Below are 60081 nucleotides of genomic sequence, written 5' to 3' on the forward strand. Positions count from 1 at the left end.
CCCTTCGTATCAAACAATGAGGGATCTCTCTGTCCAGGAACATACTACATTAACTAAACTTTCAGAATCTATCAAAGGGACCATAATCTACAAAATGCATTATATGGTGAAAATATGTAACGAAAGAGTCGCCCGCTAGACGCACACAATCTCTACCGTAAATGCGCATACCGTGCGCCTGCGGGTGCCCGCAACAGCGAGTATGCGCACGCACGGGAGAGCGCACGCATGCGCAGCAGGGACACATATGAGGTGCAAATATGGCAGTGTGCATCGTGATATTTTTCTGACTTTGACAGCTTACATGATTCTCCGCCCAGCGAAGAATTCTGGTGGCTTCCGCCATCGCCACTCTGCTCCTTGTGCCGCCTTGGCGGTTTACATGAACTAGTGCGGTGACGTTGTCTGACTGGATCAGAACTGGTTGGTCGCGAAGTAAGGTCTCCGCTTGACATAGGGCGTTGTATATGGCCCTTAGCTCCAGGATGTTGATGTGAAGACAAGTCTCCTGACTTGACCAAAGACCTTGGAAATTTCTTCCCTGTGTGGCTGCTCCCCAACCTCGGAGGCTCGCGTTCGTGGTCACCAGGATCCAGTCCTGAATGCCGAACCTGCGGCCCTCTAGAAGGTGAGCACTCTGCAGCCACCACAGGAGAGATACCCTGGCCCTGGGGGACAGGGTGATCAACTGATGAATCTGTAGATGTGACCCGGACCACTTGTCCAGTAGGTCCCATTGCAAGATCCTCGCATGGAACCTGCCGAAGGGAATGGCCTCGTATGATGCCACCATCATTCCCAGGACTCGAGTGCAGTGATGCACTGACACCTGTTTTGGTTTCAATAGGTTCCTGACCAGAGTCATGAGTTCCTGGGCCTTTTCTATCGGAAGATAAACCCTTTTCTGGTCCGTATCCAGAATAATGCCCAAGCAAAGTCAGACGAGTCGTAGGAACCAACTGCGACTTCGGGATATTGAGAATCCAGCCGTGTTGCTGTAACACCTTCAGTGAAAGTTATACGCTGTTCAGCAACTGCTCTCTTGATCTCGCTTTTATGAGGAGATCGTTCAAGTACGGGATAATTGTGACACCTTGCTTTCGCAGGAGCACCATAATTTCCGTCATTACCTTGGTGAAAATTCTCGGAGAAAATTCTGGAGAGACCAAACGGCAACGTCTGAAATTGGTAATGACAATACTGTACCGCAAATCTTAGGTACGCCTGATGAGATGGATAAATGAGTACATGAAGGTATGCATCCTTTATGTCCAGAGATATCATAAAATCCCCCCCTTCTAGGCTGGCGATGACCGCTCTTAGCGATTCCATCTTGAACTTGAACCTTTTCAAGTATAGGTTCAGGGATTTTAAATTTAATATGGGTCTGACCAAACCGTCCGGTTTTGGGACTACAAACAGGGTCGAATAATTTCCATTTCCTTGTTGAAGCAGGGGAACCTTGACCACCACCTGTTGAAGATACAATTTGTGAATTGCATTTAACACTATCTCCCTTTCCTGGGGAGAAGATGGTAGGGCCGATTTGAAAAACCGGCGAGGAGGCACCTCTTCGAATTTCAGCTTGTAACCCTGAGAAACAATTTCTATTGCCTAGGGATCCACCTGCGAATGAACCCGGATGTGGCTGAAAACTCGAAGACGTGCCCCCAACTGGGCGGACTCCTTTAGCGGAGCCCCAGCGTCATGCGGTGGATTTTGTAGAGGCCGGGGAGGACTTCTGTTCCTGGGAACTAGCTGTGTTGTGCAGCTTCTTCCCTCTGCCCTTACCTCTGGCAAGAAAGGACACACCTCGTACTTTCTTGTTTCTCTGTGATCGAAAGGACTGCATTTGATAATGTGGTGCTTTCTTAGGCTGTGAGGGAATATAAGGCAAAAAATTTGATTTACCAGCTGTAGCTGTGGAGACTAGGTCCGAGAGACCTTCCCCAAACAATTCCTCACCCCTGTAAGGTAAAACCTCCATATACCTTTTTGAGTCGGCATCACCTGTCCATTGCCGGGTCCATAGGACTCGTCTAGCAGAAATTGACATAGCGTTTATTCTAGAACCCAGTAGACTAATGTCACTTTGAGCATCTCTTATATATAGGACAGCATCTTTTATATGCCCTATGGTCAATAACATAGCATCCTTATCTAGGGTCTCAATCTCTGCTGATAAGGTATCTGTCCATGCTGCCACCGCGCTACAACCCCGGCCGACGCAATTGCCGGTCTGAGTAAGGTACCAGAATGTGTGTAAATGGACTTTAGGGTAACCTCCTGCTTGCGGTCAGCATGGTCCCTGATGGTAGCCGTATCCTGGGATGGCAGCGCTACCTTTTTGGATAAGCGTGTCAATGCTTTATCCACCCTAGGGGAGGATTCCCACCGTATCCTGTCCATTGGCGGGAAAGGATACGCCATAAGAATCCTTTTGGGAATCTGCAGCTTTTTGTCTGGAGATTCCCAAGCTTTTTCACATAATTCGTTCAACTCATGTGAGGGGGGAAAGGTTATCTCAGGTTTCTTTCCCTTATAGATGTGTACCCTCGTGTCAGGGACAGGGGACTCTGTGATGTGCAAAACATCTTTTATTGCAATAATCATATATCGAATACATTTAGCCAATTTTGGCTGTAACTTTGCATCATCGTAGTCGACACTGGAGTCAGAATCCGTGTCGGTATCTGTGTCAACTATTTGGGATAGTGGGCGCTTTTGAGACCCCGAAGGTCCCTGCGACATAGGGACAGGCATGGGTTGACTCCCTGACTGTTCCCTAGCTTCAGCTTTGTCTAATCTCTTGTGTAATAAGTTTACATTAGCACTTAAAACATTTCACATATCCATTCAGTCAGGTGTCGGCGTTGTCGATGGAGACACCACATTAATTTGCTCCTGCTCCTCTCTAGGAGAGCCTTCTACCTCAGACATGTCGACACACGTGTACCGACACACCATACACTCAGGGAATCCTCTTATCTGAGGACAGTTCCCCAACAAGGCCCTTTGGAGAGACAGAGAGAGAGAGTATGCCAGCACACACCCCAGCGCTATATGACCCAGGAAAAAAACACAATAATTTTATGTTTACCCAGTAGCGCTGTATTTCCATATATATATGCGCCTAATTATGTGCCCCCCTCTTCTTTAAGACCCTCTTTCTACCGTGGTATAAGCAGGGGAGAGTCCGTGGAGCTTCCCCTCAGCGGTGCTGTGGAGAAAATGGTGCTGGTGAGTGCTGAGGGAGAAGCCCCACCCCCTCAGCGACGGGCTTCTGTCCCGCTCAAATATAGTAAAAAAATGGCGGGGGCTCTTATATATATATATACAGTGCCTAGCTGCATATATATTTATTTTGCCAAAGAGAGGTCTATATTGCTGCCCAGGGCGTCCCCCCTGAGCCCTTCACCCTTACACTGACTGCCGTGTGTGAGGTGTATGGGAGCAATGGAGCACAGCTTTACTGCTGTGCGTTACCTCAGTGAAGATCATGAAGTCTTCCGCCGCCTCTGAAGTCTTCTTTTCTTCTCATACTCACCCGGCTTCTATCTTCCGGCTCTGCGAGGGGGACGGCGGCGCGGCTCTGGGACGGACGGCGAGGGTGAGACCTGCGTACCGATCCCTCTGGAGCTAATGCTGTACAGTAGCCTAAGAAGCAGAGCCTATCAACTCACAGAAGTAGGTGTGCATCTCTCCCCTCCGCCCCTCGATGCAGGGAGTCTGTTGCCAGCAGGCTCCCTGAAAATAAAAAAATCTAACAAATATACTTTCTGTCAGGAAACTCAGGAGAGCTCCCTGAAAAGCACCCAGTCTCCTCTGGGCACAGTAGTAAACTGAGGTCTGGAGGAGGGGCATAGAGGGAGGAGCCAGTGCACACCCAGATCTAAAGTCTTTCTTTAAGTGCCCATGTCTCCTGCGGAGCCCGTCTATCCCCCATGGTCCTTACGGAGTCCCCAGCATCCTCTAGGACGTAAGAGAAAAATTATGCTGGCAGAAAAATCCAATTGAGTGATTAAACAGCTCCAGAGCTGCTCTGTAAGGCAAGTAAAAGGGTGTGGGCCCTGCAGCACTACCTGTAGTTTGCATTGTGCATTGGAAGCCTAGTTTGCTGTCTGTTTCCACTTCTTTTTTCTTGAGCCCCTCCCGTCTATACCCTTGTGCACTATCCTGACTTCTCCTCCCGTCTGCTTACTTTGTGCCTTCCAATGCACAATGCAAACTACAGGTAGTGCTGCAGGGCCCACACCCTTTTACTTGCCTTACAGAGCAGCTCTTGAGCTGTTACAGTGCCCAGCTGCTGCAAGAAATCAGCGTGAATGCTTCAGGGGCTGGGGCATGGCCAACATGAGCCCCACACCGAAGGAGGGTGGGGGTGTTTAATGCGAACTAGGGGTCTCGCACAATGCGAACTACAGGTAGTGCTGCAGGGCCCACACCCTTTTACTTGCCTTACAGAGCAGCTCTGGAGCTGTTACAGTGCCCAGCTGCTGCAAGAAATCAGCTTGAATGCTTCAGGGGCTGGGGCATAGCCAACATGAGCCTCACACCGACGGAGGGTGGAGGTGTTTAATGCAAACTAGGGGTCATCCAAGTGCCGCAAAAGGCCGCCATGCCCTGCACGCCCCTTTTCTCTTTTCATATGCAGACGAGGGTTGAAGCCAACTTTGACCCACTGCTTGGATGACATCGCCATATGCAAATCCATCTGCTGCAGGCCTTCCCCCAGGAATGCTTGCACTAGTTGTTGCATTTGGTTTGTTGTTTGGGGGTGCTTCAGTATTAGGCAGCCTTCTGCCCTCCCATGTTCATCTGAAAATATGTGTTCTCCCTGCAGTTGTTGTCCCCAGATGAGAGTTCCCTTGTGCTGCCTCAGTTGAATCTCCTTTACTTGACAGAGATGTGCCTGAGCAGCGGCCCTCCCCAGCCCTATCCCAAATCATACTTATTTTGCATAGGAGATACCATGGTCATGAAGACTGTTCTCCCAGGGTGCGGTTCATTCATTGCATTCTGGGTATGCTGACCCCTGTGATTTCCCCAAATGTGGGAAACTCGACTGCATTATTTAATGCGAACTAGGGGTCATCCAAGCACCGCAAAAGGCCGCCATGCCCTGCATACCCCTTTTCTCTTTTCATAAGCAGACGAGGTTTGAAGCCAACTTTGACCCACTGCTTGGATGACATCACTTGCTGCCTTTCCAATGAAGCAAGTTTAATTTAATAATAGGTGAAAAACCATCCCTACAAAGGTGTTAATCAGATACTTGGCTTTGTGGACACTTTTCAGAGCACAAATTTGTTAGCATAAAAATAAAGCCAGAAAATGAAGAGCTGTTTAATCACTCAATTGGATTTTTCTGCCAGCATATTTCTTTTTCTCTGCAACCCACTGCTAAATTGTGCTTCGTGGCTGTTTTTTTTATAAAATCACTTAATCAAATCTAACTCTGATTACATCAGAGAAGGCCAGGTACCCTACACCATAAGAGGTGGTTTGAAATTTTTACTTGTCTACTTAAAGATCACCAAAATCTGATAACGAGGTCAATTACGTCCCTAGGTGGGATTGAACCACCAACCTTTTGGTTAACAACTGAACACGCTAACTGTTTGCGCCTCAGAGACACTTTGCAAAAGTACATACTGACAAAGGTTAATAAGCATTCATCTAGAACGTTTCCTAGAAAAACTTTAAAAAGTCAATAATCTGGAGAGTTTTTGTAAGATGTTCCTTCCATCAACCAATGAAGAAACACATTGGTACTTTCCCATGATGAGTGAGTGCTTCAGGATCTCTTGCACTTACATGTGCAGCAAAGGACTACAATGGAAGCATGCTGGGCCTATAACCCAGAGGTAGGCAGATTGCAACTGTCCTCTGCTATATGCATTTTTTTTGTTAATTAAAGTAATCCAAAACTGGGATTGATATTTTGGCTCTTTTATTTTTACTTAAAGTACAATAACTTTTACTGTTTTAATTTGTTTTAATAATATATTGACAGTATTGTTTTCTTTCAAAAATCCACTTAATTTTCTTTACCCTATTATTAAAATGGTAATTGACAAAAACAAACTACATTGTCACCAGAAGAGCAATACAAAATGTACAAGTGATATATTAAAATCATCTTTTCAGCTTGAATTTCAATGATGCATTGAGGTAACGATTTTGTGAGAAACATCTTCACCCTTAAATAAAGATTTTCTTAATTCCCTACCTGTGTGCTAATTAGATATCACCTTGTTTTCACATTAAACAGACTTTCACATGAGAAAGCAGCAAGGATGCAGTGGCGTTAATGTTTCCTGGTGTCAACCTGTATTATTTCAGTAGACATTGAAATGAGGATGCATCTTGCTGCCTTTCCAATGAAGCAAGTTTAATTTAGTAATAGGTTAAAAACCATCCCTACAAAGGTGTTAATCAGAGACTTGGCTTTGTGGACACTTTTCAGAGAACAAATTTGTTAGCATAAAAATAAAGCCAGAAAATGAAGAGCTGTTTAATCACTCAATTGGATTTTTCTGCCAGCATTTTTCTTTTTCTCTGCAACCCACTGCTAAAAAGTGCTTCCTAGCTGTTTTTTTTATAAAATCACTTAATCAAATCTAACTCTGATTACATCAGAGAAGGCCAGGTACCCTACACCATAACAGGGGGTTTGAAATTTTGACTTGTCTACTTAAAGATCACCGAAATCTGATAACAAGGTCAATTACGTCCCTGGGTGGGATTGAACCACCAACCTTTTGGTTAATAGCCTTATACACTAACTGATTGCGCCACAGCGACACTTTTCAAAAGTACATACTGACAAAGGCTTATAAGCATTCATCTAGAACGTTTCCTAGAAACATTTTAAAAAGTCAATAATGTGGAGAGTTTTTGTAAGATGTTTCTTCCATCAACCAATGAAGAAACACATTGGTACTTTCCTATGATGAGTGAGTGCTTCAGGATCTCTTGCACTTACATGTGCAGCAGAGTACTGTAATGGAAGCATGCTGGGTCCATAACCCAGAGGTAGGCAGATTGAAACTATCCTCTGCTATATGCATTGTTTTTATTAATTAAAGTAATCCAAAACTGGGATTGATATTTTTGCTCTTTTATTTTTACTTAAAGTACAATAACTTTTACCATTTTAATTTGTTTTAATAGTATATTGACAGTATTGTTTTCTTTCAAAAATCCAATTAATTTTCTTTACCCGATTATTAAAATGGTAATTGACAAAAACAATCTACATTGTCACCAGAAGAGCAGTACAAAATGTACAAGTGATATATTAAAATCATCTTTCCAGCTTGAATTTCAATGATGCCTTGGTGCAACAATTTTGTGAGAAACATCTTCACCCATAAAGAAAGATTTTCTTAATTCCTTACCTGTGTGCTGATTAGATATCACCTTGTTTTCACATTAAACAGACTTCCCCATGAGGAAGCAGCAAGGATGCAGTGACGTTTATGTTTCCTGGTGTCAACCTGTATTATTTCAGTAGACATTGAAATGAGGATGCATCTTGCTGCCTTTCCAATGAAGCAAGTTTAATTCAGTAATAGGTGAAAAACCATTCCTACAAAGGTGTTAATCAGAGACTTGGCTTTGTGGACACTTTTCAGAGAGCAAATTTGTTAGCATAAACATAAAATCAGAAAATGAAGAGCTGTTTAATCACTCAATTGGACTTTTCTGCCAGCATAATTTTTTTTCTCTGCAACCCACTGCTAAATTGTGCTTCCTAGCTGTTTTTTATAAAATCACTTAATCAAATCTAATTCTGATTACATCAGAGAAGGCCGGGTACCCTACACCATAAGAGGGGGTTTGAAATTTTGACTTGTCTACTTAAAGATCACCAAAATCTGATAACAAGGTCTATTACGTCCCTGGGTGGGATTGAATCACCAACCTTTAGGTTAATAGCCATACACACTAACTGATTGCGCCACAGCGACACTTTGCAAAAGTACATACTGACAAAGGCTAATAAGCATTCATCTAGAACGTTTCCTAGAAAAACTTTAAAAAGTCAATAATCTGGAGAATTTTTGTAAGAAACACATTGGTACATTCCCATGATGAGTGAGTGCTTCAGGATCTCTTGCACTTACATGGGCTATTAACCAAAAGGTTCCCACCCAGTGATGTAATTGACCTTGTGATCAGATTTTGGTGATCTTTAAGTAGACAAGTCAAAATTTCAAACCCCCTCTTATGGTGTAGGGTACCTGGCCTTCTCTGACGTAATCAGAGTTAGATTTAATTAAGGTGCACAAGGGCATAGAAGGGAGCGGTTTAAGAAAAGAGAAGTGGAAACAGACAGCAAACTAGGCTGGAGAGAGACCTGAGACAAAGAGATCTGAATTATACGAGAGCCGACCAGGGGAAACACAAATTATGCAGTCAAGTTTCCCACATTTGGGGAAATCGCAGGAGCAGCACACCCAGAGTGCAATGGGTGAGCCTTCCCCTGGGAGAAGCACCTTCCTGATCATAGTATCTCACCTGGCAGGTAAGTAGGAGTTGGGCTAGTGCTGGGGAGGGTCGCTGCTCGGGTACCCCCCTGTCAAGTGAAGGAGATCCAACTGAGGCAGCACAAGGGAACTCTCGAAAGAAGAACAAGGCTAGAGGAAGATCTGAGACAAAGAAATCTGACTTTTACCAGAGCTGACCAGAGGAAAGCACAAACACAGTACCCCACTACCACCAGGAAACATTAACGCCACTGCATCCTTGCTGCTTTCTCATGTGGAAGTCTATTTAATGTGAAAACAAGGTGATATCTAATTAGCACACAGAAAAGAAAATTAAGTGAATTTTTGAAAGAAAACAATACTGTCAATATACTATTAAAACAAATTAAAATGGTAAAAGTTATTGTACTTTAAGTAAAAATAAAAGAGCAAAAATATCAATCCCAGTTTTGGATTACTTTAATTAACAAAAAAAATGCATATAGCAGAGGATAGTTTCAATCTTTCTACCTCTGGGTTATGGGCCCAGCATGCTTCCATTGCAGTACTCTGCTGCACATGTAAGTGCAAGAGATCCTGAAGCACTCACTCATCATGGGAAAGTACCAATGTGTTTCTTCATTGGTTGATGGCAGAAACATCTTACAAAAACATTCCAGATTATTGACTTTTTAAAGTTTTTCTAGGAAACGTTCTAGATGATTGTTTATTAGCCTTTGTCAGTATGTAATTTTGCAAAGTGTCGCTGTGGCGCAATCAGTTAGTGTGTATGGCTATTAACCAAAAGGTTGGTGGTTCAATCCCACCCAGGGATGTAATTGACTTTGTTATCAGATTTTGGTGATCTTTAAGTAGACAAGTCAAAATTTCAAACCCCCTGTTATGGTGTTAGGTATTTAGACTTCTCTGATGTAATCAGAGTTAGATTTGATTCAGTGATTTTATAAAAACAGCTAGGAAGCACAATTTAGCAGTGGGTTGCAGAGAAAAAGAAATATGCTGGCAAAAAAATCCAATTGAGTGACTAAACAGCTCTTGGATGGTTTTTCACCTATTACTAAATTAAACTTGCTTCATTGGAAAGGCAGCAAGATGCATCCTCATTTCAATATCTACTGAAATAATACAGGTTGACACCAGGAAACATTAACGCCACTGCATCCTTGCTGCTTTCTCATGTGGAAGTCTGTTTAATGTGAAAACAAGGTGATATCTAATTAGCACACAGGTAAGGAATTAAGAAAATCTTTATTAAAGGGTGAAGATGTTTCTCACAAAATCGTTGCCCCAATGCATCATTGAAATTCAAGCTGGAAAGATGATTTTAATATATCACTTGTACATTTTGTATTGCTCTTCTGGTGACAATGTAGTTTGTTTTTGTCAATTACCATTTTAATAATCGGGTAAAGAAAATTAATTGGATTTTTTAAAGAAAACAATACTGTCAATATACTATTAAAACAAATTAAAATGGTAAAAGTTATTGTACTTTAAGTAAAAATAAAAGAGCAAAAATATCAATCCCAGTTTTGGATTACTTTAATTAACAAAAAAAAATGCATATAGCAGAGGATAGTTTCAATCTGCCTACCTCTGGGTTATGGACCCAGCATGCTTCCATTACAGTACTCTGCTGCACATGTAAGTGCAAGAGGTCCTGAAGCACTCACTTATCATGGGAAAGTTCCAATGTGTTTCTTTATTGGTTGATGGAAGAAACATCTTACAAAAACTCTCCACATTATTGACTTTTTAAAATGTTTCTAGGAAACGTTCTAGATGAATGCTTATTAGCATTTGTCAGTATGTACTTTTGCAAAGTGTCGCTGTGGCGCAATCAGTCTGTGTGTATGGTTATTAACTAAAAGGTTGGTGGTTCAATCCCACCCAGGGACGTAATTGACCTTGTTATCAGATTTTGGTGATCTTTAAGTAGACAAGTCAAAATTTCAAACCCCCTGTTATGGTGTAGGGTACCTGGCCTTCTCTGATGTAATCAGAGTTAGATTTGATTCAGTGATTTTATAAAAACAGCTAGGAAGCACAATTTAGCAGTGAGTTGCAGAGAAAAAGAAATATGCTGGCAAAAAAATCCAATTGAGTGATTAAACAGCTCTTCATTTTCTGGCTTTATTTTTATGCTAACAAATTTGTTCTCTGAAAAGTGTCCACAAAGCCAAGTCTCTGATTAACACCTTTGTAGGGATGGTTTTTCACCTATTACTAAATTAAACTTGCTTCATTGGAAAGGCAGCAAGATGCATCCTCATTTCAATGTCTACTGAAATAATACAGGTTGACACCAGGAAACATTAACGCCACTGCATCCTTGCTGCTTTCGCATGTGGAAGTCTGTTTAATGTGAAAACAAGGTGATATCTAATTAGCACACAGGTAAGGAATTAAGAAAATCTTTATTTAAGGGTGAAGATGTTTCTCACAAAATCGTTGCCCCAATGCATCATTGAAATTCAAGCTGGAAAGATGATTTTAATATATCACTTGTACATTTTGTATTGCTCTTCTGGTGACAATGTAGTTTGTTTTTGTCAATTACCATTATAAAAATAGGGTAAAGAAAATTAAGTGGATTTTTGAAAGAAAACAATACTGTCAATATACTATTAAAACAAATTAAAATGGTAAAAGTTATTGTACTTTAAAGTAAAAATAAAAGAGCAAAAATATCAATCCCAGTTTTGGATTACTTTAATTAACAATAAAAAATGCATATAGCAGAGGATAGTTTCAATCTGCCTACCTCTGGGTTATGGGCCCAGCATGTTTCCAATGCAGTACTCTGCTGCACATGTAAGTGCAAGAGATCCTGAAGCACTCACTCATCATGGGAAAGTACCAATGTGTTTCTTCGTTGGTTGATGGAAGAAACATCTTACAAAAACTCTCCAGATTATTGACTTTTTAAAGTTTTTCTAGGAAACGTTCTAGATGAATGCTTATTAGCCTTTGTCAGTATGTAAGTTTGCAAAGTGTCTCTGTGGCGCAATCGGTTAGTGTGTTTGGTTATTAATCAAAGGGTTGGTGGTTCAATCCCACCCAGGGATGTAATTGACCTTATTATCAGATTTTGGTGATCTTTAAGTAGACTAGTCAAAATTTCAAACCCCCTCTTATGGTGTAGGGTACCTGGCCTTCTCTGATGTAATCAGAGTTAGATTTGATTAAGTGATTTTATAAAAAAACAGCTAGGAAGCACAATTTAGCAGTGGGTTGCAGAGAAAAAGAAATATGCTGGCAGAAAAATCCAATTGAGTGATTAAACTGCTCTTCATTTTCTGGCTTTATTTTTATGCTAACTAATTTGTTCTCTGAAAAGTGTCCACAAAGCCATGTGTCTGATTAACATCTTTGTAGGGATGGTTTTTCACCTATTACTAAATTAAACTTGCTTCATTGGAAAGGCAGCAAGATGCATCCTCATTTCAATATCTACTGAAATAATACAGGTTGACACCAGGAAACATTAACGCCACTGCATCCTTGCTGCTTTCTCATGTGGAAGTCTGTTTAATGTGAAAACAAGGTGATATCTAATTAGCACACAGGTAAGGAATTAAGAAAATCTTTATTTAAGGGTGAAGATTTTTCTCACAAAATCGTTGCCCCAATGCATCATTGAAATTCAAGCTGGAAAGATGATTTTAATATATCACTTGTACATTTTGTATTGCTCTTCTGGTGACAATGTAGTTTGCTTTTGTCAATTACCATTTTAATAATCGGGTAAAGAAAATTAATTGGATTTTTGAAAGAAAACAATACTGTCAATATACTATTAAAACAAATTAAAATGGTAAAAGTTATTGTACTTTAAGTAAAAATAAAAGAGCAAAAATATCAATCCCAGTTTTGGATTACTTTAATTAACAAAAAAAATGCATATAGCAGAGGATAGTTTCAATCTGCCTACCTCTGGGTTATGGACCCAGCATGCTTCCATTACAGTACTCTGCTGCACATGTAAGTGCAAGAGATCCTGAAGCACTCACTCATCATGGGAAAGTACCAATGTGTTTCTTCATTGGTTGATGGAAGAAACATCTTACAATAACTCTCCACATTATTGACTTTTTAAAATGTTTCTAGGAATCGTTCTAGATGAATGCTTATTAGTCTTTGTCAGTAAGTACTTTTGCAAAGTGTCGCTGTGGCGCAATCAGTTAGTGTGTGAGGCTATTAACCAAAAGGTTGGTGGTTCAATCCCACCCTGGGACTTAATTGACCTTGTTATCAGATTTTGGTGATCTTTAAGTAGACAAGTCAAAATTTCAAACCCCCTGTTATGGTGTAGGGTACCTGGCCTTCTCTGATGTAATCAGAGTTAGATTTGATTTAGTGATTTTATAAAAACAGCTAGGAAGCACAATTTAGCAGTGAGTTGCAGAGAAAAAGAAATATGCTGGCAAAAAAATCCAATTGAGTGATTAAACAGCTCTTCATTTTCTGGCTTTATTTTTATGCTAACAAATTTGTTCTCTGAAAAGTGTCCACAAAGCCAAGTCTCTGATTAACATCTTTGTAGGGATGGTTTTTCACCTATTACTAAATTAAACTTGCTTCATTGGAAAGGCAGCAAGATGCATCCTCATTTCAATGTCTACTGAAATAATACAGGTTGACACCAGGAAACATTAACGCCACTGCATCCTTGCTGCTTTCGCATGTGGAAGTCTGTTTAATGTGAAAACAAGGTGATATCTAATTAGCACACAGGTAAGGAATTAAGAAAATCTTTATTTAAGGGTGAAGGTGTTTCTCACAAAATCGTTGCCCCAATGCATCATTGAAATTCAAGCTGGAAAGATGATTTTAATATATCACTTGTACATTTTGTATTGCTCTTCTGGTGACAATGTAGTTTGTTTTTGTCAATTACCATTATAATAATAGGGTAAAGAAAATTAAGTGGATTTTTGAAAGAAAACAATACTGTCAATATACTATTAAAACAAATTAAAATGGTAAAAGTTATTGTACTTTAAGTAAAAATAAAAGAGCAAAAATATCAATCCCAGTTTTGGATTACTTTAATTAACAATAAAAAATGCATATAGCAGAGGATAGTTTCAATCTGCCTACCTCTGGGTTATGGGCCCAGCATGCTTTCATTGCAGTACTCTGCTGCACATGTAAGTGCAAGAGATCCTGAAGCACTCACTCATCATGCGAAAGTACCAATGTGTTTCTTCATTGGTTGCTGGAAGAAACATCTTACAAAAACTCTCCAGATTATTGATTTTTTAAAGTTTTTCTAGGAAACGTTCTAGATGAATGCTTATTAGTCTTTGTCAGTATGTACTTTTTGCAAAGTGTCTCTGTGGCGCAATCGGTTAGTGTGTTCAGCTATTAATCAAAAGGTTGGTGGTTCAATCCCTCCCAGGGACATAATTGACCTTGTGATCAGATTTTGGTGATATTTAAGTAGACAAGTCAAAATTGCAAACCCCCTGTTATGGTGTAGGGTACCTGGCCTTCTCTGATGTAATCAGAGTTAGATTTGATTAAGTGATTTTATAAAAAAACAGCTAGGAAGCACAATTTAGCAGTGGGTTGCAGAGAAAAAGAATAATGCTGGCAGAAAAATCCAATTGAGTGATTAAACAGCTCTTCATTTTCTGGCTTTATTTTTATGATAACAAATTTGTTCTCTGAAAAGTGTCCACAAAGCCAAATATCTGATTAACATCTTTGTAGGGATGGTTTTTCACCTATTACTAAATTAAACTTGCTTCATTGGAAAGGCAGCAAGATGCATCCTCATTTCAATATCTACGGAAATAATACAGGTTGACACCAGGAAACATTAACGCCACTGCATCTTTACTGTTTTCTCATGTGGAAGTCTGTTTAATGTGAAAACAAGGTGATATCTAATTAGCACACAGGTAAGGAATTAAGAAAATCTTTATTTAAGGGTGAAGATGTTTCTCACAAAATCGTTGCCCCAATGCATCATTGAAATTCAAGCTGGAAAGATGATTTTAATATATCACTTGTACATTTTGTATTGCTCTTCTGGTGACAATGTAGTTTGTTTTTGTCAATTACCATTTTAATAATCGGGTAAAGAAAATTAAGTGGATTTTTGAAAGAAAACAATACTGTCAATATACTATTAAAACAAATTAAAATGGTAAAAGTTATTGTACTTTAAGTAAAAATAAAAGAGCAAAAATATCAATCCCAGTTTTGGATTACGTTATTTAACAAAAAAAAATGCATATAGCAGAGGATAGTTTCAATCTGCCTACCTCTGGGTTATGGACCCAGCATGCTTCCATTACAGTACTCTGCTGCACATGTAAGTGCAAAAGATCCTGAAGCAATCACTCATCATGGGAAAGTACCAATGTGTTTCTTCATTGGTTGATGGAAGAAACATCTTACAAAAACTCTCCACATTATTGACTTTTTAAAATGTTTCTAGGAATCGTTCTAGATGAATGCTTATTAGCCTTTGTCAGTATGTACTTTTGCAAAGTGTCGCTGTGGCGCAATCAGTTAGTGTGTAAGGCTATTAACCAAAAGGTTGGTGGTTCAATCCCACCCAGGGACTTAATTGACCTTGTTATCAGATTTTGGTGATCTTTAAGTAGACAAGTCAAAATTTCAAACCCCCTGTTATGGTGTAGGGTACCTGGCCTTCTCTGATGTAGTTAGATTTGATTCAGTGATTTTATAAAAACAGCTAGGAAGCACAATTTAGCAGTGGGTTGCAGAGAAAAAGAAATATGCTGGCAGAAAAATCCAATTGAGTGATTAAACAGCTCTTCATTTTCTGGCTTTATTTTTATGCTAACTAATTTGTTCTCTGAAAAGTGTCCACAAAGCCAAGTATCTGATTAACATATTTGTAGGGATGGTTTTTCATCTATTACTAAATTAAACTTGCTTCATTGGAAAGGCAGCAAGATGCATCCTCATTTCAATATCTACTGAAATAATACAGGTTGACACCAGGAAACATTAACGCCACTGCATCCTTGCTGCTTTCTCATGTGGAAGTCTGTTTAATGTGAAAACAAGGTGATATCTAATTAGCACACAGGTAAGGAATTAAGAAAATCTTTATTTAAGGGTGAAGATGTTTCTCACATAATCGTTGCCCCAATGCATCATTGAAATTCAAGCTGGAAAGATGATTTTAATGTATCACTTGTACATTTTGTATTGCTCTTCTGGTGACAATGTAGTTTGTTTTTGTCAATTACCATTTTAATAATAGGGTAAAGAAAATTAAGTGGATTTTTGAAAGAAAACAATACTGTCAATATACTATTAAAACAAATTAAAATGGTAAAAGTTATTGTACTTTAAGTAAAAATAAAAGCTAAAATATCAATCCCAGTTTTGGATTACTTTAATGAACAAAAATAAATGCATATAGCAAAGGATAGTTTCAATCTGCCTACCTCTGGGTTATGGGCCCAGCATGCTTCCATTGCAGTACTCTGCTGCACATTTAAGTGCAAGAGATCCTGAAGCACTCACTCATCATGCGAAAGTACCAATGTGTTTCTTCATTGGTTGCTGGAAGAAACATCTTACAAAAACTCTCCAGATTATTGACTTTTTAAAGTTTTTCTAGGAAACGTTCTAGATGAATGCTTATTAGTCTTTGTCAGTATGGACTTTTTGCAAAGTGTCTCTGTGGCGCAATCTGTTAGTGTGTTCAGCAATTAATCAAAAGGTTGGTGGTTCAATCCCACCCAGGGACGTAATTGACCTTGTGATCAGATTTTGGTGATATTTAAGTAGACAAGTCAAAATTGCAAACCCTCTCTTATGGTGTAGGGTACCTGGCCTTCTCTGATGTAATCAGAGTTAGATTTGATTAAGTGATTTTATAAAAAAAACAGCTAGGAAGCACAATTTAGCAGTGGGTTGCAGAGAAAAAGAAAAATGCTGGCAGAAAAATCCAATTGAGTGATTAAACAGCTCTTCATTTTCTGGCTTTATTTTTATGATAACAAATTTGTTCTCTGAAAAGTGTCCACAAAGCCAAGTATCTGATTAACATCTTTGTAGGGATGGTTTTTCACCTATTACTAAATTAAACTTGCTTCATTAAAAAGGCAGCAAGATGCATCCTCATTTCAATATCTACAGAAATAATACAGGTTGACACCAGGAAACATTAACACCACTGCATCTTTGCTGTTTTCTCATGTGGAAGTCTGTTTAATGTGAAAACAAGGTGATATCTAATTAGCACACAGGTAAAGAATTAAGAAAATCTTTATTTAAGGGTGAAGATGTTTCTCACAAAATCGTTGCCCCAATGCATCATTGAAATTCAAGCTGGAAAGATGATTTTAATATATCACTTGTACATTTTGTATTGCTCTTCTGGTGACAATGTAGTTTGTTTTTGTCAATTACCATTTTAATAATCGGGTAAAGAAAATTAATTGGATTTTTGAAAGAAAACAATACTGTCAATATACTATTAAAACAAATTAAAATGGTAAAAGTTATTGTACTTTAAGTAAAAATAAAAGCTAAAATATCAATCCCAGTTTTTGATTACTTTAATGAACAAAAAAAATGCATATAGCAAAGGATAGTTTCAATCTGCCTACCTCTGGGTTATGGGCCCAGCATGCTTCCATTGCAGTACTCTGCTGCACATGTAAGTGCAAGAGATCCTGAAGCACTCACTCATCATGCGAAAGTACCAATGTGTTTCTTCGTTGGTTGCTGGAAGAAACATCTTACAAAAACTCTCCAGATTATTGACTTTTTAAAGTTTTTTTAGGAAACGTTCTAGATGAATGCTTATTAGTCTTTGTCAGTATGTACTTTTTGCAAAGTGTCTCTGTGGCGCAATTGGTTAGTGTGTTCAGCTATTAATCAAAAAGTTGGTGGTTCAATCCCACCCAGGGACATAATTGACCTTGTGATCAGATTTTGGTGATATTTAAGTAGACAAGTCAAAATTGCAAACCCCCTCTTATGGTGTAGGGTACCTGGCCTTCTCTGATGTAATCAGAGTTAGATTTGATTAAGTGATTTTATAAAAAAACAGCTAGGAAGCACAATTTAGCAGTGGGTTGCAGAGAAAAAGAAAAATGCTGGCAGAAAAATCCAATTGAGTGATTAAACAGCTCTTCATTTTCTGGCTTTATTTTTATGATAACAAATTTGTTCTCTGAAAAGTGTCCACAAAGCCAAGTATCTGATTAACATTTTTGTAGGGATGGTTTTTCACCTATTACTAAATTAAACTTGCTTCATTGGAAAGGCAGCAAGATGCATCCTCATTTCAATATCTACGGAAATAATACAGGTTGACACCAGGAAACATTAACGCCACTGCATCTTTGCTGTTTTCTCATGTGGAAGTCTGTTTAATGTGAAAACAAGGTGATATCTAATTAGCACACAGGTAAGGAATTAATAAAATCTTTATTTAAGGGTGAAGATGTTTCTCACAAAATCGTTGCCCCAATGCATCATTGAAATTCAAGCTGGAAAGATGATTTTAATATATCACTTGTACATTTTGTATTGCTCTTCTGGTGACAATGTAGTTTGTTTTTGTCAATTACCATTTTAAAAATCGGGTAAAGAAAATTAATTGGATTTTTGAAAGAAAACAATACTGTCAATATACTATTAAAACAAATTAAAATGGTAAAAGTTATTGTACTTTAAGTAAAAATAAAAGAGCAAAAATATCAATCCCAGTTTTGGATTACTTTAATTAACAAAAAAAAAATGCATATAGCAGAGGATAGTTTCAATCTGCCTACCTCTGGGTTATGGACCCAGCATGCTTTCATAACAGTACTCTGCTGCACATGTAAGTGCAAGAGATCCTGAAGCACTCACTCATCATGGGAAAGTACCAATGTGTTTCTTCATTGGTTGATGGAAGAAACATCTTACAAAAACTCTCCAGATTATTGACTATTTAAAGTTTTATAGGAAACGTTCTAGATGAATGCTTATTAGCCTTTGTCAGTATGTACTTTTGCAAAGTGTCGCTGTGGCGCAATCAGTTAGTGTGTACAGCTATTAACCAAAAGGTTGGTGGTTCAATCCCACCCAGGGACATAATGGACCTTGTTATCAGATTTTGTTGATCTTTAAGTAGACAAGTCAAAATTTCGAAAACCCCTGTTATGGTGTAGGGTACCTGGCCTTCTCTGATGTAATCAGAGTTAGATTTGATTCAGTGATTTTATAAAAACAGCTAGGAAGCACAATTTAGCAGTGGGTTGCAGAGAAAAAGAAATATGCTATCAAAAAAATCCAATTGAGTGATTAAACAGCTCTTCATTTTCTGGCTTTATTTTTATGCTAACAAATTTGTTCTCTGAAAAGTGTCCACAAAGCCAAGTCTCTGATTAACACCTTTGTAGGGATGATTTTTCACCTATTACTAAATTAAACTTGCTTCATTGGAAAGGCAGCAAGATGCATCCTCATTTCAATATCTACTGAAATAATACAGGTTGACACCAGGAAACATTAACGCCACTGCATCCTTGCTGCTTTCTCATGTGGAAGTCTGTTTAATGTGAAAACAAGGTGATATCTAATTAGCACACAGGTAAGGAATTAAGAAAATCTTTATTTAAGGGTGAAGATGTTTCTCACAAAATCGTTGCCCCAATGCATCATTGAAATTCAAGCTGGAAAGATGATTTTAATATATCACTTGTACATTTTGTATTGCTCTTCTGGTGACAATGTAGTTTGTTTTTGTCAGTTACCATTTTAATAATCGGGTAAAGAAAATTAATTGGATTTTTGAAAGAAAACAATACTGTCAATATACTATTAAAACAAATTAAAATGGTAAAAGTTATTGTACTTTAAGTAAAAATAAAAGCTAAAATATCAATCCCAGTTTTGGATTACTTTAATGAACAAAAAAAAATGCATATAGCAGAGGATAGTTTCAATCTGCCTACCTCTGGGTTATGGACCCAGCATGCTTCCATTACAGTACTCTGCTGCACATGTAAGTGCAAGAGATCCTGAAGCACTCACTCATCATGGGAAAGTACCAATGTGTTTCTTCATTGGTTGATGGAAGAAACATCTTACAAAAACTCTCCACATTATTGACTTTTTAAAATGTTTCTAGGAATCGTTCTAGATGAATGCTTATTAGCCTTTGTCAGTAAGTACTTTTGCAAAGTGTCGCTGTGGCGCAATCAGTTAGTGTGTAAGGCTATTAACCAAAAGGTTGGTGGTTCAATCCCACCCAGGGACTTAATTGACCTTGTTATCAGATTTTGGTGATCTTTAAGCAGACAAGTCAAAATTTCAAACCCCCTGTTATGGTGTAGGGTACCTGGCCTTCTCTGATGTAATCAGAGTTAGATTTGATTCAGTGATTTTATAAAAACAGCTAGGAAGCACAATTTAGCAGTGGGTTGCAGAGAAAAAGAAATATGCTGGCAGAAAAATCCAATTGAGTGATTAAACAGCTCTTCATTTTCTGGCTTTATTTTTATGCTAACTAATTTGTTCTCTGAAAAGTGTCCACAAAGCCAAGTATCTGATTAACATATTTGTAGGGATGGTTTTTCACCTATTACTAAATTAAACTTGCTTCATTGGAAAGGCAGCAAGATGCATCCTCATTTCAATATCTACTGAAATAATACAGGTTGACACCAGGAAACATTAACGCCACTGCATCCTTGCTGCTTTCTCATGTGGAAGTCTGTTTAATGTGAAAACAAGGTGATATCTAATTAGCACACAGGTAAGGAATTAAGAAAATCTTTATTTAAGGGTAAAGATGTTTCTCACAAAATCATTGCCCCAATGCATCATTGAAATTCAAGCTGGAAAGATGATTTTAATATATCACTTGTACATTTTGTATTGCTCTTCTGGTGATAATGTAGTTTGTTTTTGTCAATTACCATTTTAATAATAGGGTAAAGAAAATTAAGTGGATTTTTGAAAGAAAACAATACTGTCAATATACTATTAAAACAAATTAAAATGGTAAAAGTTATTGTACTTTAAGTAAAAATAAAAGCTAAAATATCAATCCCAGTTTTGGATTACTTTAATGAACAAAAAAAAAATGCATATAGCAAAGGATAGTTTCAATCTGCCTACCTCTGGGTTATGGGCCCAGCATGCTTCCATTGCAGTACTCTGCTGCACATGTAAGTGCAAGAGATCCTGAAGCACTCACTCATCATGCAAAAGTACCAATGTGTTTCTTCATTGGTTGCTGGAAGAAACATCTTACAAAAACTCTCCAGATTATTGACTTTTTAAAGTTTTTCTAGGAAACGTTCTAGATGAATGCTTATTAGTCTTTGTCAGTATATTCTTTTTGCAAAGTGTCTCTGTGGCGCAATCGGTTAGTGTGTTCAGCTATTAATCAAAAGGTTGGTGGTTCAATCCCACCCAGGGATGTAATTGACCTTGTGATCAGATTTTGGTGATATTTAAGTAGACAAGTCAAAATTGCAAACCCCCTCTTATGGTGTAGGGTACCTGGCCTTCTCTGATGTAATCAGAGTTAGATTTGATTAAGTGATTTTATAAAAAAACAGCTAGGAAGCACAATTTAGCAGTGGGTTGCAGAGAAAAAGAAAAATGCTGGCAGAAAAATACAATTGAGTGATTAAACAGCTCTTCATTTTCTGGCTTTATTTTTATGATAACAAATTTGTTCTCTGAAAAGTGTCCACAAAGCCAAGTATCTGATTAACATATTTGTAGGGATGGTTTTTCACCTATTACTAAATTAAACTTGCTTCATTGGAAAGGCAGCAAGATGCATCCTCATTTCAATATCTACTGAAATAATACAGGTTGACACCAGGAAACATTAACGCCACTGCATCCTTGCTGCTTTCTCATGTGGAAGTCTGTTTAATGTGAAAACAAGGTGATATCTAATTAGCACACAGGTAAGGAATTAAGAAAATCTTTATTTAAGGGTAAAGATGTTTCTCACAAAATCATTGCCCCAATGAATCATTGAAATTCAAGCTGGAAAGATGATTTTAATATATCACTTGTACATTTTGTATTGCTCTTCTGGTGACAATGTAGTTTGTTTTTGTCAATTACCATTTTAATAATAGGGTAAAGAAAATTAAGTGGATTTTTGAAAGAAAACAATACTGTCAATATACTATTAAAACAAATTAAAATGGTAAAAGTTATTGTACTTTAAGTAAAAATAAAAGCTAAAATATCAATCCCAGTTTTGGATTACTTTAATGAACAAAAAAAAAAATGCATATAGCAAAGGATAGTTTCAATCTGCCTACCTCTGGGTTATGGGCCCAGCATGCTTCCATTGCAGTACTCTGCTGCACATGTAAGTGCAAGAGATCCTGAAGCACTCACTCATCATGCGAAAGTACCAATGTGTTTCTTCATTGGTTGCTGGAAGAAACATCTTACAAAAACTCTCCAGATTATTGACTTTTTAAAGTTTTTCTAGGAAACGTTCTAGATGAATGCTTATTAGTCTTTGTCAGTATATTCTTTTTGCAAAGTGTCTCTGTGGCGCAATCGGTTAGTGTGTTCAGCTATTAATCAAAAGGTTGGTGGTTCAATCCCACCCAGGGACGTAATTGACCTTGTGATTAGATTTTGGTGATATTTAAGTAGACAAGTCAAAATTACAAACCCCCTCTTATGGTGTAGGGTACCTGGCCTTCTCTGATGTAATCAGAGTTAGATTTGATTAAGTGATTTTATAAAAAAACAGCTAGGAAGCACAATTTAGCAGTGGGTTGCAGAGAAAAAGAAAAATGCTGGCAGAAAAATACAATTGAGTGATTAAACAGCTCTTCATTTTCTGGCTTTATTTTTATGATAACAAATTTGTTCTCTGAAAAGTGTCCACAAAGCCAAGTATCTGATTAACATCTTTGTAGGGATGGTTTTTCACCTATTACTAAATTAAACTTGCTTCATTGGAAAGGCAGCAAGATGCATCCTCATTTCAATATCTACGGAAATAATACAGGTTGACACCATGAAACATTAACGCCACTGCATCTTTGCTGTTTTCTCATGTGGAAGTCTGTTTAATGTGAAAACAAGGTGATATCTAATTAGCACACAGGTAAGGAATTAAGAAAATCTTTATTTAAGGGTGAAGATGTTTCTCACAAAATCGTTGCCCCAATGCATCATTGAAATCCAAGCTGGAAAGATGATTTTAATATATCACTTGTACATTTTGTATTGCTCTTCTGGTGACAATGTAGTTTGTTTTTGTCAATTACCATTTTAATAATCGGGTAAAGAAAATTAAGTGGATTTTTGAAAGAAAACAATACTGTCAATATACTATAAAAACAAATTAAAATGGTAAAAGTTATTGTACTTTAAGTAAAAATAAAAGAGCAAAAATATCAATCCCAGTTTTGGTTTACTTTAATTAACAAAAAAAAATGCATATAGCAGAGGATAGTTTCAATCTGCCTACCTCTGGGTTATGGACCCAGCGAGCTTCCATTACAGTACTCTGCTGCACATGTAATTGCAAGAGATCCTGAAGCACTCACTCATCATGGGAAAGTACCAATGTGTTTCTTCATTGGTTGATGGAAGAAACATCTTACAAAAACTCTCCAGATTATTGACTATTTAAAGTTTTTCTAGGAAACGTTCTAGATGAATGCTTATTAGCCTTTGTCAGTATGTACTTTTGCAAAGTGTCGCTGTGGCGCAATCAGTTAGTGTGTACGGCTATTAACCAAAAGGTTGGTGGTTCAATCCCACCCAGGGACGTAATTGACCTTGTTATCAGATTTTGGTGATCTTTAAGTAGACAAGTCAAAATTTCAAAAACCCCTGTTATGGTGTAGGGTACCTGGCCTTCTCTGATGTAATCAGAGTTAGATTTGATTCAGTGATTTTATAAAAACAGCTAGGAAGCACAATTTAGCAGTGGTTTGCAGAGAAAAAGAAATATGCTGGCAAAAAAATCCAATTGAGTGATTAAACAGCTCTTCATTTTCTGGCTTTATTTTTATGCTAACAAATTTGTTCTCTGAAAAGTGTCCACAAAGCCAAGTATCTGATTAACATCTTTGTAGGGATGGTTTTTCACCTATTACTAAATTAAACTTGCTTCATTGGAAAGGCAGCAAGATGCATCCTCATTTCAATATCTACTGAAATAATACAGGTTGACACCAGGAAACATTAACGCCACTGCATCCTTGCTGCTTTCTCATGTGGAAGTCTGTTTAATGTGAAAACAAGGTGATATCTAATTAGCACACAGGTAAGGAATTAAGAAAATCTTTATTTAAGGGTGAAGATGTTTCTCACAAAATCGTTGCCCCAATGCATCATTGAAATTCAAGCTGGAAAGATGATTTTAATATATCACTTGTACATTTTGTATTGCTCTTCTGGTGACAATGTAGTTTGTTTTTGTCAATTACCATTTTAATAATAGGGTAAAGAAAATTAAGTGGATTTTTGAAAGAAAACAATACTGTCAATATACTATTAAAACAAATTAAAATGGTAAAAGTTATTGTACTTTAAGTAAAAATAAAAGAGCAAAAATATCAATCCCAGTTTTGGATTACTTTAATTAACAAAAAAAAATGCATATAGCAGAGGATAGTTTCAATCTGCCTACCTCTGGGTTATGGGCCCAGCATGCTTCCATGGCAGTACTCTGCTGCACATGTAAGTGCAAGAGATCCTGAAGCACTCACTCATCATGGGAAAGTACCAATGCGTTTCTTCATTGGTTGATGGAAGAAACATCTTACAAAATCTCTCCAGATTATTGACTTTTTAAAGTTTTCTAGGAAACGTTCTAGATGAATGCTTATTAGCCTTTGTCAGTATGTACTTTTGCAAAGTGTCTCTGTGGTGCAATCGGTTAGTGTGTTTGGTTATTAACCAAAGGGTTGGTGGTTCAATCCCACCCAGGGATGTTATTGACCTTGTCATCAGATTTTGGTGATCTTTAAGTAGACAAGTCAAAATTTCAAACCCCCTCTTATGGTGTAGGGTACCTGGCCTACTCTGATGTAATCAGAGTTAGATTTGATTAAGTGATTTTATCAAAAAACAGCTAGGAAGCACAATTTAGCAGTGGGTTGCAGAGAAAATGAAATATGCTGGCAGAAAAATCCAATTGAGTGATTAAACAGCTCTTCATTTTCTGGCTTTATTTTTATGCTAACAAATTTGTTCTCTGAAAAGTGTCCACAAAGCCAAGTATCGGATTAACATCTTTGTAGGGATGGTTTTTCACCTATTACTAAATTAAACTTGCTTCATTGGAAAGGCAGCAAGATGCATCCTCATTTCAATATCTACTGAAATAATACAGGTTGACACCAGGAAACATTAACGCCACTGCATCCTTGCTGCTTTCTCATGTGGAAGTCTGTTTAATGTGAAAACAAGGTGATATCTAATTAGCACACAGGTAAGGAATTAAGAAAATCTTTATTTAAGGGTGAAGATGTTTCTCACAAAATCGTTGCCCCAATGCATCATTGAAATTCAAGCTGGAAAGATGATTTTAATATATCACTTGTACATTTTGTATTGCTCTTCTGGTGACAATGTAGTTTGTTTTTGTCAATTACCATTTTAATAATAGGGTAAAGAAAATTAAGTGGATTTTTGAAAGAAAACAATACTGTCAATATACTATTAAAACAAATTAAAATGGTAAAAGTTATTGTACTTTAAGTAAAAATAAAAGAGCAAAAATATCAATCCCAGTTTTGGATTACTTTAATTAACAAAAAAAAATGCATATAGCAGAGGATAGTTTCAATCTGCCTACCTCTGGGTTATGGGCCCAGCATGCTTCCATGGCAGTACTCTGCTGCACATGTAAGTGCAAGAGATCCTGAAGCACTCACTCATCATGGGAAAGTACCAATGCGTTTCTTCATTGGTTGATGGAAGAAACATCTTACAAAATCTCTCCAGATTATTGACTTTTTAAAGTTTTCTAGGAAACGTTCTAGATGAATGCTTATTAGCCTTTGTCAGTATGTACTTTTGCAAAGTGTCTCTGTGGTGCAATCGGTTAGTGTGTTTGGTTATTAACCAAAGGGTTGGTGGTTCAATCCCACCCAGGGATGTTATTGACCTTGTCATCAGATTTTGGTGATCTTTAAGTAGACAAGTCAAAATTTCAAACCCCCTCTTATGGTGTAGGGTACCTGGCCTACTCTGATGTAATCAGAGTTAGATTTGATTAAGTGATTTTATCAAAAAACAGCTAGGAAGCACAATTTAGCAGTGGGTTGCAGAGAAAATGAAATATGCTGGCAGAAAAATCCAATTGAGTGATTAAACAGCTCTTCATTTTCTGGCTTTATTTTTATGCTAACAAATTTGTTCTCTGAAAAGTGTCCACAAAGCCAAGTATCGGATTAACATCTTTGTAGGGATGGTTTTTCACCTATTACTAAATTAAACTTGCTTCATTGGAAAGGCAGCAAGATGCATCCTCATTTCAATATCTACTGAAATAATACAGGTTGACACCAGGAAACATTAACGCCACTGCATCCTTGCTGCTTTCTCATGTGGAAGTCTGTTTAATGTGAAAACAAGGTGATATCTAATTAGCACACAGGTAAGGAATTAAGAAAATCTTTATTTAAGGGTGAAGATGTTTCTCACAAAATCGTTGCCCCAATGCATCATTGAAATTCAAGCTGGAAAGATGATTTTAATATATCACTTGTACATTTTGTATTGCTCTTCTGGTGACAATGTAGTTTGTTTTTGTCAATTACCATTTTAATAATCGGGTAAAGAAAATTAAGTGGATTTTTGAAAGAAAACAATACTGTCAATATACTATTAAAACATATTAAAATGGTAAAAGTTATTGTACTTTAAGTAAAAATAAAAGAGAAAAAATATCAATCCCTGTTTTGGATTACTTTAATTAACAAAAAAAAAAATGCATATAGCAGAGGATAGTTTCAATCTGCCTACCTCTGGGTTATGGACCCAGCATGCTTCCATTACAGTACTCTGCTGCACATGTAAGTGCAAGAGATCCTGAAGCACTCACTCATCATGGGAAAGTACCAATGTGTTTCTTCATTGGTTGATGGAAGAAACATCATACAAAAACTCTCCACATTATTGACTTTTTAAAATGTTTCTAGGAATCGTTCTAGATTAATGCTTATTAGCCTTTGTCAGTATGTACTTTTGCAAAGTGTCTCTGTGGCGCAATTGGTTAGTGTGATTGGTTATTAACCAAAGGGTTGGTGGTTCAATCCCACCCAGGGATGTAATTGACCTTGTTATCAGATTTTGGTGATCTTTAAGTAGACAAGTCAAAATTTCAAAAACCCCTGTTATGGTGTAGGGTACCTGGCCTTCTCTGATGTAATCAGAGTTAGATTTGATTCAGTGATTTTATAAAAACAGCTAGGAAGCACAATTTAGCAGTGGTTTGCAGAGAAAAAGAAATATGCTGGCAAAAAAATCCAATTGAGTGATTAAACAGCTCTTCATTTTCTGGCTTTATTTTTATGCTAACAAATTTGTTCTCTGAAAAGTGTCCACAAAGCCAAGTATCTGATTAACATCTTTGTAGGGATGGTTTTTCACCTATTACTAAATTAAACTTGCTTCATTGGAAAGGCAGCAAGATGCATCCTCATTTCAATATCTACTGAAATAATACAGGTTGACACCAGGAAACATTAACGCCACTGCATCCTTGCCGATGATAACCTCAAGTTGGGTCATTCGGTGCTGCAGAGTCGTACGCACTCTTCCACCCGTTCAAGAGCTTTGGTATAACCCCATGGTTCTTAATGTGACCCCAGCATCCTCTAGGTCGTATGAGAAAATAGGATTTTAATACCTACCGGTAAATCCTTTTCTCTTAGTCTGTAGAGGATGCTGGAGTTCCCTTGTGCTGCCTCAGTTGAATCTCCTTTACTTGACAGAGATGTGCCTGAGCAGCGGCCCTCCCCAGCCCTATCCCAAATCATACTTATTTTGCATAGGAGATACCATGGTCATGAAGATTATTCTCCCAGGGTGAGGTTCATTCATTGCATTCTGGGTATGCTGACCCCTGTGATTTCCCCAAATGTGGGTAACTCGACTGCATTATTTGTGGTAGTGGGGGACTGTGTTTGTGTTTTCCTCTGGTCAGCTCTGGTAAAAGTCAGATTTCTTTGTTTCAGATCTTCCTCTAGCCTTGTTCTTCTTTCGAGAGTTCCCTTGTGCTGCCTCAGTTGGATCTCCTTCACTTGACAGGGGGGTGCCCGAGCAGCGACCCTCCCCAGCTCAAGCCCAACTCCTACTTACCTGCCAGGTGAGATACTATGATCATGAAGGTGCTTCTCCCAGGGCAAGGCTCACCCATTGCACTCTGGGTGTGCTGCCCCTGCGATTTCCCCAAATGTGGGAAACTTGACTGCATAATTTGTGTTTCCCCTGGTCGGCTCTCGTATAATTCAGATCTCTTTGTCTCAGGTCTCTCTCCAGCCTAGTTTGCTGTCTGTTTCCACTTCTTTTTTCTTGAGCCCCTCCCTTTTATACCCTTGTGCACTATCCTGACTTCTCCTCCTGTCTGCTTACTTTGTGCCTTCCAATGCACAATGCAAACTACACACCCTTTTACTTGCCTTACAGAGCAGCTCTGGAGCTGTTACAGTGCCAAGCTGCTGTAAGAAATCAGCTTGAATGCTTCAGGGGCTGGGGCATTGTCAACATGAGCCCCACACCGAAGGAGGGTGGGGGTGTTTAATGCGAACTAAGGGTCATCCAAGCGCCGCAAAAGGCCGCCATGCCCTGCATACCCCTTTTCTCTTTTCATATGCAGATGAGGGTTCCAGCCAACTTTGGCCCACTGCTTGGATGACATCACCGTATGCAAATCCATCTTCTGCAGAACTTCCCCCAGGAATGCTTGTACTAGTTGTTGCATTTGGTTTGTTGTTTGGGGGTGCTTCAGTATTAGGCAGCCTTCTGCCCTCCCATGTTCATCTGAAAATATGTGTTCTCCCTGCAGTTGTTGTCTCCAGATGAGAGTTCCCTTGTGCTGCCTCAGTTGAATCTCCTTTACTTGACAGAGATGTGCCTGAGCAGCGGCCCTCCCCAGCCCTATCCCAAATCATACTTATTTTGCATAGGCGATACCATGGTCATGAAGATTGTTCTCCCAGGGTGAGGTTCATTCATTGCATTCTGGGTATGCTGACCCCTGTGATTTCCCCAAATGTGGGAAACTCGACTGCATTATTTGTGGTAGTGGGGGACTGTGTTTGTGCTTTCCTCTGGTCAGCTCTGGTAAAAGTCAGATTTCTTTGTCTCAGATCTTCCTCTAGCCTTGTTCTTCTTTCGAGAGTTCCCTTGTGCTGCCTCAGTTGGATCTCCTTCACTTGACAGGGGGTGCCCGAGCAGCAATCCTCCACAGCTCTGGCCCAACTCCTACTTACCTGCCAGGAGAGATACTATGATCTTCACTGTTAGGGCAATCAGGATGTGGAATTCCCTGCCAGGGAAGGTGGTAATGGCGGACTCTGTAATTGGATTTAAAAAAGGAATGGATACATTTCTGAATGAAAAAGCTATCCAAGGTTATAATACTTAAAATATCAACATGGTTAATCCGGGGGTAACATGAGTTGTAGTAGCTAACTAGTCATAAAACATTATTCAGCAAGTATGTAGAATCATCACAACTTAAAACAGGTTGAACACGATGGGCAATTTGCCTCTATTCAACCTCAAAAACTATGTTACTATATGTTACTATATTACTATGTTACTGTAGTATACAGAACACCACAATGCAATGAGCAGTGATAGTGAGCACTGATGAGGATACTAGAACTGACACTGAGCAGCAAGATGCAGCACTGGACTATTAGTAATGTACTGTAGTATGCTGAGCACAACAATGCAGCACAAGACAATGAGCAGTGATACTGAGCACTGATGAGGATACTACTGAGAACTGACACTGAGCAGGAGAGACACACTACTAGTATTACTGAGCAGCAATAAGTATCCACTGATACTGAGCACTGATATTGAGATTTCCACTGAGAGAACATAGCCACGTCCTCTCCGCTCTCTCTTCAATGCACGAGTAAAAATGGCGGCAACGCGCAGCTCTTTATATGGAATCCGAATCTCGCGAGAATCCGACAGCGGGATGATGACATTTTCCCTTGTTCAGGTTTTCCGAGTCAGGCGGGAACAACCGAGCCTGCCTCGTACCAGTGTAAACCACGTGGAGTTCGTGGGGAATTCGGTTCTCGGAGAACCGAACCCGCTCCTCTCTACCTTATACCCATCAATTTTTTTTATTTTCAATCTAAGCCCCTGCAGTTTTCTGTAAGCATCTGCTTTGCTATGATGATCAACAAGTCACAAGGGCAAACACTCAGGGCTTGAGGCGTAGATCTTAGGACCAGCTGCTACAAGCATGGCAGAGGTGTCACTATCACTGGTGACACCCAGAGAGGTGGCGAGGGAGATTGTAATGCAGTGCGCGCAGATAAGCAGCGCAATGGTAAAAAGGAGGCATGGTTTCATAGGTAGGGGCGTGGCCTGGTGGCCTGAATCTACATTTTGTTGCTCCGGGTGTCCCGGGGGTTGGGGGCTGCACCGGGGACTAGTGTGTGAGCGGTGCTGGCTCCTGCACAGTGACATGGCATGGCCACTAGAGATGTGCACCGGAAATTTTTCGGGTTTTGTGTTTTGGTTTTGGGTTCGGTTCCGCGGCCGTGTTTTGGGTTCGAACGCGTTTTGGCTAAACCTCACCGAATTTTTTTTGTCGGATTCGGGTGTGTTTTGGATTCGGGTGTTTTTTTCAAAAAACCCTAAAAAACAGCTTAAATCATAGAATTTGGGAGTCATTTTGATCCCAAAGTATTATTAACCTCAATAACCATAATTTCCACTCATTTTCAGTCTATTCTTAACACCTCACACCTCACAATATTATTTTTAGTCCTAAAATTTGCACCGAGGTCGCTGGATGACTAAGCTCAGTGACCCAAGTGGCCGACACAAACACCTGGCCCATCTAGGAGTGGCACTGCAGTGTCACGCATGATGGCCCTTCCAAAAAACACTCCCCAAACAGCACATGACGCAAAGAAAAAAAGAGGCGCAATGAGGTAGCTGTGTGACTAAGCTCAGCGACCCAAGTGGCCGACACAAACACCTGGCCCATCTAGGAGTGGCACTGCAGTGTCACGCAGGATGGCCCTTCCAAAAAACACTCCCCAAACAGCACATGACGCAAAGAAAAAAAGAGGCGCAATGAGGTAGCTGTGTGACTAAGCTCAGCGACCCAAGTGGACGACACAAACACCTGGCCCATCTAGGAGTGTCACTGCAGTGTCACGCAGGATGGCCCTTCCAAAAAACACTCCCCAAACAGCACATGACGCAAAGAAAAAAAGAGGCGCAATGAGGTAGCTGTGTGACTAAGCTCAGCGACCCAAGTGGCCGACACAAACACCTGGCCCATCTAGGAGTGGCACTGCAGTGTCACGCAGGATGGCCCTTCCAAAAAACACTCCCCAAACAGCACATGACGCAAAGAAAAATAAAAGAAAAAAGAGGTGCAAGGTGGAATTGCCTTGGGCCCTCCCACCCACCCTTATGTTGTATAAACAGGACATGCACACTTTAACCAACCCATCATTTTAGTGACAGGGTCTGCCACACGACTGTGACTGAAATGACGGGTTGGTTTGGACCCCCACCAAAAAAGAAGCAATTAATCTCTCCTTGCACAAACTGGCTCTATAGATGTCCACCTCATCATCCTCCGATTCATCACCGTGTACATCCCCCTCCTCACAGATTATCAATTCGTCCCCACTGGAATCCACCATCTCAGCTCCCTGTATACTTTGTGGAGGCAATTGCTGCTGGTCAATGTCTCCACGGAGAAATTGATTATAATTCATTTTAATGAACATCATCTTCTCCACATTTTCTGGAAGTAACCTCGTACGCCGATTGCTGACAAGGTGAGCGGCGGCACTAAACACTCTTTCGGAGTACACACTTGTGGGAGGGCAACTTAGGTAGAATAAAGCCAGTTTGTGCAAGGGCCTCCAAATTGCCTCTTTTTCCTGCCAGTATACGTACGGACTGTCTGACGTGCCTACTTGGATGCGGTCACTCATATAATCCTCCACCATTCTTTCAATGGTGAGAGAATCATATGCAGTGACAGTAGACGACATGTCCGTAATCGTTGGCAGGTCCTTCAGTCCGGACCAGATGTCAGCATCAGCAGTCGCTCCAGACTGCCCTGCATCACCGCCAGCGGGTGGGCTCGGAATTCTGAGCCTTTTCCTCGCACCCCCAATTGCGGGAGAATGTGAAGGAGGAGCTGTTGACCGATCAAGTTCCGCTTGACTTGATAATTTTCTCACCAGCAGGTCTTTGAACCCCTGCAGACTTGTGTCTGCCGGAAAGAGAGATACAACGTAGGTTTTAAATCTAGGATCGAGCACGGTGGCCAAAATGTAGTGCTCTGATTTCAACAGATTGACCACCCGTGAATCCTGGTTAAGCGAATGAAGGGCTCCATCCACAAGTCCCACATGCCTAGCGGAATCGCTCTGTCTTAGCTCCTCCTTCAATGTCTCCAGCTTCTTCTGCAAAAGCCTGATGATGGGAATGACCTGACTCAGGCTGGCAGTGTCTGAACTGACTTCACGTGTGGCAAGTTCAAAAGGTTGCAGAACCTTGCACAACGTTGAAATCATTCTCCACTGCGCTTGAGACAGGTGCATTCCACCTCCTATATCGTGGTCAGATGTATAGGCTTGAATGGCCTTTTGCTGCTCCTCCATCCTCTGAAGCATATAGAGGGTTGAATTCCACCTCGTTACCACTTCTTGCTTCAGATGATGGCAGGGCAGGTTCAGGCGTTTTTGGTGTTGCTCCAGTCTTCTGTACGTGGTGCCTGTACGCCGAAAGTGTCCCGCAATTCTTGTGGCCACCGACAGCATCTCTTGCACGCCCCTGTCGTTTTTTAAATAATTCTGCACCACCAAATTCAAGGTATGTGCAAAACATGGGACGTGGTGGAATTTGCCCAGATATAATGCACGCACAATATTGCTGGCGTTGTCCGATGCCACAAATCCACAGGAGAGTCCAATTGGGGTAAGCCATTCTGTGATGATCTTCCTTAGTTGCCGTAAGAGGTTTTCAGCTGTGTGCGTATTCTGGAAAGCGGTGATACAAAGCGTAGCCTGCCTAGGAAAGAGTTGGCGTTTGCGAGATGCTGCTACTGGTGCCGCCGCTGCTGTTCTTGCGGCGGGAGTCAATACATCTACCCAGTGGGCTGTCACAGTCATATAGTCCTGAGTCTGCCCTGCTCCACTTGTCCACATGTCCGTGGTTAAGTGGACATTGGGTACAACTGCATTTTTTAGGACACTGGTGAGTCTTTTTCTGAGGTCTGTGTACATTTTCGGTATCGCCTGCCTAGAGAAATGGAACCTAGATGGTATTTGGTACCGGGGACACAGTACCTCAATCAAGTCTATAGTTGGCTCTGAAGTAATGATGGATACCGGAACCACGTTTCTCACTGCCCAGGATGCCAAGGCCTCAGTTATCTGCTTTGCAGCAGGATGACTGCTGTGATATTTCATCTTCCTTGCAAAAGACTGTTGGACAGTCAATTGCTTGGTGGAAGTAGTAAAAGTGGTCTTACGACTTCCCCTCTGGGATGACCATCGACTCCCAGCAGCAACAACAGCAGCGCCAGCAGCAGTAGGCGTTACACTCAAGGATGCATCGGAGGAATCCCAGGCAGGAGAGAACTCGTCAGAATTGTCAGTGACATGGCCTGCAGGACTATTGGCATTCCTGGGGAAGGAGGAAATTGACACTGAGGGAGTTGGTGGGGTGGTTTGCGTGAGCTTGGTTACAAGAGGAAGGGATTTACTGGTCAGTGGACTGCTTCCGCTGTCGCCCAAAGTTTTTGAACTTGTCACTGACTTATGATGAATGCGCTGCAGGTGACGTATAAGGGAGGATGTTCCGAGGTGGTTAACGTCCTTACCCCTACTTATTACAGCTTGACAAAGGCAACACACGGCTTGACACCTGTTGTCCGCATTTCTGTTGAAATACTTCCACACCGAAGAGCTGATTTTTTTGGTATTTTCACCAGGCATGTCAATGGCCATATTCCTCCCACGGACAACAGGTGTCTCGCCGGGTGCCTGACTTAAACAAACCACCTCACCATCAGAATCCTCCTTGTCAATTTCCTCCCCAGCGCCAGCAACACCCATATCCTCCTCATCCTGGTGTACTTCAACACTGACATCTTCAATCTGACTATCAGGAACTGGACTGCGGGTGCTCCTTCCAGCACTTGCAGGGGGCGTGCAAATGGTGGAAGGTGCATGCTCTTCACGTCCAGTGTTGGGAAGGTCAGGCATCGCAACCGACACAATTGGACTCTCCTTGTGGATTTGTGATTTTGAAGAACGCACAGTTCTTTGCTGTGCTTTTGCCAGCTTAAGTCTTTTCATTTTTCTAGCGAGAGGCTGAGTGCTTCCATCCTCATGTGAAGCTGAACCACTAGCCATGAACATAGGCCAGGGCCTCAGCCGTTCCTTGCCACTCCGTGTGGTAAATGGCATATTGGCAAGTTTACGCTTCTCCTCCGACGATTTTTATTTAGATTTTTGAGTCCTTTTTTTACTGATCTTTTGTGTTTTGGATTTTACATGCTCTGTACTATGACATTGGGCATCGGCCTTGGCAGACGACGTTGATGGAATTTCATCGTCTCGGCCATGACTAGTGGCAGCAGCTTCAGCACGAGGTGGAAGTGGATCTTGATCTTTCCCTATTTTTGGAACCTCAACATTTTTGTTCTCCATATTTTAATAGGCACAACTAAAAGGCACCTCAGGTAAACAATGGAGATGGATGGATACTAGTATACTTATGGATGACGAGTGACTGACGACACAGAGGTAGCTACAGCCGTGGACTACCGTACTGCGTCTGCTAGTATAGAGATGATAATTAATGATATAAAAAAAAAATATATATAACTACTGTAGGTATATATAATATAATGACGGACCTGGTGGACACTGTCAGCAGACTGCTAAACTACTAGTATGAAGAAGATAGAAAAAAACTTCCACCACAGGTAGGTAGGTATACAATTATGGACGAGCACTGACGACACAGAGATAGCCACAGCCGTGGACTACCGTACTGCGTCTGCTAGTATAGAGATGATAATTAATGATATAAAAAAAATATATATAACTACTGTAGGTATATATAATATAATGACGGACCTGGTGTAATTCAGATCTCTTTGTCTCAGGTCTCTCTCCAGCCTAGTTTGCTGTCTGTTTCCACTTCTTTTTTCTTGAGCCCCTCCCTTCTACACCCTTGTGCACTATCCTGACTTCTCCTCCTGTCTGCTTACTTTGTGCCTTCCGATGCACAATGCAAACTACAGGTAGTGCTGCAGGGCCCACACCCTTTTACTTGCCTTACAGAGCAGCTCTGGAGCTGTTACAGTGCCAAGCTGCTGAAAGAAATCAGCTTGAATGCTTCAGGGGCTGGGGCATGGCCAACATGAGCCCCACACCGAAGGAGGGTGGGGGTGTTTAATGCGAACTAAGGGTCATCCAAGCGCCGCAAAAGGCCGCCCTGCCCTGCATACCCCTTTTCTCTTTTCATATGCAGATGAGGGTTCCAGCCAACTTTGGCCCACTGCTTGGATGACATCACTGTATGCAAATCCGTCTTCTGCAGACCTTCCCCCTGGAATGCTTGAACTAGTTGTTGCATTTGGTTTGTTGTTTGGGGGTGCTTCAGTATTAGGCAGCCTTCTGCCCTCCCATGTTCATCTGAAAATATGTGTTCTCCCGGCAGTTGTTGTCCCCAGATGAGAGTTCCTTTGTGCTGCCTCAGTTGAATCTCCTTTACTTGACAGAGATGTGCCTGAGCAGCGGCCCTCCCCAGCCCTTTCCCAAATCATACTTATTTTGCATAGGAGATACCATGGTCATAAAGATTGTTCTCCCAGGGTGAGGTTCATTCATTGCATTCTGGGTATGCTGACCCCTGTGATTTCCCCAAATGTGGGAAACTCAACTGCATTATTTGTGGTAGTGGGGGACTGTGTTTGTGTTTTCCTCTGGTCAGCTCTGGTAAAAGTCAGATTTCTTTGTCTCAGATCTTCCTCTAGCCTTGTTCTTCTTTCGAGAGTTCCATTGTGCTGCCTCAGTTTGATCTCCTTCACTTGACAGGGGGGTACCCAAGCAGCGACCCTCCCCAGCTCTAGCCCAACTCCTACATACCTGCCAGGTGAGATACTATGATCATGAAGGTGCTTCTCCCAGGGCAAGGCTCACCCATTGCACTCTGGGTGTGCTGCTCCTGCGATTTCCCCAAATGTGGGAAACTTGACTGCATAATTTGTGTTTCCCCTGGTCGGCTCTCGTATAATTCAGATCTCTTTGTCTCAGGTCTCTCTCCAGCCTAGTTTGCTGTCTGTTTCCACTTCTCTTTTCTTGAGCCGCTGCCTTCTATGCCCTTGTGCACTCTCCTGACTTCTCCTGTCTGCTTACTTTGTGCCTTCCAACGCACAATGCATACTACAGGTAGTGCTGCAGGGCCCACACCCTTTTACTTGCCTTTCAGAGCAGCTCTGGAGCTGTTACAGTGCCCAGCTGCTGCAAGAAATCAGCTTGAATGCTTCAGGGGCTGGGGCATAGCCAACATGAGCCCCACACCGACGGAGGGTGGAGGTGTTTAATGCGAACTAAGGGTCATCCAAGCGCCGCAAAAGGCCGCCATGCCCTGCACACCCCATTTTTATTTTCATATGCAGACGAGGGTTGAAGCCAACTTTGACCCACTGCTTGGATGACATCACCATATGCAAATCCATCTGCTGCAGGCCTTCCCCCAGGAATGCTTGCACTAGTAGTTGCATTTGGTTTGTTGTTTGGGGGTGCTTCAGTATTAGGCAGCCTTCTGCCCTCCCATGTTCATCTGAAAATATGTGTTCTCCCTGCAGTTGTTGTCCCCAGATGAGAGTTCCCTTGTGTTGCCTCAGTTGAATCTCCTTTACTTGACAGAGATGTGCCTGAGCAGCGGCCCTCCCCAGCCCTATCCCAAATCATACTTATTTTGCATAGGAGATACCATGGTCATGAAGATTGTTCTCCCAGGGTGAGGTTCATTCATTGCACTCTGGGTATGCTGACCCCTGTGATTTCCCCAAATGTGGGAAACTCGACTGCATTATTTGTGGTAGTGGGGGACTGTGTTTGTGCTTTCCTCTGGTCAGCTCTGGTAAAAGTCAGATTTCTTTGTCTCAGATCTTCCTCTAGCCTTGTTCTTCTTTCGAGAGTTCCCTTGTGCTGCCTCAGTTGGATCTCCTTCACTTGACAGGGGGTGCCCGAGCAGCAATCCTCCACAGCTCTAGCCCAACTCCTACTTACCTGCCAGGTGAGATACTATGATCTTCACTGTTAGGGCAATCAGGATGTGGAATTCCCTGCCAGGGAAGGTGGTAATGGCGGACTCTGTAATTGGATTTAAAAAAGGAATGGATACATTTCTGAATGAAAAAGCTATCCAAGGTTATAATACTTAAAATATCAACATGGTTAATCCGGGGGTAACATGAGTTATAGTAGTTAACTAGTCATAAAACATTATTCAGCAAGTATGTAGAATCATCACAACTTAAAACAGGTTGAACACGATGGGCAATTTGCCTCTATTCAACCTCAAAAACTATGTTACTATATGTTACTATATTACTATGTTACTGTAGTATACAGAACACCACAATGTAATGAGCAGTGATAGTGAGCACTGATGAGGATACTAGAACTGACACTGAGCAGCAAGATGCAGCACTGGACTATTAGTAATGTACTGTAGTATGCTGAGCACCACAATGCAGCACAAGACAATGAGCAGTGATACTGAGCACTGATGAGGATACTACTGAGAACTGACACTGAGCAGGAGAGACACACTACTAGTATTACTGAGCAGCAATAAGTAACCACTGATACTGAGCACTGATATTGAGATTTCCACTGAGAGAACATAGCCACGTCCTCTCCGCTCTCTCTTCAATGCACGAGTAAAAATGGCGGCAACGCGCAGCTCTTTATATGGAATCCGAATCTCGCGAGAATCCGACAGCGGGATGATGACATTTTCCCTTGTTCAGGTTTTCCGAGTCAGGCGGGAACAACCGAGCCTGCCTCGGACCAGTGTAAACCACGTGGAGTTCGTCGGGAATTCGGTTCTCGGAGAACCGAACCCGCTCCTCTCTACCTTATACCCATCAATTTTTTTATTTTCAATCTAAGCCCATGCAGTTTTCTGTAAGCATCTGCTTCGCTATGATGATCAACAAGTCACAAGGGCAAACACTCAGGGCTTGAGGCGTAGATCTTAGGACCAGCTGCTACAAGCATGGCAGAGGTGTCACTATCACTGGTGACACCCAGAGAGGTGGCGAGGGAGATTGTAATGCAGTGCGCGCAGATAAGCAGTGCAATGGTAAAAAGGAGGCATGGTTTCATAGGTAGGGGCGTGGCCTGGTGGCCTGAATCTACATTTTGTTGCTCCGGGTGTCCCGGGGGTTGGGGGCTGCACCCGGGGACTAGTGTGTGTGCGGTGCTGGCTCCTGCACAGTGACAGTGCATGGCCACCGAGCATGACGCCTCCATTCTTGACCATGCTGTAATTGCAGTCGCACTGCAGTTCAGCGTGATCATATAAAATGGTGTAGCCTCCTGCTGGTGCAGACTGTATGTGCGCGCAGGAAGCCGCCACCATTTTTGTGATCACAGCGGCTGAATGTGATGTCATACAGCCGCTGTGACCACGCCCCCTGTGTCTCCTCCGTTGCAGACCCCATTTTGAAGCCTTGCCCCCGCACCGCTCCATCCCTGACTTGGAAATGGAGTGTTGCTGACCCCCCTCTCCCCCCCCCCCCGCCCCGATTGACAGGCAGAGGCGATCGCATTCTCTGCGGGGTGCCGCAGAAAATGCAGGCACATGCGTATGCTCTTAGCAATTTTTGCAGTTGGATCGCTTATTGTGATTGCAATCCAACCTGAATCAGGCCCTATTACCTATCACAATGCGCTGCGGGCAGTACAAAATTGGGTTAATATAGGAGTAAAACTCCCAGACCTGTGCTCCTTAACTGTACCTGGTGGCTAGTGGAGCGGCTGCCCAGTAATCAGTGTCCACGCCAGTGCGCACACGGTCCACCCCCTACGGCCACGCTCCCCTTCATCAGCGGCCTCGTGATCCGGAAGGGCGGTGTGTGTGTGACTGACCTTAGGAAGAAACTGGAGCCTCCGCTGCAGTGACCCAGCAACCAGGGCACGGGAGTATACAGCGCCGCTGGGAGTGATGAAGCTGCAGTAAAGATGTCTATTAGACCTAGCCTGCTGCAGCCCTTGTAGATTCTCATAAAACAAGTTCTTCTTTTCTTGTCAAAATTAATAGCTAAGAATAGGCTGCTTGAGGCAGGCCCCTGTTAAGAGGCCTGCTACTGAAGGCACCAACTACAAACTGAGCTCCCTGTTCATGGAAGCGGGGTTATAGAGGAGAATGCACTGAGCATCTTGGGAACAGTCAAAAGCTTTGAGCCGGTTGGTGCCTCAGATCAAGATCCTACTCTACACCCCAATGTGAATCCTTGTGGAGTCCAGTGTACCCCACAGAAGAAATTAATGTGTCACACCCATTGGCAGCAACCTTAGAATAGCTGCTGACGGGCACAATTGAGAAAGGAAGGGGGGGGGGGACATTTGAATCCAGCACATAGATGCAATTCAAATATGTAATTTGTACCTTCCTATTTTAAAATATAATGGATGAACCTCACCCTGTGAGAACAATCTTCATGATCAAGAGATCTCATATGCAAAATAAGTATGAGTTGAGATAGGGCTGGGGAGGGTGGCTGCTCGGGCAGCCCCTCCCCCGTCAAGTTAAGGAGATTCAACTGAGGACGCACAAGGGAACTCTCGTCTGGGGACAACAACTGCAGGGAGACCACATCTGTTCAGATGAACATGGGAGGGTGGAAGGCTGCCTAATATTGAAGCACCATCAAATATCAAACCATATGCAACAACTAGTACAAGCATTCCAGGGGGAAGGTCTGCAGAAGACGGATTTGCATACGGTGATGTCATCCAAGCAGTGGACCAAAGTTGGCTGGAACCCTCATCTGCATATGAAAAGAGAAAAGGGGCATGCAGGGCATGGCAGCCTTTTGCGGTGCTTGGATGACCCCTAGTTCGCATTAAACACCCCCACCCTCCTTTGGTGTGGGGCTCATGTTGGCCATGCCCCATCCCCTGAAGCATTCAAGCTGATTTCTTGCAGCAGCTGGGCACTGTAACAGCTCCAGAGCTGTTCTGTAAGGCAAGTAAAAGGGTGTGGGCCCTGCAGCACCACCTGTAGTTCGCATTGTGCGTTGGAAGGCACAAAGTAAGCAGACGGGAGGAGAAGTCAGGATAGTGCGCAAGGGCATCCTTTTCTCTTAGTCCGTAGAGGATGCTGGGGTCACATTAAGAACCATGGGGTATAGACGGGATCCGCAAGAGACATGGGCACTTTAAGACTTTCAAAGGGTGTGAACTGGCTCCTCCCTCTATGCCCCTCCTCCAGACTCCAGTTATAGGAACTGAGCCCAGGGAGACGGACATTTCGAGGAAAGGATTTATTGTTAAACTAAGGTGAGCATCTTACCAGCTCACACCTTAAGCATGCCGCAGAACGTGGCATTCAACAGAACACAAGCCAACGGCATGAACAATTGCAGCAAAAAGCTGACCAGAACCATAACACAACATGTGTATAACCACAAGTAATAACTGCAGACACAGTATGGACTGGGACGGGTGCCCAGCATCCTCTACGGACTAAGAGAAAAGGATTTACCGGTAGGTATTAAAATCCTATTTTCTCATACGACCTAGAGGATGCTGGGGTCACATTAAGAACCATGGGGTTATACCAAAGCTCTTGAACGGGTGGGAGAGTGCGTACGACTCTGCAGCACCGAATGACCCAACTTGAGGTTATCATCAGCCAAGGTATCAAACTTGTAAAACTTAGCAAAAGTGTTTACTAAATAGCTGCTCGGCAAAATTGCAATGCCGAGACTCCCCGACCAGCTGCCCAGGATGAACCCACCTTTCTAGTAGAATGGGTCTTCACCTATTTCAGTAACGGCAATCCTGCCGTGGAATGAGCATGCTGAATCTTACCACAGATCCAGCGCATAATGGTCTACATGGAAGCAGGACACCCAATCCTGTTGGGAGCATACAGGACAAACAGAGCCTCTGTTTTCCTAATCTGAACCGTTCTGGTGACATAAATTTTCAAAGTTCTGACCACAGCCAGAGACTTTGACTCAACGAAGGTGTCAGTGGCCAAAGGCACCATGTGGAAAGATGAACCACCTTCGGCAGAAATTGTTGACGTGTCCTCAATTCTGCTCTATCTTCATGAAAGATCAAATAAAGGCTCTTGTGATACTGCATGGTTTGTACTGTTTTCCATGTGCTCCCAGATCTTTCAAGCAAGTAGCATGGTCAAGAAAGTTCTGTTTGAAAAGTAACAACATTTACTGTCATTGTTATAGAATTTGGGAGAAAAAACAAGAAGAAATCTGCACTGTTGACGCACTGGACAGAATGAATGAATCATAAAATATAACCTTTATTAAGTATGTATTAAAATTGGATAAATATTAATATTATTATCCCAAACTGCAGTGAAACATAAAGGTTAAAATCACAGAACTAACATACATGTGCATAAGAAGAATAAAGAGATGTGAAAAAAAGGTTTAAAAAGCGTGTCCGTGTGTGATTATTTTTGAAGGCACAACCCTGGCGGGGTTGTTTATATAGATATATATGTTGCTAATAATCACTTTCTAGCGTAATGTTATTAAATAGCTGTTAGTATCTATGTCGTGAGGTACCACTGGGTCGTATCCTATATACTCCCTTCACTCAATAGGGGTTACCTCCCGGGAAGCCATCCCCATTGGCGAATTTGTGGGGGTGATTGAGTATAACCGGTAAGCTAACCTCCAATTTGTGGGGTGCTTAGGTAGATGGGGATCACTTATTTCTCTGTGTCCCCTAAGACTATATTCCTAAATTCAATACCATAGGGGGATAGCTTTCTATATCGGATAAGGAATCACTTGATAGGGAAATCTCTATGCATCATGGAAAGATCATATTTATTAATATCCAAACTAAAAAAATGATGAATAGCTTTAATTTAGCTGTTTAGATATAGTTAATTGGCGAGATATACCAACAGGTGCGGTTGCCTTAAGGAATATGGCAATTCCAATATAAATAGCAGCCCTCCTTCATATAATCAGCCAGATCTTATTAAATCTGGTCCAGATATAGCCGTTCAGATATACTTAATTGACAACATATATCAATCGGTGGGGTTGCCTTAAGGAATATAGCAATTCCAATTCTCATATAAATAGCAACCTTCCTTCATATATTCAGCCAGATCTTATTTAATCTGATCTAGGCGTAGGCAATAATACTTTCCTTAGAGGTATAGCCACCTCAATTCTTATTAGGAAGCAAAGTGTCTGTCATAATGGTTTATCCAATTCATCTAAGAAATAATATATTCCATGTGTCAGAGATTCATTACTCTCTATTTACACTGTTAAAGAGTTAATTCTTATTATGTTACAGTGTAATGAAATTATCATATAGGGAGATGTGGCAATTCCATGTGCTATATATATAATAACCCTTAGTGGTCCAGATTCCACAATGAGGAATTTTCTTATAAACCGCTGAAACACACAGCTGTTTGACTGACTTCCAAATATATCTATCTCACTTTGTAACAGTCTTATGATAGAGAAACTGTTACATATTCGGTCACTTAGTTATCTAAAGGTAAACAGACTCAGTGTGAGGGTAATATAATATATCAAATGCGCTGTCAATAATCGTGGTAACTGGTGTAATAATGTGGTATATTGAGTATGCTAGTAAGGCATATAACTGCTCTCCAGCCTTTAAGTGTTACCAATCAATTTGTTACACTGTAAAGGATTTATGGTGTCCTGTTAGGACATGCAGCTGCTAGGCTGACTCAAAGATTTATCCATTTGTAACAATTATGTAACAGTTATATACATGTTACTGGTATTACATAGAAATAGTATGACACAGGCCAGCAGTCCCATGTGTCTAGATTCCACAATAGGAGATTTTCTTTGTCTTATAAACTGCTGGAACACACAGCTGCTAGACTGACTTCAAATATATATATTACTTTGTAACAGTCTTATAGTAAAGAGACTGTTACACACTGTCATTTAGTTATCTCAAGGTTAGCAGATTCTGTGTGAGGATAGTGTTCTGTTAGAACATGCAGCTGCTAGGCTGACTCATAGAAAATGTATCCATTTGTAACAAATGACACATACAGCATTAAATTAATATCTATAGCAGCCCATGTGACATCTCTACTCTTATCATTATTGTCTGGTTATTGCCAATCTGGACAGCAGGAGTGATATATATTCACTAGTCCCAATATCCCATCATATAAATATACCCACACTGATATACTTTCTTATCAAGAGTTATTAGTAGCTATCTGTATGCACTTTAGACATTGTAATTGCTAAGTGACATCATATCTAGTGTATTCCTTTCTTATAGCTCAGCTTCTATTCCCTATTAGTGGAGACTAACAGCTAACATCATAATCATATATTTTTGTTTTATAACATTTCACATGAGTCAAATACACGAGGACACGCCGTGCCCTACACGCGTGTTTCACTGCATCTATGGCAACTTACATTAAAGCTAACAAGAAAGCACACTCGTTCTGTCTTTAAACAGATAAAAGAAACCCCAATAATATGGGGCATGCAAAAATTTAGATAAAACTCAGTTTTGCTCCTCTCCACGGAAATCTTTAGTAAAAGGCGAAAGATTTGTTCGTTCTGAAGAGAAACCAGAGCATGACCAAGATTCCACCTGTCGCCTGAGTGCCATGCCAGCAGTCCTCATTCAGCTCAAAGTGAGCACCCAATATGAAAGAAAGAAAGCAGATTTCTCACCAGGCTTCCCCTTGCTATAAGCATGGTTTGTACTCTTTTCCATGTGCTCCCAGATCTTTCAAGCAATTAGTATGGTCAAGAAAGTTCTGCTTGAAAAGAAACAGACATTTACTGTCATTGTTATACAAATAAACTTACATTAAAGCCAACAAGAAAGCTCACTCGTTCTGTCTTTAAACTGATAAAAGAAACCCCAATAATATGGGGCATGCAAAAATTGAGATAAAACTCAGTTTTGCTCCTCTCCACGGATAATCTTTAATAAAAGGCGAAAGATTTGTTCATTCTGAAGAGAAACCAGAGCATGACCAAGATTCCACCTGTCGCCTGAGTGCCATGCCAGCAGTCCTCATTCAGATCAAAGTGAGCGCCCAATTTGAAAGAAAGCAGATTTCTCACCTGGCTTCTCCTTGCTATAAGCATGGTTTGTACTGTATTCCATGTGCTCCCAGATCTTTCAAGCAAGTAGCATGGTCAAGAAAGTTCTGTTTGAAAAGAAACAAACATTTACTGTAATTTCTATGCAAATGAGCTTTCATTAAAGCACACTCATTCTATCTTTAAACCGATAAAAGAAACCCCAAAAAGATGGGGCATGCAAAAATTGAGGTAAAACTCAGTTTTGCTCCTCTCCACGGAAATCTTTAGTAAAAGGCGAAAGATTTGTTCGTTCTGAAGAGAAACCAGAGCATGACCAAGATTTTCATCTGAAAATATGTGTTCTCCCTGCAGTTGTTGTCCCCAGATGAGAGTTCCCTTGTGCTGCCTCAGTTGAATCTCCTTTACTTGACAGAGATGTGCCTGAGCAGCGGCCCTCCCCAGCCCTATCCCAAATCATACTTATTTTGCATAGGAGATACCATGGTCATGAAGATTGTTCTCCCAGGGTGAGGTTCATTCATTGCATTCTGGGTATGCTGACCCCTGTGATTTCCCCAAATGTGGGAAACTCGACTGCATTATTTGTGGTAGTGGGGGACTGTGTTTGTGCTTTCCTCTGGTCAGCTCTGGTAAAAGTCAGATTTCTTTGTCTCAGATCTTCCTCTAGCCTTGTTCTTCTTTCGAGAGTTCCCTTGTGCTGCCTCAGTTGGATCTCCTTCACTTGACAGGGGGTGCCCGAGCAGCAATCCTCCACAGCTCTAGCCCAACTCCTACTTACCTGCCAGGTGAGATACTATGATCTTCACTGTTAGGGCAATCAGGATGTGGAATTCCCTGCCAGGGAAGGTGGTAATGGCGGACTCTGTAATTGGATTTAAAAAAGGAATGGATACATTTCTGAATGAAAAAGCTATCCAAGGTTATAATACTTAAAATATCAACATGGTTAATCCGGGGGTAACATGAGTTATAGTAGCTAACTAGTCATAAAACATTATTCAGCAAGTATGTAGAATCATCACAACTTAAAACAGGTTGAACACGATGGGCAATTTGCCTCTATTCAACCTCAAAAACTATGTTACTATATGTTACTATATTACTATGTTACTGTAGTATACAGAAAACCAAAATGCAATGAACAGTGATAGTGAGCACTGATGAGGATACTAGAACTGACACTGAGCAGCAAGATGCAGCACTGGACTATTAGTAATGTACTGTAGTATGCTGAGCACCACAATGCAGCACAAGACAATGAGCAGTGATCTGAGCACTGATGAGGATACTACTGAGAACTGACACTGAGCAGGAGAGACACACTACTAGTATTACTGAGCAGCAATAAGTAACCACTGATACTGAGCACTGCTATTGAGATTTCCACTGAGAGAACATAGCCACGTCCATTCCGCTCTCTCTTCAATGCACGAGTAATAAGATGGGGCAAGGAAAAAATGAGATAAAACTCAGTTTTGCTCCTCTCCACGGAAATCTTTAGTAAAAGGCGAAAGATTTGTTCGTTCTGAAGAGAAACCAGAGCATGACCAAGATTCCACCTGTCGCCTGAGTGCCATGCCAGCAGTTCTTATTCAGCTCAAAGTGAGCACCCAATTTGAAAGAAAGAAAGCAGATTTCTCACCAGGCTTCCCCTAGCTATAAACATGGTTTGTATTTTTTTCCATGTGTTCCCAGATCTTTCAAGCAATTAGTATAGTCAAGAAAGTTCTGTTTGAAAAGAAACAAACATTTACTGTCATTTCTATGCAAATGAGCTTACATTAAAGCACACTCGTTCTATCTTTAAACCGATAAAATAAAACCCCAATAAGATGGGGCATGCAAAATTTGAGATAAAACTCAGTTTTGCTCCTCTCCACGGAAATCTTTAGTAAAAGGCGAAAGATTTGTTCGTTCTGAAGAGAAACCAGAGCATGACCAAGATTCCACCTGTCGCCTGAGTGCCATGCCAGCCAGGGCCGGCTCCAGGCCTACTAGCACCCTGAGCGAGAAAATGTAAAAGTGCCCCCCCCATGCGCGCGCCGAAGGCGCGCGCGCCCTTGGAAAAGTGGGCGTGGCCTCTTGAAAAAGTGGGCGTGGTCTCGTCCCCCAGCAGTGCCAGCTACACATGACATGCCCTCCAGCAGTGCCAGCTACACGTGCTAGTGTTCACTTTTTAGGGCAGGTTGCTGATCACAGGGAGGGCACATTTTTAAGTTAGGTGGGCAAAATGATGTACATACTGTAATGCTTGTTGTTCCCATTTCCACACGCTAAAGCATGGACAGTGCGCGCCGAAGGCGCGCAGCAAAAATTTAGGGGAGTTACTTCGTGGGGAAGGTGCGTAGCCACATTATAGTGGCAATTCACATTACACCACACAGTAGTGCAGCTAATACACATTGCACCAGGTAGAACCTCCTATAAGAGCACGTTAGACACATTGCGCCAGGTAGAGCACTGAGACACACTGCCCAGCCACAGACGCCTAGCGGGAACACTACATGATATGCCCCCCAGCAGTGCCAGCTACACATGACATGCCCCCCAGCAGTGCCAGCTACACGTGACATGCCCCCCAGCAGTGCCAGCTACATAAATGGCCACACAGTTCCAGATGGATAAATGCCCCCACAGCGCAGATATGCCCCCACAGTGCCACATACATTAATGCCCTCACAGTGCAAGATATGCCCCCACAGTGCAAGAAATGTCCCCACAGTGCAAGAAATGCCCCCACAGTGCAAGAAATGCCCCCACGGTGCCAGATACATAAATGCCCCCACGGTGCCAGATACATAAATGCCCCCACGGTGCCAGATACATAAATGCCCCCACGGTGCCTGATACATAAATGCCCCCACGGTGCCAGATACATAAATGCCCCCACGGTGCCAGATACATAAATGCCCCCACGGTGCCAGATACATAAATGTCCCCACGGTGCCTGATACATAAATGCCCCCACGGTGCATGATACATAAATGCCCCCACGGTGCATGATACATAAATGCCCCCATGGTGCCTGATACATAAATGCCCCCACGGTGCCTGATACATAAATGCCCCCACAGAGCCAGATAAATGCCCCCACAGTGCCAGATATGTCCCCACAGTGCCAGATATGCCCCCACAGTGCCAGATATGCCCCCACGGTGCCAGAAATGCCCCCACAGTGCCAGATAAATGCCCCCAGTGCCAGATAAATGCCCCCACAGTGCCAGATAAATGCCCCCACAGAGCCAGATAAATGCCCCCACAGTGCCAGAAATGCCCCCACAGTGCCAGAAATGCCCCCACAGTGCCAGATATGCCCCCACAGTGCCAGATATGCCCCCACAGTGCCTGATATGTCCCCACAGTGCCAGAAATGCCCCCACAGTGCCAGAAATGCCCCCACAGTGCCAGATAAATGCCCCCACAGAGCCAGATAAATGCCCCCACAGAGCCAGATAAATGCCCCCACAGTGCCAGAAATGCCCACACAGTGCCAGAAATGCCCCCACAGTGCCAGAAATGTCCCCACAGTGCCTGATATGCCCCCACAGGGCCAGATATGTCCCCACAGTGCCAAATATGCCCCCACAGAGCCAGATATGCAATGCCCCCACAGTGCCAGAAATGCCCCCACAGTGCCAGAAATGCCCCCCACAGAGCCAGAAATGCCCCCACAGTGCCAGAAATGCCCCCACATAACCAAAAATGCCCCCTGTGTGCCAGAAATGCCCCCACAGTGCGGATCTCCCCCCCCCCAAAAAAAAAAAAATACCTGCGGCGCTGGGGAGGAGTACTGCTGTCCGCCTGTGTGGGAGCGCTGGCGGGCGGGCGGGAGGCCGGGCGAGTGAGCCTGAGCCTGGGTCCGGGCTGGCGGGCGGGTGGGCGGCCACTTGTGCAGGCGGGCTATGCGCGGCGCCGGCGTCTGACGTTAGATACCGGCGCCGCGCAGCGCGCATACACAGCGCGACCGCCAAATGCTGCAGCAGCACACACACAGGGCCGGCTCCAGCATCGAATATGGCGGCGCCAGCGCGAGGCGCCCATTAAGGGTGGCGCCCTGCGCGGCCGCTCTATTCGAACATGCCTAGAGCCGGCCCTGATGCCAGCAGTCCTCATTCAGCTCAAAGTGAGCACCCAATTTGAAAGAAAGAAAGCAGATTTCTCACCAGGCTTCCCCTTGCTATAAGCATGGTTTGTACTCTTTTCCATGTGCTCCCAGATCTTTCAAGCAATTAGTATGGTCAAGAAAGTTCTGCTTGAAAAGAAACAGACATTTACTGTCATTGTTATACAAATAAACTTACATTAAAGCTAACAAGAAAGCACACTCGTTCTGTCTTTAAACTGATAAAAGAAACCCCAATAATATGGGGCATGCAAAAATTGAGATAAAACTCAGTTTTGCTCCTCTCCACGGAAATCTTTAATAAAAGGCGAAATATTTGTTAGTTCTGAAGAGAAACCAGAGCATGACCAAGATTCCACCTGTCGCCTGAGTGCCATGCCAGCAGTCCTCATTCAGATCAAAGTGAGCGCCCAATTTGAAAGAAAGCAGATTTCTCACCTGGCTTCTCCTTGCTATAAGCATGGTTTGTACTGTATTCCATGTGCTCCCAGATCTTTCAAGCAAGTAGCATGGTCAAGAAAGTTCTGTTTGAAAAGAAACAAACATTTACTGTCATTTCTATGCAAATGAGCTTTCATTAAAGCACACTCATTCTATCTTTAAACCGATAAAAGAAACCCCAAAAAGATGGGGCATGCAAAAATTGAGGTAAAACTCAGTTTTGCTCCTCTCCACGGAAATCTTTAGTAAAAGGCGAAAGATTTGTTCGTTCTGAAGAGAAACCAGAGCATGACCAAGATTTTCATCTGAAAATATGTGTTCTCCCTGCAGTTGTTGTCCCCAGATGAGAGTTCCCTTGTGCTGCCTCAGTTGAATCTCCTTTACTTGACAGAGATGTGCCTGAGCAGCGGCCCTCCCCAGCCCTATCCCAAATCATACTTATTTTGCATAGGAGATACCATGGTCATGAAGATTGTTCTCCCAGGGTGAGGTTCATTCATTGCATTCTGGGTATGCTGACCCCTGTGATTTCCCCAAATGTGGGAAACTCGACTGCATTATTTGTGGTAGTGGGGGACTGTGTTTGTGCTTTCCTCTGGTCAGCTCTGGTAAAAGTCAGATTTTTTTGTCTCAGATCTTCCTCTAGCCTTGTTCTTCTTTCGAGAGTTCCCTTGTGCTGCCTCAGTTGGATCTCCTTCACTTGACAGGGGGTGCCCGAGCAGCAATCCTCCACAGCTCTAGCCCAACTTCTACTTACCTGCCAGGTGAGATACTATGATCTTCACTGTTAGGGCAATCAGGATGTGGAATTCCCTGCCAGGGAAGGTGGTAATGGTGGACTCTGTAATTGGATTTAAAAAAGGAATGGATACATTTCTGAATGAAAAAGCTATCCAAGGTTATAATACTTAAAATATCAACATGGTTAATCCGGGGGTAACATGAGTTATAGTAGCTAACTAGTCATAAAACATTATTCAGCAAGTATGTAGAATCATCACAACTTAAAACAGGTTGAACACGATGGGCAATTTGCCTCTATTCAACCTCAAAAACTATGTTACTATATGTTACTATATTACTATGTTACTGTAGTATACAGAAAACCAAAATGCAATGAACAGTGATAGTGAGCACTGATGAGGATACTAGAACTGACACTGAGCAGCAAGATGCAGCACTGGACTATTAGTAATGTACTGTAGTATGCTGAGCACCACAATGCAGCACAAGACAATGAGCAGTGATACTGAGCACTGATGAGGATACTACTGAGAACTGACACTGAGCAGGAGAGACACACTACTAGTATTACTGAGCAGCAATAAGTAACCACTGATACTGAGCACTGATATTGAGATTTCCACTGAGAGAACATAGCCACGTCCATTCCGCTCTATCTTCAATGCACGAGTAAAAATGGCGGCAACGCGCAGCTCTTTATATGGAATCCGAATCTCGCGAGAATCCGACAGCGGGATGATGACATTTTCCCTTTTTCAGGTTTTCCGAGTCAGGCGGGAACAACCGAGCCTGCCTCGGACCAGTGTAAACAACGTGGAGTTCGTGGGGAATTCGGTTCTCGGAGAACCGAACCCGCTCCTCTCTACCTTATACCTATCAATTTTTTTATTTTCAATCTAAGCCCCTGCAGTTTTCTGTAAGCATCTGCTTCGCTATGATGATCAACAAGTCACAAGGGCAAACACTCAGGGCTTGAGGCGTAGATCTTAGGACCAGCTGCTACAAGCATGGCAGAGGTGTCACTATCACTGGTGACACCCAGAGAGGTGGCGAGGGAGATTGTAATGCAGTGCGCGCAGATAAGCAGCGCAATGGTAAAAAGGAGGCATGGTTTCATAGGTAGGGGCGTGGCCTGGTGGCCTGAATCTACATTTTGTTGCTCCGGGTGTCCCGGGGGTTGGGGGCTGCACCCGGGGACTAGTGTGTGAGCGGTGCTGGCTCCTGCACAGTGAAAGGGCATGGCCACCCAGCATGACGCCTCCCTTCTTGTCCATGCTGTAATTGCAGTCGCACTGCAGTTCAGCGTGATCATAAAAAATGATGTAGCCTCCTGCTGGTGCAGACTGTATGTGCGCGCAGGAAGCCGCCACCATTTTTGTGATCACAGCGGCTGAATGTGATGTCATACAGCCGCTGTGACCATGCCCCCTGTGTCTCCTCCGTTGCAGACCCCATTTTGAAGCCTTGCCCCCGCACCGCTCCATCCCTGACTTGGAAATGGAGTGTTGCTGACCCACCTATCCCCCCCCCCCGCCCCGATTGACAGGCAGAGGCGATCGCATTCTCTGCGGGGTGCCACAGAAAATGCAGGCACATGCGTATGCTCTTAGCAATTTTTGCAGTTGGATCGCTTATTGTGATTGCAATCCAACCTGAATCAGGCCCTATTACCTATCACAATGCGCTGCGGGCAGTACAAAATTGGGTTAATATAGGAGAAAAACCCCCAGACCTGTGCTCCTTAACTGTACCTGGTGGCTAGTGGAGCGGCTGCCCAGTAATCAGTGTCCACGCCAGTGCGCACACGGTCCACCCCCTACGGCCACGCTCCCCTACATCAGCGGCCTCGTGATCCGGAAGGGTGGTGTGTGTGTGACTGACCTTAGGATGAAACCGGAGCCTCCGCTGCAGTGACCCAGCAACCAGGGCATGGGAGTATACAGCGCCGCTGGGAGTGATGAAGCTGCAGTAAAGATGTCTATTAGACCTAGCCTGCTGCAGCCCTTGTAGATTCTCATAAAACAAGTTCTTCTTTTCTTGTCAAAATTTATAGCTAAGAATAGGCTGCCTGAGGCAGGCCCCTGTTAAGTGGCCTGCTACTGAAGGCACCAACTACAAACTGAGCTCCCTGTTCATGGAAGCGGGGTTATAGAGGAGAATGCACTGAGCATCTTGGGAACAGTCAAAAGCTTTGAGCCGGTTGGTGCCTCAGATCAAGATCCTACTCTACACCCCAATGTGAATCCTTGTGGAGTCCAGTGTACCCCACAGAAGAAATTAATGTGTCACACCCATTGGCAGCAACCTTAGAATAGCTGCTGACGGGCACAATTGAGAATGGAAGGGGGGGGGGGGGGGACATTTGAATCCAGCACATAAATGCAATTCAAATATGTAATTTGTACCTTCCTATTTTAAAATATAATGGATGAACCTCACCCTGTGAGAACAATCTTCATGATCAAGAGATCTCATATGCAAAATAAGTATGAGTTGGGATAGGGCTGGGGAGGGTGGCTGCTCGGGCAGCCCCTCCCCCGTCAAGTTAAGGAGATTCAACTGAGGAAGCACAAGGGAACTCTCGTCTGGGGACAACAACTGCAGGGAGACCACATCTTTTCAGATGAACATGGGAGGGCGGAAGGCTGCCTAATACTGAAGCACCATCAAATATCAAACCATATGCAACATCAAGTACAAGCATTCCTGGGGGAAGGTCTGCAGCAGACGGATTTGCATACAGTGATGTTATCCAAGCAGTGGGCCAAAGTTGGCTGGAACCCTCATCTGCATATGAAAAGAGAAAAGGGGCGTGCAGGGCATGGCGGCCTTTTGCAGTGCTTGGATGACCCCTAGTTCTCATTAAACACCCACACCCTCCTTTGGTGTGGGGCTCATGTTGGCCATGCCCCATCCCCTGAAGCATTCAAGCTGATTTCTTGCAGCAGCTGGGCACTGTAACAGCTCCAGAGCTGTTCTGTAAGGCAAGTAAAAGGGTGTGGGCCCTGCAGCACCACCTGTAGTTCGCATTGTGCGTTGGAAGGCACAAAGTAAGCAGACGGGAGGAGAAGTCAGGATAGTGCGCAAGGGCATCCTTTTCTCTTAGTCCGTAGAGGATGCTGGGGTCACATTAAGAACCATGGGGTATAGACGGGATCCGCAAGAGACATGGGCACTTTAAGACTATCAAAGGGTGTGAACTGGCTCCTCCCTCTATGCCCCTCCTCCAGACTCCAGTTATAGGAACTGTGCCCAGGGAGACGGACATTTCGAGGAAAGGATTTATTGTTAAACTAAGGTGAGCATCTTACCAGCTCACACCTTAAGCATGCCGCAGAACGTGGCATTCAACAGAACACAAGCCAACGGCATGAACAATTGCAGCAAAAAGCTGACCAGAACCATAACACAACATGTGTATAACCACAAGTAATAACTGCAGACACAGTATGGACTGGGACGGGTGCCCAGCATCCTCTACAGACTAAGAGAAAAGGATTTACCGGTAGGTATTAAAATCCTATTTTCTCATACGACCTAGAGGATGCTGGGGTCACATTAAGAACCATGGGGTTATACCAAAGCTCTTGAACGGGTGGAAGAGTGCGTACGACTCTGCAGCACCGAATGACCCAACTTGAGGTTATCATCGGCAAGGATGCAGTGGCGTTAATGTTTCCTGGTGTCAACCTGTATTATTTCAGTAGATATTGAAATGAGGATGCATCTTGCTGCCTTTCCAATGAAGCAAGTTTAATTTAGTAATAGGTGAAAAACCATCCCTACAAAGATGTTAATCAGATACTTGGCTTTGTGGACACTTTTCAGAGAACAAATTTGTTAGCATAAAAATAAAGCCAGAAAATGAAGAGCTGTTTAATCACTCAATTGGATTTTTTTGCCAGCATATTTCTTTTTCTCTGCAAACCACTGCTAAATTGTGCTTCCTAGCTGTTTTTATAAAATCACTGAATCAAATCTAACTCTGATTACATCAGAGAAGGCCAGGTACCCTACACCATAACAGGGGTTTTTGAAATTTTGACTTGTCTACTTAAAGATCACCAAAATCTGATAACAAGGTCAATTACATCCCTGGGTGGGATTGAACCACCAACCCTTTGGTTAATAACCAATCACACTAACCAATTGCGCCACAGAGACACTTTGCAAAAGTCCATACTGACAAAGGCTAATAAGCATTCATCTAGAACGTTTCCTAGAAAAACTTTTAAAAGTCAATAATCTGGAGAGTTTTTGTAAGATGTTTCTTCCATCAACCAACAAAGAAACACATTGTTACTTTCCCATGATGAGTGAGTGCTTCAAGATCTCTTGCACTTACATGTGCAGCAGAGTACTGTAATGAAAGCATGCTGGGTTCATAACCCAGAGGTAGGCAGATTGAAACTATCCTCTGCTATATGCATTTTTTTTTTGTTAATTAAAGTAATCCAAAACTGGGATTGATATTTTTTCTCTTTTATTTTTACTTAAAGTACAATAACTTTTACCATTTTAATATGTTTTAATAGTATATTGACAGTATTGTTTTCTTTCAAAAATCCACTTAATTTTCTTTACCCGATTATTAAAATGGTAATTGACAAAAACAAACTACATTGTCACCAGAAGAGCAATACAAAATGTACAAGTGATATATTAAAATCATCTTTCCAGCTTGAATTTCAATGATGCATTGGGGCAACGATTTTGTGAGAAACATCTTCACCCTTAAATAAAGATTTTCTTAATTCCTTACCTGTGTGCTAATTAGATATCACCTTGTTTTCACATTAAACAGACTTCCACATGAGAAAGCAGCAAGGATGCAGTGGCGTTAATGTTTCCTGGTGTCAACCTGTATTATTTCAGTAGATATTGAAATGAGGATGCATCTTGCTGCCTTTCCAATGAAGCAAGTTTAATTTAGTAATAGGTGAAAAACCATCCCTACAAAGATGTTAATCCGATACTTGGCTTTGTGGACACTTTTCAGAGAACAAATTTGTTAGCATAAAAATAAAGCCAGAAAATGAAGAGCTGTTTAATCACTCAATTGGATTTTTCTGCCAGCATATTTCATTTTCTCTGCAACCCACTGCTAAATTGTGCTTCCTAGCTGTTTTTTGATAAAATCACTTAATCAAATCTAACTCTGATTACATCAGAGTAGGCCAGGTACCCTACACCATAAGACGGGGTTTGAAATTTTGACTTGTCTACTTAAAGATCACCAAAATCTGATGACAAGGTCAATAACATCCCTGGGTGGGATTGAACCACCAACCCTTTGGTTAATAACCAAACACACTAACCGATTGCACCACAGAGACACTTTGCAAACGTACATACTGACAAAGGCTAATAAGCATTCATCTAGAACAATTCCTAGAAAACTTTAAAAAGTCAATAATCTGGAGAGATTTTGTAAAATGTTTCTTCCATCAACCAATGAAGAAACGCATTGGTACTTTCCCATGATGAGTGAGTGCTTCAGGATCTCTTGCACTTACATGTGCAGCAGAGTACTGCAATGGAAGCATGCTGGGCCCATAACCCAGAGGTAGGCAGATTGAAACTATCCTCTGCTATATGCATTTTTTTTTGTTAATTAAAGTAATCCAAAACTGGGATTGATATTTTTGCTCTTTTATTTTTACTTAAAGTACAATAACTTTTACCATTTTAATTTGTTTTAATAGTATATTGACAGTATTGTTTTCTTTCAAAAATCCACTTAATTTTCTTTACCCTATTATTAAAATGGTAATTGACAAAAACAAACTACATTGTCACCAGAAGAGCAATACAAAATGTACAAGTGATATATTAAAATCATCTTTCCAGCTTGAATTTCAATGATGCATTGGGGCAACGATTTTGTGAGAAACATCTTCACCCTTAAATAAAGATTTTCTTAATTCCTTACCTGTGTGCTAATTAGATATCACCTTGTTTTCACATTAAACAGACTTCCACATGAGAAAGCAGCAAGGATGCAGTGGCGTTAATGTTTCCTGGTGTCAACCTGTATTATTTCAGTAGATATTGAAATGAGGATGCATCTTGCTGCCTTTCCAATGAAGCAAGTTTAATTTAGTAATAGGTGAAAAACCATCCCTACAAAGATGTTAATCAGATACTTGGCTTTGTGGACACTTTTCAGAGAACAAATTTGTTAGCATAAAAATAAAGCCAGAAAATGAAGAGCTGTTTAATCACTCAATTGGATTTTTTTGCCAGCATATTTCTTTTTCTCTGCAAACCACTGCTAAATTGTGCTTCCTAGCTGTTTTTATAAAATCACTGAATCAAATCTAACTCTGATTACATCAGAGAAGGCCAAGTACCCTACACCATAACAGGGGTTTTTGAAATTTTGACTTGTCTACTTAAATATCACCAAAATCTGATCACAAGGTCAATTACGTCCCTGGGTGGGATTGAACCACCAACCTTTTGATTAATAGCTGAACACACTAACCGATTGCGCCACAGAGACACTTTGCAAAAAGAATATACTGACAAAGACTAATAAGCATTCATCTAGAACGTTTCCTAGAAAAACTTTAAAAAGTCAATAATCTGGAGAGTTTTTGTAAGATGTTTCTTCCAGCAACCAATGAAGAAACACATTGGTACTTTCGCATGATGAGTGAGTGCTTCAGGATCTCTTGCACTTACATGTGCAGCAGAGTACTGCAATGGAAGCATGCTGGGCCCATAACCCAGAGGTAGGCAGATTGAAACTATCCTTTGCTATATGCATTTTTTTTTGTTCATTAAAGTAATCCAAAACTGGGATTGATATTTTAGCTTTTATTTTTACTTAAAGTACAATAACTTTTACCATTTTAATTTGTTTTAATAGTATATTGACAGTATTGTTTTCTTTCAAAAATCCACTTAATTTTCTTTACCCTATTATTAAAATGGTAATTGACAAAAACAAACTACATTGTCACCAGAAGAGCAATACAAAATGTACAAGTGATATATTAAAATCATCTTTCCAGCTTGAATTTCAATGATGCATTGGGGCAATGATTTTGTGAGAAACATCTTTACCCTTAAATAAAGATTTTCTTAATTCCTTACCTGTGTGCTAATTAGATATCACCTTGTTTTCACATTAAACAGACTTCCACATGAGAAAGCAGCAAGGATGCAGTGGCGTTAATGTTTCCTGGTGTCAACCTGTATTATTTCAGTAGATATTGAAATGAGGATGCATCTTGCTGCCTTTCCAATGAAGCAAGTTTAATTTAGTAATAGGTGAAAAACCATCCCTACAAATATGTTAATCAGATACTTGGCTTTGTGGACACTTTTCAGAGAACAAATTTGTTATCATAAAAATAAAGCCAGAAAATGAAGAGCTGTTTAATCACTCAATTGTATTTTTCTGCCAGCATTTTTCTTTTTCTCTGCAACCCACTGCTAAATTGTGCTTCCTAGCTGTTTTTTTATAAAATCACTTAATCAAATCTAACTCTGATTACATCAGAGAAGGCCAGGTACCCTACACTATAAGAGGGGGTTTGCAATTTTGACTTGTCTACTTAAATATCACCAAAATCTGATCACAAGGTCAATTACGTCCCTGGGTGGGATTGAACCACCAACCTTTTGATTAATAGCTGAACACACTAACCGATTGCGCCACAGAGACACTTTGCAAAAAGAATATACTGACAAAGACTAATAAGCTTTCATCTAGAACGTTTCCTAGAAAAACTTTAAAAAGTCAATAATCTGGAGAGTTTTTGTAAGATGTTTCTTCCAGCAACCAATGAAGAAACACATTGGTACTTTCGCATGATGAGTGAGTGCTTCAGGATCTCTTGCACTTACATGTGCAGCAGAGTACTGCTATGGAAGCATGCTGGGCCCATAACCCAGAGGTAGGCAGATTGAAACTATCCTTTGCTATATGCATTTTTTTTTTGTTCATTAAAGTAATCCAAAACTGGGATTGATATTTTAGCTTTTATTTTTACTTAAAGTACAATAACTTTTACCATTTTAATTTGTTTTAATAGTATATTGACAGTATTGTTTTCTTTCAAAAATCCACTTAATTTTCTTTACCCTATTATTAAAATGGTAATTGACAAAAACAAACTACATTGTCACCAGAAGAGCAATACAAAATGTACAAGTGATATATTAAAATCATCTTTCCAGCTTGAATTTCAATGATGCATTGGGGCAATGATTTTGTGAGAAACATCTTTACCCTTAAATAAAGATTTTCTTAATTCCTTACCTGTGTGCTAATTAGATATCACCTTGTTTTCACATTAAACAGACTTCCACATGAGAAAGCAGCAAGGATGCAGTGGCATTAATGTTTCCTGGTGTCAACCTGTATTATTTCAGTAGATATTGAAATGAGGATGCATCTTGCTGCCTTTCCAATGAAGCAAGTTTAATTTAGTAATAGGTGAAAAACCATCCCTACAAATATGTTAATCAGATACTTGGCTTTGTGGACACTTTTCAGAGAACAAATCAGTTAGCATAAAAATAAAGCCAGAAAATGAAGAGCTGTTTAATCACTCGATTGGATTTTTCTGCCAGCATATTTCTTTTTCTCTGCAACCCACTGCTAAATTGTGCTTCCTAGCTGTTTTTATAAAATCACTGAATCAAATCTAACTCTGATTACATCAGAGAAGGCTAGGTACCCTACACCATAACAGGGGGTTTGAAATTTTGACTTGTCTGCTTAAAGATCACCAAAATCTGATAACAAGGTCAATTATGTCCCTGGGTGGGATTGAACCACCAACCTTTTGGTTAATAGCCTTACACACTAACTGATTGCGCCACAGCGACACTTTGCAAAAGTACTTACTGACAAAGGCTAATAAGCATTCATCTAGAACGATTCCTAGAAACATTTTAAAAAGTCAATAATGTGGAGAGTTTTTGTAAGATGTTTCTTCCATCAACCAATGAAGAAACACATTGGTACTTTCCCATGATGAGTGAGTGCTTCAGGATCTCTTGCACTTACATGTGCAGCAGAGTACTGTAATGGAAGCATGCTGGGTCCATAACCCAGAGGTAGGCAGATTGAAACTATCCTCTGCTATATGCATTTTTTTTTGTTCATTAAAGTAATCCAAAACTGGGATTGATATTTTAGCTTTTATTTTTACTTAAAGTACAATAACTTTTACCATTTTAATTTGTTTTAATAGTATATTGACAGTATTGTTTTCTTTCAAAAATCCAATTAATTTTCTTTACCCGATTATTAAAATGGTAACTGACAAAAACAAACTACATTGTCACCAGAAGAGCAATACAAAATGTACAAGTGATATATTAAAATCATCTTTCCAGCTTGAATTTCAATGATGCATTGGGGCAACGATTTTGTGAGAAACATCTTCACCCTTAAATAAAGATTTTCTTAATTCCTTACCTGTGTGCTAATTAGATATCACCTTGTTTTCACATTAAACAGACTTCCACATGAGAAAGCAGCAAGGATGCAGTGGCGTTAATGTTTCCTGGTGTCAACCTGTATTATTTCAGTAGATATTGAAATGAGGATGCATCTTGCTGCCTTTCCAATGAAGCAAGTTTAATTTAGTAATAGGTGAAAAACCATCCCTACAAAGGTGTTAATCAGAGACTTGGCTTTGTGGACACTTTTCAGAGAACAAATTTGTTATCATAAAAATAAAGCCAGAAAATGAAGAGCTGTTTAATCACTCAATTGTTTTTTTCTGCCAGCATTTTTCTTTTTCTCTGCAACCCACTGCTAAATTGTGCTTCCTAGCTGTTTTTTTATAAAATCACTTAATCAAATCTAACTCTGATTACATCAGAGAAGGCCAGGTACCCTACACCATAAGAGGGGGTTTGCAATTTTGACTTGTCTACTTAAATATCACCAAAATCTGATCACAAGGTCAATTACGTCCCTGGGTGGGATTGAACCACCAACCTTTTGATTAATAGTTGAACACACTAACCGATTGCGCCACAGAGACACTTTGCAAAAAGAATATACTGACAAAGACTAATAAGCATTCATCTAGAACGTTTCCTAGAAAAACTTTAAAAAGTCAATAATCTGGAGAGTTTTTGTAAGATGTTTCTTCCAGCAACCAATGAAGAAACACATTGGTACTTTCGCATGATGAGTGAGGGCTTCAGGATCTCTTGCACTTACATGTGCAGCAGAGTACTGCAATGGAAGTATGCTGGGCCCATAACCCAGAGGTAGGCAGATTGAAACTATCCTTTGCTATATGCATTTTTTTTTTGTTCATTAAAGTAATCCAAAACTGGGATTGATATTTTAGCTTTTATTTTTACTTAAAGTACAATAACTTTTACCATTTTAATTTGTTTTAATAGTATATTGACAGTATTGTTTTCTTTCAAAAATCCACTTAATTTTCTTTACCCTATTATTAAAATGGTAATTGACAAAAACAAACTACATTGTCACCAGAAGAGCAATACAAAATGTACAAGTGATATATTAAAATCATCTTTCCAGCTTGAATTTCAATGATGCATTGGGGCAATGATTTTGTGAGAAACATCTTTACCCTTAAATAAAGATTTTCTTAATTCCTTACCTGTGTGCTAATTAGATATCACCTTGTTTTCACATTAAACAGACTTCCACATGAGAAAGCAGCAAGGATGCAGTGGCATTAATGTTTCCTGGTGTCAACCTGTATTATTTCAGTAGATATTGA

The 60081-nt window shown here is 41.3% G+C and overlaps 16 non-coding genes and 1 pseudogene across 16 annotated transcripts; 9 read left to right on the plus strand and 8 right to left on the minus strand.

Annotated features, from left to right (window-relative positions):
• Positions 1-4947: 4947 nt before the first annotated feature.
• Positions 4948-5126, plus strand: LOC134991940 (U1 spliceosomal RNA; annotated as a pseudogene).
• A 3252-nt stretch (positions 5127-8378) lies between these two features.
• LOC134992435 (U1 spliceosomal RNA) lies at positions 8379-8541 on the minus strand. The gene has a single exon (XR_010196607.1). It is a non-coding gene; the product is annotated as a U1 spliceosomal RNA (small nuclear RNA).
• An 18938-nt stretch (positions 8542-27479) lies between these two features.
• Positions 27480-27643, plus strand: LOC134992254 (U1 spliceosomal RNA). Its single transcript, XR_010196438.1, has one exon. It is a non-coding gene; the product is annotated as a U1 spliceosomal RNA (small nuclear RNA).
• A 152-nt stretch (positions 27644-27795) lies between these two features.
• LOC134992398 (U1 spliceosomal RNA) lies at positions 27796-27958 on the plus strand. The gene has a single exon (XR_010196571.1). It is a non-coding gene; the product is annotated as a U1 spliceosomal RNA (small nuclear RNA).
• Positions 27959-28613: 655 nt separating this feature from the next.
• LOC134992177 (U1 spliceosomal RNA) lies at positions 28614-28777 on the plus strand. The gene has a single exon (XR_010196365.1). It is a non-coding gene; the product is annotated as a U1 spliceosomal RNA (small nuclear RNA).
• A 6726-nt stretch (positions 28778-35503) lies between these two features.
• Positions 35504-35667, plus strand: LOC134992131 (U1 spliceosomal RNA). The gene has a single exon (XR_010196321.1). It is a non-coding gene; the product is annotated as a U1 spliceosomal RNA (small nuclear RNA).
• A 152-nt stretch (positions 35668-35819) lies between these two features.
• Positions 35820-35982, plus strand: LOC134992500 (U1 spliceosomal RNA). Its single transcript, XR_010196659.1, has one exon. It is a non-coding gene; the product is annotated as a U1 spliceosomal RNA (small nuclear RNA).
• A 671-nt stretch (positions 35983-36653) lies between these two features.
• LOC134992055 (U1 spliceosomal RNA) lies at positions 36654-36817 on the plus strand. The gene has a single exon (XR_010196249.1). It is a non-coding gene; the product is annotated as a U1 spliceosomal RNA (small nuclear RNA).
• A 6629-nt stretch (positions 36818-43446) lies between these two features.
• LOC134991983 (U5 spliceosomal RNA) lies at positions 43447-43562 on the minus strand. Its single transcript, XR_010196182.1, has one exon. It is a non-coding gene; the product is annotated as a U5 spliceosomal RNA (small nuclear RNA).
• A 286-nt stretch (positions 43563-43848) lies between these two features.
• LOC134992079 (U5 spliceosomal RNA) lies at positions 43849-43965 on the minus strand. The gene has a single exon (XR_010196273.1). It is a non-coding gene; the product is annotated as a U5 spliceosomal RNA (small nuclear RNA).
• Positions 43966-44235: 270 nt separating this feature from the next.
• Positions 44236-44351, minus strand: LOC134991974 (U5 spliceosomal RNA). The gene has a single exon (XR_010196173.1). It is a non-coding gene; the product is annotated as a U5 spliceosomal RNA (small nuclear RNA).
• A 144-nt stretch (positions 44352-44495) lies between these two features.
• On the plus strand, positions 44496-44659 carry LOC134992402 (U1 spliceosomal RNA). Its single transcript, XR_010196575.1, has one exon. It is a non-coding gene; the product is annotated as a U1 spliceosomal RNA (small nuclear RNA).
• Positions 44660-45466: 807 nt separating this feature from the next.
• LOC134992065 (U5 spliceosomal RNA) lies at positions 45467-45585 on the minus strand. The gene has a single exon (XR_010196259.1). It is a non-coding gene; the product is annotated as a U5 spliceosomal RNA (small nuclear RNA).
• Positions 45586-45860: 275 nt separating this feature from the next.
• LOC134992000 (U5 spliceosomal RNA) lies at positions 45861-45976 on the minus strand. Its single transcript, XR_010196198.1, has one exon. It is a non-coding gene; the product is annotated as a U5 spliceosomal RNA (small nuclear RNA).
• Positions 45977-48392: 2416 nt separating this feature from the next.
• LOC134992058 (U5 spliceosomal RNA) lies at positions 48393-48508 on the minus strand. Its single transcript, XR_010196252.1, has one exon. It is a non-coding gene; the product is annotated as a U5 spliceosomal RNA (small nuclear RNA).
• Positions 48509-48778: 270 nt separating this feature from the next.
• On the minus strand, positions 48779-48894 carry LOC134991975 (U5 spliceosomal RNA). Its single transcript, XR_010196174.1, has one exon. It is a non-coding gene; the product is annotated as a U5 spliceosomal RNA (small nuclear RNA).
• A 144-nt stretch (positions 48895-49038) lies between these two features.
• LOC134992414 (U1 spliceosomal RNA) lies at positions 49039-49202 on the plus strand. Its single transcript, XR_010196586.1, has one exon. It is a non-coding gene; the product is annotated as a U1 spliceosomal RNA (small nuclear RNA).
• The last annotated feature ends 10879 nt before the right edge of the window (positions 49203-60081 follow it).

This window comes from Pseudophryne corroboree, unplaced genomic scaffold (genome assembly GCF_028390025.1).
Source record: "Pseudophryne corroboree isolate aPseCor3 unplaced genomic scaffold, aPseCor3.hap2 scaffold_121, whole genome shotgun sequence".
Taxonomy (NCBI): domain Eukaryota; kingdom Metazoa; phylum Chordata; class Amphibia; order Anura; family Myobatrachidae; genus Pseudophryne; species Pseudophryne corroboree.